General features: G+C 45.6%; 1 protein-coding gene, 1 long non-coding RNA gene and 1 pseudogene across 3 annotated transcripts; all 3 read left to right on the top strand.

The window, feature by feature from the left end:
* Positions 1-7,059: 7,059 nt before the first annotated feature.
* On the top strand, positions 7,060-11,676 carry LOC118502208. The gene is made up of 3 exons (XR_004904909.1): positions 7,060-8,216; positions 8,387-8,475; positions 10,977-11,676. It is a non-coding gene; the product is annotated as an uncharacterized LOC118502208 (long non-coding RNA).
* Positions 11,677-18,051: 6,375 nt separating this feature from the next.
* On the top strand, positions 18,052-18,449 carry LOC118498679 (annotated as a pseudogene).
* Positions 18,450-22,686: 4,237 nt separating this feature from the next.
* On the top strand, positions 22,687-61,948 carry ONECUT1 (one cut homeobox 1). 2 transcript variants are annotated; one of them, XM_036033741.1, is made up of 3 exons: positions 22,687-24,074; positions 43,720-43,836; positions 54,967-61,948. In XM_036033741.1, exons 1-3 carry the CDS (start codon positions 22,970-22,972, stop codon positions 55,257-55,259), a joined length of 1,515 nt encoding a protein of 504 aa, XP_035889634.1. In that variant the 5' UTR covers positions 22,687-22,969; the 3' UTR covers positions 55,260-61,948. The 2 variants fall into 2 exon arrangements, with proteins under 2 accessions (XP_035889634.1, XP_028362945.1); XM_028507144.2 differs by lacking the exon at positions 43,720-43,836 and having other exon boundaries at positions 22,688-24,074.
* The last annotated feature ends 9,728 nt before the right edge of the window (positions 61,949-71,676 follow it).

Raw genomic sequence — 71,676 nt, 5'->3', positions numbered from 1 at the left:
AATTACTCTGGTTTGAGTGAAGATAAAAACCTGTGCAGCCACCCCTTCATCCCAGTTTTCCTAAGAAGAACCTACCATTTATAAGATTACTTCTTTATAATCCACAAATGTTGCTTGAATTTTATTTTCAGTCCTAATGAAAATAATGGATCTTATTACAGAAATTTAAGAAGCATCATAGCTTGTTTTGCTTTCGACTTAAAATATTTCTATTTCTATCTCTATTTCAGTGCCTGTTACTTTCTCTCTCCTTATAGGATTGACTCTGTCTTTATTCTGTTTCCAGATACAACATTTACAGTGACTAGAAGTTTTAAATTTCTAAAATACAAAGTGAAAGGAAAATATATTTCAGGAAACAGATTCAGCATTTTTAAGTTTCAGTATTTTGTTTTAGGAGCTTTAGATCAAGTGAGCCATAAGACACTGGCCATTATAATGTGTACCTGGGCACCTTGCTCAGTAATAACAATAAAAGTCAGTAGTTTGAAGCCAAATGCTCTGGTGCTGAAATAAAAACAATAAGGCATATGAACACAGATTGCTATAGATTTGGGGGTTTTGCCACTTGTAGCAATAAATCTGAATGGAAGAGTGTATACCACAACAGAAAAAAATAATGCTATAAGTTTCAAAGGAGACAGGAATAGATAAATCAAACTCAAGCACAAGAGAAGCCCTTAATTGCATGTCTTACGGACAAGGTCATTCAGGACAGCTTCTCACTAACCAATATTTCATTTTTTTCAGTAGATGCATAATAGTCTTCATCACTTTAAGCCCTATCTGGATGCAGGCCTGCCTCAACGGCCAACCCATGTCAACCTGGGTAAGTAGGTATTTTATATAGCACTCAAGCCAATTAGAACCAATACCACCTTTATTAACAAGTATTTTGTTATATCTCTTTTACTATTCTAAAGCAAAATTAATCATCTAACCTACTAATGCACATATTTAATAAGGCTCTAATAGTGATGTAAAGAACAAATAAAATTAAGCAATATATCATTTAAAAATAAACATTTCAAAATGTAAATGCTCTGACATGAGTTCATTGAAGACCTAAAAATGTAACTGAGTGCTTACAACTATCAATAATGAATAAGTTTGGTTTAAGAAATACAAATTAATCCAAAGCCATTTCATATGAGAGTCAGAGATAAGTAGTGCTGAGATAAACTAGTGTTAGGATAAGTAACAAGAAATCAAAATGTACCTGTATGCAATAAGACAAAAATGGAAATAACCAATATGTCATGACAAGTTACAAACTGTAAAAGTGAAGAAAATTAGGAAATTTGTATATTTTGAGGTTGATTAATAATGTCATTACACCCTGCCAGGATTGCCGGGTTTTAGAATCTCCTTTCAAAGTCTGTGGAGGTTGTATCACTTAGAAATACATTCAGTTTCTAGCAACACATCTGAAATAACCTTGACTTAAATATGATATTTAGTATGATAAAGACCTATTTCTCATTTTAAAAAATTCAGAGGTACACAATTAAGTGCTGAAATCATAGCTGCATCATCATCAGGAATCAGGCTCTTGTTATCTTTCTGCTGCACCAACTTTATTTTTTTCTTTAAATGTTTTTAAGATTTTATTTATTTGTTTTTAGAAAGAAGGGAAAGAAGGGAGAAAGGGAGGGAGAGAAGCATCGATGTGAAAAACAATTGGTTTTTCAACCAATTGGTTGCCTCTGGCATGTGCCCCAGCCAGGGGCCAAACCACCAACCCAGGCATGTGCCCTGACCTGGAATCAAAACAGCCACCATTTGTTTTGTAGCAAAACACCCAACCAACTGAGCCACTACAGTCAGGGCTCTGCTGTACGATCCTCTAAACTAGCATTTATCCTTGAAATTCCCTCATAGTTGCAAGATGATCACTGCAGCTCCAACCATCAAGTATATGATCCAGGCAGCAGGAAAAATAATCAGTCAAGGACCAAAGGTCACACATCCCAGCAAATTCATCCTCCTTTAAAGTACTTTTCTGGCACCAGCTGGTGTAGCTCAGTGGATTGAGCATAAGCCTGTGAACCAAAGGGCTGCCAGTTCAATTCTCAGAGCACATGCCTGGGTTACAGGCCAGGTCCCCAGGACAGGGCGCACAACCACACATTGATGTTTCTGTCTCTCTCTTCTCCCTCCCTTCCCTTTGCTCTAGAAATAAGTAAATAAAATCTTTTTAAAAAATAAAGTACTTTTCTGGAAGTCTCACCACAACACACCTGCTTACCCCTCTTGAACCAGTAAATTTTTCTGCAAAAGAGATTTGGAGATACAGTTATATATGTGGGCTAAACCAACAATATAGAAAATTCATTACTAAGGAAGAAGAGGGGAACTTGAAGGAGCATAAAGAGATTAGGGAGTTTAATATGTGCATTGCTTTATAAGAAAGTGCAAGTATTAAGACACTTTCAAGAAGAGACTGATGTTCCACTTCATTCTTAAGGCTATTTGAGTTGCTTCATGTTTTATTTAAATATGATCAACTCATATGGCCACTGAAGACAAGTCCAGAGACAATGGTTGTCCACCCAAAATATGCAAATTAAGTTACAGAAAACAAGAACTGATTGAAAGGCAAAGCTAATGATGCACTTATTTTAATAGAAGGGGATATTAATCAGAAGTAATAGTGAACAGGAAAAAAATCACCCTTATTCTCCTCACATAAATTTCATACCATGATTTATCTGTGATTAAATTTTTAAAAATGGAGATTTAAAAAATTATTTAATGTATTAGGGCTTTACATAGACTAGTGTGGACACCAGTTTTATTTTGGCTTGTTATTTTTCTCAATTTTATACTGGCCTTTCTGTCTCCAGTGTCCTCATTCTACCACCAGTTACTTTCCTCAGCAATGAATCTAATCATCTCACTTGCCTGTTTAAAAACTTGTATTGGTTCCCTGTTGAGTAAACGGTAAAATCCAAACCCAGCGTGCAACAGGGCCCTTCACAAGCCCCAGCTGACTTTCTTCTCAAGCTGTACACCCTCACACCTACTGGGCTGAACATTTAGACTGTAACACCTTCGCACATATTATTCACTCTCTTTGCTTCTATGTTCTTCCCCCACCCTCATTTTCACCTGCCCAGCCCCATCTACCCTGAACTTGAGGGGTTGCCTCCTTGAGTAAAGCCTTCAGTGACAAACTCCCTGCCCTGGACAGCTATCCACACTCTCTCTACTCTCCCAGCTTTCTTCGAATCTCTGAAATAGCGTCTAAATACCAGTCACTGCCCTCAAGTTAGGAACAGGGGCCACTCTATTTCCTCTTAACCCCATGCCCAGCAAGGTGCCTGACACACAGTGAGCAGTAGGCAGATAAGCAAACGTGAAGTTCTCCATGCTGCAAATCACTTTCCACCATGTTTCTGAGAGCTTCAGGGGCAACTCCCCACAGTTTAACTCCAAAGAGGCCCATTGCCCTCACCCAGGAGGAAAAAGAAATGGAAAATAAGGGTTCTATAAGCCCACACTATGCATTCCCATAGAACAAACTGGTATCCTCAGGAGGTGACACCCCAGGACACATCCCTAGGAGTCATTTGTCAAAAGTATTCCCCACAGGCATCTCAAAACAAAATGTTGAGGGCAAGGAGTGCAAAAATATTTATCTTTCTATTTCATGGATCATCACAGATTAGAGAGTGAGAATAAGAGAGGAAGAGCAGAGCAAGGAACAGAGAGTGAGCTATTCAATGCCAGACTGCTGCTGTCTGCCCATACCCCCTACTACCCACTGCGACTTGGGAAATCGTCCCAGCCAATCCTTTGCCCTTTCCCATTGATCTTTCTATCTGGATCTTTCCACTGCCAACCAAAAGTAAAAAGGAAAATTTTGTTAAACCCAAAAGTCAAAATGATGTGATTTTACTAAAATATTTACCGCATCTAGATTAACATCTATCTTGTCAATATCAATGCCTATATTGCATTAAGTAGTATTTGTTTTGTGCTTGCAAGTAAAAATAATAGTTCAGGGTTTCTATCGTCTCTGTAACCAACAATATCCAACAAGTCAATTCAGTTTTTCCATCAAATTCTTTGAAAATATTCTCAGAGTAAGATGGCTCATTTCCAGTGTTTTAAATGTAAGTTGTCTGAAGCTTCTTTTCCTTTCTTCAGCTCTTTACTCTAATGTTTAGCATCTGCAGATTCTAGTCCTAGAGTTAGAGCATCCTGGAGAGTTTCTAATTTCTTAAACTCTCAATTCTGGCCTGATTCCTACCTTCTGGGAAATATAATGCTGCTCCTGGAATCTTTTTAAACCACACAAGGCCTGTTGTGTAAGGACATTTCAGTGATCAGAGTTTATGACTCAGAGCTTTTGCAAGTCTAAATTCCAGCATGTGTTCTTACATTGTCTCTTGGTCAGTATTTAAGCTCTCTAGTTTCCCCCCACTTCCAAGAATTGATGAGACAAATAATATTTGCAAATATAATGTTAGACTATAACAAGATAATTTTAGAGAAGACAAAAATAAACATAAGGGGGGAAAGAGTTTATAAATATTTGGCAATCATTTTGGGTCTGACCCAAAATTGCTTGAGTATACCAAGCAACTTCACATATTACATTTAATCTTTAAAGTAGCCCTGTAACACAGACATTAATTATATCCACTTTAAAAGAGAAAAACAGAGGCTCAGAGGGGGTTAAACCCCTTGCCCAAGAATCCCACTGCTAGTGAGTGCCACTGATTTTGAACTGAGGTCCTTTGACTCCTGGTTCAGAATTCTTTCCACTACACCATTCTGTTGAAAAGACTAGTGCATTCCATGGTTGGAAATTCGTCACTCCTTATCTATGAATCACTGTTTAATGTAATCCTTGCTAAAATAAATACGTTTATTCTAGTACAAACCCAAAAGGTTACGTTGTCTAGAAAAAAAATGAAACTAAGAGGTGGCCCCTATTCTTAGGATAGCCTTACTTGAGCAAGAACTGGAAAAGGTAGAATTTGTAGAGGTTTCATGCTGTTCCCAGGATCCTATCAAACGCAGACTACTCAGTGCCCCCTCCTTTTGAACTAAATGGGGCCCTTTTATGGTGGAAGCTGCTAATATGGCATCAGGCTATTAATGGGAAAAGCATTTACTTTAGATTAAGAACAGTGTAAAGTAGAGAGGGGCTCTCTATGACTGGCTATTAGGGATGTTAATTAAATATTTATAATGTCTAAATTAGCATAGTGAAAGCTCAATTCATCAATTTGTTCTGGTCTGTTTGTAAGGGGGGAAAATAACTCCAAATGCCCCTGAAGAAAGATGCTATGTGAGTCAATAGGAAGATGACTGAACAATTTATTATGATTGCGGTAAACTTTTATTTTGATTTTATTTAAAGGTACTTGTTGCAGCACCTTACTTTAAAGATCATTTACCACAGTCAATATACTGGAGGGCCATGCATTATTCATTGTTATCCAATGAAGAATTTGCTAAGGTGCTTCAATGTGAAATGTCTGATTGATTAATTGATTTGATAGCTACTTCCAAAAAGTAGGGACTAGGTTTAATGTTGAGAATTGGGGCTGGAAGCCAGAAGCCTTAGGTCCTTCTTCTATTACTAACTAGCCTGCTGAAGGACCACGTTTTCCAAGACGTGAAATATATCTTACTACTAGAGTTGTTTTCAAGCTTCATGGTTAATGATTCAGAGGAATAGTAAGATCTTCTACCAAAAACTGTTAGGAATGTGGCTGCTTCTCCATCTGTCTAATGTAGGGAAGCCAAGGATGTTAACATTTAAATGTCCACAACCTGTGGATACACAATGAATGTATTTTATGAATTCCATTGGTTAAAATTATTTTTACCTCATTTTATTGTGGAAAAATCCCAAAAGGGAAGGACCAGCTGTCCAACCTATGTTCAACGGCACACGTTCCTGGCTGCAATGGAGACTTTTCATCACCAGCACTTTGAATGGAGTTGTCTGCAGCTGGATACTCATCACCACTCATGCACATTTGGGTAAACACACTTAATTGTGGGAGGAAAATCTGGACGTTTTGACAAACTCACTTCCACCACATTGGTCCATTATTAGTTTCACGACCATATTTAGTAATGTACTACTTCCCCAAAACTAAAAATTTAAAGAGATAGAACTTTTAAAAGACCTTTTAGTTTGTTCGGGCTGTAATGAACTGTTTTCTTCTCTCTTGTAAGTTTTCTTCCATGGAAAAGTGCCCAGAAATTCAGTTTATCCCTCTTTATATGGGCACATCTGATCTTCCTCTGCCTTTCCACCTTCGGAAAGTCCGGCCTTCCCTAAGGGGAAGGCTGGCTCGAAAGGGTTAAAGGTTCTCCGGTCAAAATGACCCAACAGAAGGAGCCCGGCCCAGAGCTGAAATCTAAGTGCTAATGACCGCTGCCCTTCACCCCGCGGCTGTCCACCGGCCAGACCTGCGGCCGGGTGGGGGCCGGGCCTGGGAGAGGGCACGATGTTCTGCATTTAACATTTGAACTTCTCCTATCCGAGGCAGCAGGCCGTTTTGTCCTGGGGTCGCTGACCCTGGCTCCCCCTTCAGCCGCCCTGAAACCTTAATTGAATGACAGATGGTCATCTTCAGGGCCGCCAGAAGCTGCAGGCTGCCTGCCGAGCGGGGGCCGCGGCCCCAGGCCCCAGCGGTCCCGGCCCGGCTCTGCCAGCGAGGGGCGGGCGGCAGGGGCAGCGGGCGGCCTTCGGGGCGTGCCCCGCCCGCGGGTGCGGCGGGCCCTGTGGGCCTCGGCCAAACGCGCAGCCCTGCACGGCCAAGGAAACCTGAGCCAGAGTGGCCCCGAGCGTCGACGTCTGAAGCCCGTGAGGCCTTTGGCCAGCAGGCCGCCGTCCAAGCCCGAGTGCCCGTCCCGGGGCGTGGCGCGCCCGCCGCACGTGGCCCGCACAGAGCCGCCAGGAGCGCCTTCGCGGGAGCTCCATTCCCGGCCGGAGTCCTCGCGAGCCTCGCGGTGCCGGTCGGTCCGGCCCACCCCGGCTAAGGCACGCGCCCTGGCATCGCAAAACCACCCCCTGCGGGGAGATGTCAGGGCTCTGGGGTAAAGGACAGGCGCCCCAAACGGCGCTGGGAGACACCTCGGCCGGGCTTCGCTGCCTCAGCCGCCCGCCCGCGCACAGCGTCCCATTCTTTAAAATAAAAGCCGCGAGCCCTACAATTACTGGGATGACAGTGAGCGGGTATTGATCGGCACCGGGCATTGTAGGATCAAGCAGGCGGGCGGAGGCTGACACCGTCGCCCCCACCCTTCCCCGCCGCCTTGTCCTGCAAAAGCGCTAAAAAACCGTTTCTAAATGTTTGATTTCTGACGCACCATCAACACCTGCTGCAAAGAATGACACCCCCACCCCCGGCCGAAAGGCTGTACCTCCTCCCCTCCTCCCCTCCGCCCCTCCTCCCGTGGGCCTTCCAAGGCCGAGTCAGCTACGCCGCCACCTTCAGCCTTTTTTTTTTTTTCTTCAGTTTTCTAATCACTTAGGGGGAAATATACACATAAGCAAAAGAAAGGAAAAAAAGAAAGAAAAGCCTCCCCGGCAGGCGCGAGCGGGGGTGGTGAGGAGGGCGGCGAAGACGGTAATGCAACCCTAATGCACAGATAGCTGACATCAACTTCCGTCAGGCAGCTCCTAGAGATCGAACCTTTCGATTGTAACTGGGACAATTTGCATAGTGATTCCCTTTCAGAGCTTTCCCGGGTCCATAACAAGCCCAGGCAGCTATTCAAATGCAAGTTGCAACCCCAAATGCAAGGCTGGCCTAACCAAAAAGAGCCATTCGGCTCCCGGGAGAAGCGAGACCCGTGCTCCGGTTCTCATCCTCCTCTTTCCTCCTTTCTTCCCTCTTTTTCTTCTCTGGTTCCTGATTTAGCTGGGAGCTGTTTATTTATGGCTGCAAATGTGTTTGAGCAAGAGAGAGGGAGAATTGATCTTTGCTTGGACTTAAAGATGGAGCCGAAGGCGCTAGAGGGAATTCGGGTTTGCGCGTCTAGCTCCGACCCTGGGCGCCGAAGGGGGCCGCTTGGCAAAGAGCCCGAGATCTTTCTTCCCCGCAGCCCTCACCTCACGACCTTGCAGGAATCCGCGGGCTCAGGAGCGGCCTGGCTGACCCACCTGCCCCGGGCCGAGCTACCAAGAAAGGCTTCGTGGAGGGGCCATCCTGTCTCTGTCTTTAAAATGAGCGCAATAAAAGGTATCACCTGCGACGTGTGCGGATTACTTTTACTGTGCCTTGCGCGTGGGGGGGGGGGGGCTACACGTTAGGGGAAGGGGGTGTCAGGGGACTTGAAACTAGGGTCCCCGTTTATGGTTTCTGTCTCATTTGAAATTATGCAGATTGACTTTCCTTTCCCTCCCTCCTAGGGGGCAAATCCTCAAACGGGAACCCGTCCGCTTGTCACGGAAGCAACTTGCCATGAAATCCGCTAATGCGCTGCGACTCGCCCACTGGGGTAAGCCAGCCTCACAGGCGCAGGCGGGGGCGGGGTGGGGCGCAGCGCGGGGGTGGTTAGCCAGGAAAGGGGCTCCGCGGGCCCGGCCACGCTGGTCCGCTGCTGTGCTGGCGGCCACGCAAACTGGGTGGGAAGCGGAGGGCAAAGGGCAGCAGCCGCGTCACAGCAAAGCCAAGTGGGGGCGCCCCCCTCCCAGCCTGCCCTGCCAGCCAAGGCCACTAACAGGTCCTCATGACAAGTTTAAAGTAGCAAATGGGGGCGGGGGGAAAGGCCTCTGGAACAGGGTGTAAATATCCGGGTGCGCCAAGCGGGCCGGCAGACAAGAGGGCGCGTCCGAGGTTTTGTCCGCGGTGGACCAGCACCTGGGTTCCAGCGAGTTGTACCAATGGAACTAGCCAGATTCATTCGCCCGGGGAAATCTCTAAACTGGGACGTGTCTACATTTTCCCAGGCTGGTTCACGCTTTCTAAATCTCCCGGGTTGCTGGGCTGTCTCTCCAAATCCAGCCCAAACATGCTAAAGACGATCACAGTCCCCTGTCCTTGCAGCACTGACCGTTATTTTGGTGGCAGAACCAGATCCTCTGGTCAGATGACATAAAGCGGCGGCTAAATTCGTGTCTTTCTGTTTTGTATTGTTTTGTTTTGTTAAGTGGATAAGAAAAAATGTAGGCTTCTTAACCCTGCAGAAGCAGCCAAACACATTTCCCAGTGTCCTTTGCTTATTTGGTTCGGGTGCTGGAAGCTGTCTGGCCGTTAGCAATTTCGCTGCGACTGTTTTATGCAGAGCACTTGGAATATCTTCTCATTTTTAAAAAAGTCTTGGCATCCTAAAATTTACCTATAGAATCATTCTCCAGTCGTTTCACAATGGATTTCTTAGGGACCAGATCAGAATGGGGAGGGCTTGGAATTGAATAATGAGAAAAGCCGACAGGAAGGTACAAATAAACCCAATGAAAATTGAAAACAAATCGAACAGACGAAATGATTATGAAAGAAGATGAGAGATTCAATTAATCTGGAAAGAGCAAGTTTAGGGTCTGAATTTTCTAATGCAATGGCCAACTATGACCAATGAAACGGAATTAAATCCATTCCTTTGTGCACGTGCACAATCTGCAAACACAGGCCTTCCTGAGTGTCTTGGTCAAGTACACATTTAGAGGCATTTCAAATTCAGCTTTGGGATGCTTTCCTACTTTTTTGGTAAACTATAACCAGTTAGTGGCCTTTAGTTCTGATGAAAAACAATTTCAAATATATTTCTGGCTGTAAGAAAACAAAAAAAAATAAAATAAACCCTATTAGTTAAATTATCTCTGGTTTCTAAGGGGTTAATTTTGATGTAAATAACCTACTCCTCTTTGAGCAGGGAGGAAGAAAGGTAGAGGCCCTGGCAGCGAGAAGCTCGTCTGCTGATGACAGAGCTTTGTGGGTCTGAGGAGAGCACGGAGAGGCTCTGAACCTAGCTTTGGGTTTGTTGCATCCCTCTCGCTCTTAAAACAGTAACTCAGATGTAAGTAAAAGTGTTTTCATTTTTTATTGATCCTGCTAACATCTTTCATTATCCAGCATGTAGCCACAGCAAATTATCGCTCATTTGATACCGAGAATTCTATTGACCATCACATTCGCTGGAGAGAGAATTCTAACTACTCGGCTGCTCTGTAGTCAGAGCTGAGGCTGAGGATGTTCTCATCTAAAACCAAAATAAATTGAGCCCTCTGCCTCCAGGAATTGATGGAGATGTGTTCATTACATCGGGCCACGTGGACATGCATAGAAATCTGCTTTTTACTCTGACAGCCTTGCCCCCACTCATGAGAAAGGTCGGCCCCTTTGGAAGAGATGGCCTACTTGGCGGGTTGGGTTTTATTTGTCTCTTCTAGATCCTTTCTGGCAACTTCTTTCCATCTCTGGCCAGGGTTTCCTCAACAGAAATGATAACCATACCAATTCGGATACTTACAGGAATCTTTAAACGTCCCCCCCAAAAAAAACCCCTCAAATAAGCACCAGTGATTTTTAGTCTCAACACAATTTCCTGAATTAACCTGTCCCGCCTCCGGCCCCCAAGACCCCGTCTCCTCAGAAAAGTCTACGTAGAGGAAAGGGGAGCTCTGAGATGTGCAGCTGTTCTCTCTTTGGTTGGCCATGGGTGCCCACCCCAAGTAAGAGGCTGGGCGACTCCCGCGCCTGTGGAGGGGCGGAGGAGGAAGCCTGGGGCTAGTGAAGGCCTCACCTTTTACCCTCGGGCTGCCTCCTTGGGGCGAAAGCTGGTAAAGGCGGCGGGAGGGGAATAGAGGCTGGAGCGAGGGACCGGAAAGGAAAGGAGGGACCGGGTTTGTTTCCCCAGAAACTGGTGGCTGAATCTGCCTTCGAGCGGAAAGCAGATTCAGCCCGAGCTGCACCCTCCCCCAGAAGCGGGGCCACCTAAGGCCCCAGCCCACTGCCTGCCTTCCTTCTCCCAAGGCGGGCTCCTCATGCCGGCTTGTCAAGAACCATGAGCCCTAGCCGCCTCCCTTCGGCGTCCGGGAAAGTTGCACCGACTCGATGGTGCGCTAGCTGGCATGACGAAGGTGAAGAGAGAGAGAGAGACGTCGAGCCGACAGTGGGAGGCTGAGCTGGTGGCGCTGGACCACTGCGAGCCTGGCGTCGCGGCCTGTCAAACTGTCAAGTAATAAGGCATCTACGTCTGCTTCTCTTAAGTCCACCGCCCTGAGAGAGGGCCAGGACGACGTTGGAGGAGCCATGCCCCAGAACTCCGCGAAAGAGTTGGTTTGGTTGGATTCATTTTCGCAACCACCAGGAGAGTAGTCCAGAATGAAAAGGGGACCCATTAACGACTTGTGCAATGAGTCTGGCGTGTGCACCGGCGAATCTAAACCGGTTCCAAATGCGGGACTGCACGTAGGGGCCCCGAAGAACACAGCTTACTAGCTATTTTCTTAACGGTGCTTTTAAGTGTGAGCGAAGCTTTTCGCACCCTCTCATGAGCCAAGCTCCCTGAACCCTCGAGCATTTGGAAGCCACTTTGTTCTAGAAGGAGGCAGTGAACAGTGATCTGTGCGCGCTGAGATCTCACAGAAGAGCAGCAGTGGAGAGATGAAGATAGATTCCAAGTCAACTTCGTGGGGTGAGGGGATAGGGGAGGGGAGTTTATGAGAAGGTTCACACGGTGGCTATTTTTTGGTTTTCTTTTTTATCTTTAATATAGATAAAATAATTCCCCCTGCCCGCGCTGGTATAACCAACTGTGTGCCCCAAAATGCACACTTATCCCCCAGATGTGGCTCACCGACCATCACAAGAATCCAGCCCACAGAGGTTTCAGAACCTTTGATCCCCATCAAGCAACCCAACACACGAATGGAGGCAGTACTTCGTAGGATCGAAGATCCAAGGTGGCTGGAGGGTGGCTGGATGGGGTTCTGGGAGCCCACGCCTGAGCAAGCAAGGAAGACTCTGGCCCTGCCAGAGTCATGAAACCACTAAAGCAGCTTCATCCTGAGAATTATTTGGGGGAACAAGACCTGTGACCTGAGTGTGAGTTAAAGAAGGGGCTAGGGACCGATCGCAAGCATTTCTTTGGAACTGGCAGAACTGAGAACTACCCAGCTGGCCCGGCATGGCTGCAGACTGGAGATTAGGAAATGTATTCTGACACACAGCAGCACACATCTCCTCCGGAGAGCGAGCTCACCCCTGCACTGGAGGAAGTTTGGGGGAAGGGAGGCACCTGACTCGGCCCCTATGCTTTCCAGCCGCCCTTTTGGCCTCCTCCAGGTTTTGCCAGGCAAATGAAACGAGCAGAACTCAATAGTAAATTATTTTGTTCAGCCTTCTGTCTTTTTATGAAAATAAAAGACAACACTTTGTCATTTTTAATCATATAAGCAGACAATAAACCTAATTTCGATATTGATTTTTTTCCAGAATCAAGTGATTTTGTACAGTGTCTGTTGTGTTTCCTCTCGGAGGAAGGGCCTTTGCTGGTACATTGTGTGGCCAAGCTCTAAGGCTGCGTCTACAGCAGCGCTTATCTGAAACATGTCCTGTACTCAATTGTAGACTCTGAGGCTGGATAGCTGGCAGGGGGCTCTTGCTGGATGGCAGGGAATTTGGTTTTTGTCTAATTTTCTACATAACAGTTTCAACTGGGCTGCCTCTGGTGCCCTAGAATAGATGTGAGGCTCAGCTGGCATCTTTAGGATTTTTGGCCTCAAAGGTTCATTTTGCTTAAATTGTTTTTTTAATAAAATCAAATAAATCAAAAGAAAATAATAAAAATCTTGGTAATATCAGGGTACCAGATGGCACTATAGAATTCCTTAGCAAGAGGAGCACACTCTCCCAGTTTACCAAGCCCCAGGCTCCAGAAAGGGGCCAACTCTGAGCCTTGGGATGCAAAAAAGCCCAACAGAGTGGAGTTAGGGACGCCAGTTACAGCCAAGGGCCCAGAGGCTCCGGTGCTCCCTCCTTGTCTGGTGCTCACTTCCTCTTTCCTTTTTTAAAAACAAGATTATTTGATGTCAATGCCAAATGGAGTTGGCGCTTTTTATGTTATAGCCTCAAGGAGCTGAGAGGTGGGCCAGGCTTCCACCTACCTACAGAAGGAAGAGAAGGAGGGAGAGTGACGGGAGGGAATGAGGGGGAAAGTTGCTGGAAACAAAAGAGGTGGAGAAAAAAAGGGAGGGAGGAAGAGAGGAAAGAAAAATTAAGAAAGGAGTGGTGGAAAGAACAAATGGAAGGAAGGAGGAAAAAGAAAAGACAGAGAAAAAGAGAAGTGAATGATGAAGCAGAAGTGGGAAAAGGAGGGAAAACAGATTTTAATAAAGAAAATACACAAAACTACCCATCCTCTGGAGGAAAACTGTGATTGCCCTAGTAGACTACCTGGACCTTTTACTACAGCCCCGGGCAGCTTCTCCTCCTTCCCAAAACGCAGAACAAATGACAGTCCCAAGCATAAATTAAAAGCCCCCCAACTTCCTACTCCAGTCCCAGAGACTAGACTCAGGTCACCTTACCTGGATGTCTGGCGGGGGATCCCACCCGCTACCCTAGCATCACCCTCCCCCAACTCCTGGCCTCCAAGGGCCGAGGACCCTGGCTGGGGGAGGGGGTCGGGCAGTCTGAGCCTGCCAGAGGGAGCTGTAACCTCGGGCCTGCGAGTAACCCTGGGGCTCTGACCTTTCCCGCCGTCCTCTAGGGTCAGTATTTAACCTTTAGCTTTCCCACCCTACCCCCCGCCACTCAGTGGCCCTCGGCTAGTGAGAAAAGAGGAGTGGGTCGATATTGGGAACAAATAGGAGAGGGGCGGTGCCTAGGCCGAAGGGGGCATGGACGCAGCGCAAACCAGCGCGCACCTTTCCCTCCGCAGGCGGAGGAAATCGAGTCTCAAGGATCGCGCCCTTGCCCGGCGCTGGACGGCAAGGCCCATTTCAACCCTGGTAAAGACCCTGCTGAGAAACAGAGGGGAAAAGTTGGCATCTTTCCCAGTTTCTGTGCCCAGTTTAGAGCAGTTTCTCTTCATTCCAAAGCTCCCCCACCTCCTAAAACCAGCTACCCATTTGCATTTGGGGGACCTCGAGAAGTTGGGCCAAACGGACGGGAGACGAGAGTGTGGAGACAGACTTGTGCTTCTCTCAAGCCTGAAGCGTTTGGCTCCTCTTCGGGAGTGGGTGCCAAGAGAACCAGTGAAAAAATCGGGCCAAAGTCCAGGCTGCCGAGCCCCGCTGGCGGCCCCACTGTCCCCGCCAGGACAGCAAGGACTAGCCTCGCGCCTGCCCCATCCCACTAACTCCCAAAAGCGGTGCAACGGTCGCCCCAGAGGGCTCTCCCGCAGGGGATTAGGAAATGCTGCAGTAAACCGGAGGCTGACAGGGTTGGGGGCAGCGGCGGGGGGGGGGGGGTTGAGGGGAAGCGCCCCCTCCCTGCCCCCAGCGGCTTGGGGTTTTCGCGGTCTCCCCTGCTGGAGCCGGGGCCGCCAGGAGCCGAGAGCGTTAGGTTCAAATGCATCAAGGCTCTGAAGTCATTTATCCGGTTTCATAAATAATTTTCTTATTACACTTAAGCCCGAGTCCTGCCCCCTTCCCGTTTTTATTGCAGGGTTTCAGCGGCAAAAAGTTTCTAAGTCGGGTGGGCCGTTGTTTTCCTTTTTCCATCATTAACATCATTAATATAAGCTATCAATAACCCTGTCGTTCGGAGCCGAGTTTCACGGTATTGATCCACGCAGCTATTCATCTCTGCCATGCAAGACACGGAATAATTTTCGCATTACAGTAGCTTGGATTTGCTTTTAATTCATATTTAAAGCTGCAACCGGCTCGGTGGAGCGCTCTGCGAAAGACTAGAGGCGCCTAATTAATAATAAGTTAGAAACGAAGGAAGGCACCAGCGAATAAATAATTAATACAGACATCTATGTCTCTTTGAATATTGCTCCTTTAAAAATTTAGACTTACCAGGACCATACTGTAAGTCTGCAATTTATATTGTGGGGATGATTTAAGAAAGCTATTTTTTTTCCTTGAAATACAATACTAAATTATTTACACTGTTTTGCAAATCTAAGTTCCTTCATTAGCCAGCCCCTCTGGTTTGTTCTTTCCAGGTGGAAAACACCAATTTTTTAAAAAAAAATAATTATTATAATAAGAATCATAATAAACTCCCAACAAGAACCCCCACATGCAATTAGCTTCAGGCGGCAAGGGTGAGGAGTATTGGCCAGCAGAGCAAGTATGGGGAGGGGGTAGGGGCTGTCATATAGGGGGGTTTTGTTAGAGAGAGAAAACAAAATCCAAAGGCATTGAGCAGAGATTTGGGGGCATCCAGTAGTACAGAAAGGGACAGAGTTTGAGGTGAATGCCTGGAGTCCTCAAAGGGCCTTGGGCAGAGAGGAGGCTGGGATTTGGAAGGTCCCAAGTTCCCCTCAATGACAAAATAAAGAAAGACAGAAGAATTTTTAGGGAAAGGCTATTGAAAGCCAGGACTGTATTCCAGACTATCCAAGAGCTACCAGTGGGCTAGGAGAAATAACAAAATTCAAGTGGGTAGAAGTGACTGAAAATTTGACAAGGTTTTTATATGAGAGAGACTAGGATTTGTTTGCAATATTGTTAGCAACATTGATTTTTTTGTTACTTTGGATGAATGTATGTTAAACAGAAAAATACAGGCATTAGTCAAATACATTATAATCATCTATTGTTGAGAGAGAAGTTTCTCAGGTGAGTGCCTGAGTCTTGGGATTGTGGGTCAGTTCCAGGTTCAGTTAAAGGGAGCCCAAGCCCCCAGGGGCTGGCAGTGTGGAGACAGGAGAGGGCTTCACTTCCAGCTCAATCTTCCTTCTACTTTTAGAATTACAGCCCGTGTTTAACCAACCCACTAGCCAGGTGAGTCAGGCTCGACCCCTCGGCTCGGTCAAATGGTGATTGGAGAAATTGAGAAATGGAGGTGTTGTTGGCCAAGCAGGTTCCCCCAAATTTCTCACTGCGCCCACCCATCATCCCCGCAGTCTCCTAGCCCAGACTTCAGGACTCTTGGGCCTGGGGACCATCACTACAACCCTCTTGGGGCTACCACATTCCAGCCCTGGTGGCCTGAGGCCGGGCGGGATGCGCAGCCAGTGCTTCTACAAATACATGCGCGCACCCATAAATGTGCACCTACACCTGAAAAAAGGCACTAGGTGGGAAAGGAAACACAGGCGCATCTACTTACAAGCGCCTGGGGACCCTCCCGACCCCGACTCCAACCCCTGGACCTTGGGCTCTAGCCTGGCCCAGAGAAATGTGCCTCGGAGGCAACACACATCCCCCAGCCATCGGTCCCAACAGCGCGGCCTCCTCACCCAGCGCTCGGGGATTGCGCACCAGGGCCGCACTCTCAGCTCCTTTTCTCAACCCCAGTCCTGTGCCCTGGGTCACAACATTAATAGTGCAAGACCCTCTGGGTCACCGCATTAATGGCGCAAGGTCCTTCGCCCTACCGCGCACGTAAAAGCCTTTTCCTAGTTCCACCGAAGCTAAAGAGCGCGCACAGACCCCTTAGGTTTTGGATGGTTCAGAGGGGTGCGGGAGGGTGTGCATCAGGGTTAGAGGGCGAGGGTCCCGAGAAAAGGCTTCTGGGCGCTTGACGACTACAGAAACCTGCGCAGGGGTGGCACTGGGGCCAAAGGGCGAGCGGGCGCGCTCGCCCAGAGCCCAAAGGGTACGACACCCGGGGGCTACCAGCCACAGGGTTGAAGGAATGAAGAGGTAGAGGCATGCAAGGTGGACAGGGCAGGATGGGCAAGAAAAGAAGGCAAAGAGTGCAAAGTGCGAAGAGGGAAGGAAAGGTGGAAGGAAGGAAAGAGGAGGCTCGGACAGGGAGAAACAAAAGGCCGGCGGGGCCCAGCAGGCCCAGAGGGAAGCGCAGGCAAGGAGTGGGGAGCTCAGAACACCGGCGTTTCATTTTTAAATCTTCTAGGTGTCTGCGTGTCAAATAAAGACAAGGGCGATAACGATTACTCTGTTAAATCTATGGTACTTGACTGCGCAAACACTAATTGATTAGACACCAAAATGATTTGTTTAAAGAGTTTTCCTTCGCAAGTGCAGCTGCTCTCGGCCCGGGCGGGTGTTATCCTGCGAGGCTGCGGAGGAGCTCACCAAGTGGGCCGCGCCGCGAGCCGCACAGCCGGCAATCCCCCAGGGTGGGGGTGGAGGCAATGTAACCCTTCGGCCCCGCCAGCCTGTGGCTTGGGGTAGAACTGCGACCCGCGAGTTCCGCCCTTCCTGTTCCCCTGGGCCGGAGGACTGTGCACCTAGAGACCGCCTTGAGACGACTATGGCCTCCACCCGCCCTTTTTGAGTTTTCCCCACCTAAAGTCGCTTAGAACTGCACCGGCGTGAGGGTCCCTTGTCCCTTGCCCTATCCTCCCAGCCTTCAGGCCTGGCGCTCCACCCTGGCGCCCCCTAATCCGGAGCAGAGCCCCAGATTCTAGGCGCAGGAAGAGGATCCTTAACCACCGCTCCAAATCTAGAAAATTTGTCACCCGCCACAGGTCTGGACAGGTCTCCTTTGTAATAGACTTCAACGATATAAAGATGGGACCCAAAACAAAATCCACTGAAAGTTGGACGAGAGAAGGCCAACTCCCCGGAATCGAACTGGCTAAGGACCCCAGCGCGGGGTTCTGCAGCCAAAACATCAAGAGGGAGCCTTGGACCCCGCCGCAGCTCCACAATATTACACCACTTCTCCCTTCAGCGCGTTTGGCCTGAGGCCTTGAAAAGCCCTCTGTGGTCTGGGGACCGCAGAAACAGATTTAAATCCAAGAGAGCCACTTCTAGTTTATCGGATGGCCCAAAAGAGGAAGTGACCGAAGGTGCCCGTCCGACGTCCAGGCACCTCAGTCCTGGCCACTCTCCGGGTCTCCTTGAATCTGGAGTCTGCTGGAGTTGGCATTAGCCATGCAGAGCCCTTCACCAAAGTATCTTCTCTGTGGGTTTGGAGGAGGTGGGTAGGCGATTGAACACAGGAGAGCGTAAAAATACAGAGTAAAAAAAGTATACATATTGTCATGGGCCTTCCCTCCACCCCACCTTGGAGCCTGTGGAGGCCTGCCTGGAACAGGACTTCTGTAAGAACAAATACGTCTGGGAGGCTGTGGTCCGCAGCCATTTTTGCAGGCTATAAGCAGGGTCTCCAGAACCAGATGGCGCTCCTCTTAAAATTGAAGGTGTTTAAGCTGGAGATTAAACTGACTTCTCTCTAGGGGAGAGATGTGCTTATGTGTACAAAGCAAAGACCAACACAGTAACTCCAGGTGGCAAACTGAACAAAACCAGAGTCACCTGGGGGAGGGTAACTCCTGCTCCTGGAAACAGTGGCATGGTTCCTGCTAAACCCCAAAGCAACCTTCCTGCTAAGGCCACTGGACCCAGAAGCTGTGTAATGCTGTATACCTCAAGGATTTAAACTTATTGAAAAGTAACTAAGCAGCCCTGACTGGTGTGGCTCAGTTGGTTGGAGTCTGCTGGGGAAACGAAGGACTCCTGGTTGGGACACATGCCTGGGCTGCAGTTCTGTCTCTGGGCAAGACGAAGAGGGGAGCCAGCTGATGAATGTTTCTTTCTCATGTTGATGTTTCTCTTCCTCTCTTTCTCCCTCCCTCCCCTCTCTCTAAAATAAGTAAGTAAATAATATCTTCTTTAAAAAGTAAAAAATATATACGTATTGTCATGGGCAAAAACCATAATTTAGGTTAAGAAAGAAAAAACGATGGAACAGGTGGATTAAAAACTATATGCTAAGTAGAAGATCAAAGATTGACAAAGAGGGTTAGAATAATTGGTTATCCTTTCCTTGGCCCCCAGAGACACATGGAGAAAGTCATTGATTAAATTTTTTAAATGGTTTCAATAGTGAATTATCAGACCATCCCTTTCTGAATTTCTTGGTGTTCTATTCTAAGCCAACAGCAATTTTCTGAATTAAATTTCTCCAGAGGTGGAAGGAAGACAGGAGAGCCTGGCAGAAAGCACCACCAAATCCATCACCCCACAGTTTAACAAGTTGTGACCGGTAATACTGTTTCCAGACACCAAAGAAATGGTTCCTCACCAGGAGTTTAATTCTAGACTTGCTATAAGCATCAGAAACACTGGTGAGTTACCTTCTGAGGCTGTGGCAAAGAAGTCAGCCTCCCACTGGACCCTGGCTGAGGGAATCTGCCCTGATACCCAGGCCTGCTGTTTGTGTGGTCAACAAATGTGAAGTAAATATTTCATGTCTCAGAGGAGCCAGAAACATTTCTTTGGAATGGCTCTGAAAACTGGGACTGAGCTATATGTTACCTCTCTATTACTCACAAAGAAAACTAAATCAGTAACTCCGAAACCCCAGGAAGATTCTCAGAAAAGCTTGTGTGCCTAGCATTTGGAGGAATGGACTTATTCTCCTTTCTAAGCTTAGTGGGGTCACCTGGAAAGCTCTAGCTTACCCAGCACAGGAAAGATTGTACCTGCTTGATCACCACCCCAATATTTACAAAATAAGCAGTCTGAAATCCTTGTTTCCACACAGAGAATATCACCAGGAACAGCATCCAGTCAATAGTATTATTTCCCTTTTTCTTAAATATATATATATACATGTATGTACTTTTATGATGATTGACACCTTTTTTTTAAGTTTCCTGCGGCTACTCAAAATCTAACTAGCTGATATTAAGCATCCCTCTTAAATTTCTTGGCTGTTATAAAGAATTGTGCAGCATCCTTTAATACACTTGATCAACCAAGTAGTTTCAAGGAACTCCTCCTTGGGCTTTCATTGTTTCATTTCCCCATAGTACACCCAATGGGCACCAGACATTGTGCTGGGCACTGGATGGGGGAAAGGAGGAAAGGGACAACATGACAAAAAGCCACCCCAACTCAGGTAGCAGTTGGCAATCTGTTTAGTCTCACTCACATAGACACACACACATTCACTTTAACTAAGCCTAAAATAATCCTTCCCTTTCCTTAGTATAGTAACATTATCCAAGAAGTCCAGTCAGAATAAAATGTTTCTGAGAAATCACTGGAATTCAGTTAACTACGGGCAAATAATGGTTAATTATAACAGCATGAATAGACAAGAAAGATTAGGGAGAGTTGCAAACCAAAGCAAGTGCTGCACATGTATGAGCCCAACATATGCAATGCTCATCCAGATCTTTTCTTTGACTTCTCCTTTGGAGCCCAACACTGACACCTTTTAATGAGGGAAGTGGGGGACTTGAGCTCACCTGATTCCAGCCCTCTTCATGTAGCCTCCAGGGGCTCAGCCAGAAGCTTCACATGAAGGAGGGTTACCAGGATCAAGTCCCTAATTAGTTACACAAAGAGAAAACCATGAACAATTTGTGCACTTGGTAGTATTTACTTCTTTCTTTTAACAAACTGCCTTTTGGGAAGAGAGTTGTCATAAGGGCAAATCAATCATTTCCGAGGGAGTAAAATATGGGCGTGTGTAGAGACAACAGTTTAGCTTAAAGGTTGTCCACTACTTTAACCCATTGTGGGTCTCACGTGAGAGCCACACACTCAGTGTGTAGCAACAACAAAAAAAGGGGGGGGGACAGAAACAATAAGGAAATGAGAATTCAACTTCCCAGCAACACACTATAATCCACTAGGTAAAAAATACACATTATGCTTGTGTGCGTGAGTAGATATATGTAGACAAAGTTTAAGTAATTTTGTTCCCTGAGTTTTTTTATGTCAGTGTATTTTTCCCAAAGATCTTTTCTGCTCTGGGGGGCCTTAAATTCCTAAAAGTTCACTGTACAAGTAGATGCTAATCCCTTTAGACAGATTCCCATTTCCAGGGCTTTTCCAGGCATTGTTTGACAACATAAGAATGTCTCGTGATAAAACCAGCAAGATTAACCAATCCCAGGACACAACCACTTTCAAGGATGTCAGGTCGACTGTACCCACCTGGATCATGGTGTTGCCCTGGTGGTGGCAGGAATCTGGGCAAAGAGATGGGCCTGCTCATGCCTTAGCTGATGGGAAGTTTTCCCCAAGACTGGGCCTGCCCAAGCTGTTGCCTAGGGGACTCAGCCACCAGGACTACCACTGGTCTCTCCCAGGAGCATTTTCAGCAGAGACACCACTGGTGGGCTCCGACTGGGTGTCCCAGCAAAGGATTGTACAATTTGAGTTCGGAGCAGCACAGGCCACAAACACTTTGTTCCATATCCGGTCCCAGATACCCAGGCTCTGAGAGGCCCCATTGTGAGCACCGTTCGCCTGGGGCTGAGGCTTGGCGCTGACCCGGTCGTAACTGCCAAGGGCCTGACAATAGACACATCTGTCCTTTCTCTGAGGGATGAAAGCACCTAAGCGGACACGGGTCTGCCTTTTGTTACAGATTTTTTCCCCCTTTCTTTTGTAAATGAAATAAAAGTCGTGGCATGTGGCGGCCGGAGTACGTCCCACACTGGGGGCCTCCCTACACGTCCCCACCAGACCCAAAAGGACCAGGTTCGATTCCTGATTGAAGCGTGATAGTGAGAAGCGGACAATTACGCCAGAAGCTGAATTGATTTTCAAATCTAGAGGCTTCTCGCGGGGACGCCGGGAAGAGGGCGTCCCTACGGGCCAAACGGAGACGGGCGCGCCTGGTCCACCATGTCGGTGGCCGTCCTTCCCGCGAGCAGTGGCTTCTGGGTGCTTCGCCTGGAGGCCACGGCGAAACTGCGGGAACGGCCGGAGACACGGTGTCCCCACTAGCGCCCAGAAGTTAACATGGGAGCCCACCAGGGCACTCCCCGCCCCAACACACACACACACACACACACACACACAGTCATTAGCGAAGCAGACGCGCCGCCCTTAATTGTCATCTGAGCCAGAGAAGGACCCAGGCAGCGGGAGACAGTGAGGTACGGCCCGACTCTTGGCACTGATCGCTCCTCTCCCCAGACCATGGAAGAGGGGGGAGAGGTGGGCAGAGGATTATCAGGGAGGTCACAGATTTCTGGGTCAAGAGCCACCAAGCTGACCGAGGCCTTTAAGATATTTGTTCCGAGAGGATGGGGAGATTGCGGACTCCCAGAAGCCCTCCAGGATAAAGCTTAGAAGGCTAGGGTGGAAGGAGTGGTGACACAGTATCAGCATCGCGGGCAACCTGCGCCGGGAGGCGGCAGCTGGAGAGAGGGCCGAGGGCTTCCCAGGCGTAGCGCGCCACCCGGCACGAGAGCCCAGCAAACGCAGCCCAGGACTGGGAGCAGAGCCCATCCGGACCAGGGAGCAGAGACAGGCCCCAGTCTCCCGGGGCTGCGGCGGCTGCCCCAGGTCTCTCTGTATGCTGGGCCTCCCCACGTGCACGCCGCAAACCCCGCTGCCCCGCGCTGCTACGAAGGTGCGGGACCCCCTCCCACAGCGGTACGCGGACGTCTTGGGCCGCGCTCGGGGTCTGGGGGGGCGGGGCTGAGCCGCGCGCCTGCGCGCAGCGCCCAGCGGGCGGGAGGGCGGGCCGCGGCGGCGGCGGCGGCGGCGGCGGCGGCGGCACCGCGGCCGCAGAGTCTGCAACAGTAACCGAGCCATGGCTCGAGCTGGCCAGCGGCGCCGGCAGGCAGCAGCCGCGGCAGGCGCGCCAGCTAAGTCAGGGGAGCCGGGGACCTCACAATTCTAAGAAGGAGAGGAGCGAGAGGGGGCTAGGGGCGAGGGGGCTGGGGACACGGCGCTCACCCAACTGCGCTGATCCTTTTTGGAAATTAATATTAAAAAAAAAAAAAAAAAGGAGCCGAGGACGCAGAGGGGAAGGTGGGGGCAAGAGGGAAGGCGAGACACTCAGAGAGGGAGACAGAGCCCCACAGTGAGAGGAAGGAAAGAAGGCAACAGTCGCCGGCAGCTGATGTGAAGACGGGACTCCGCGCGCCCTTTGCCGCCTCTGTCCGGCCTCATCGATGTTGTGTCCGCCGCCCGCTCGCCCGGATCACGATGAATGCGCAGCTGACCATGGAGGCGATCGGCGAGCTGCACGGGGTGAGCCATGAGCCGGTGCCCGCTCCTGCCGACCTGCTGGGCGGCAGCCCCCACGCGCGAAGCTCCGTGGCGCACCGCGGCAGCCACCTGCCCCCCGCGCACCCGCGCTCCATGGGCATGGCTTCCCTCCTGGACGGCGGCGGCGGCAGCGGCGATTACCACCACCACCACCGGGCCCCCGAACACAGCCTAGCCGGCCCCCTGCACCCTACGATGACCATGGCCTGCGAGACTCCCCCAGGTATGAGCATGCCCACAACCTACACCACTTTAACCCCTCTGCAGCCGCTGCCGCCCATCTCCACCGTGTCGGACAAGTTCCCCCACCATCACCATCACCACCATCACCACCACCACCCGCACCACCACCAGCGCCTGGCGGGCAATGTGAGCGGTAGCTTCACGCTCATGCGGGACGAGCGCGGGCTGGCCTCCATGAATAACCTCTATACCCCATACCACAAGGACGTGGCTGGCATGGGCCAGAGCCTCTCGCCCCTCTCCGGTTCCGGTCTGGGCGGTATCCACAACTCCCAGCAAGGGCTCCCCCACTATGCTCACCCGGGCGCAGCCATGCCCACTGACAAGATGCTCACCCCCAACGGCTTCGAAGCCCACCACCCAGCCATGCTCGGCCGTCACGGGGAGCAGCACCTCACGCCCACTTCGGCCGGCATGGTACCCATCAACGGCCTTCCTCCGCACCACCCCCATGCCCACCTGAACGCCCAGAGCCACGGGCAGCTCCTGGGCACAGCCCGGGAGCCCAACCCTTCCGTGACGGGTACGCAGGTCAGCAATGGAAGTAATTCAGGGCAGATGGAAGAGATCAATACCAAAGAGGTGGCGCAGCGTATCACCACCGAGCTCAAGCGCTACAGCATCCCACAGGCCATCTTCGCGCAGAGGGTGCTCTGCCGCTCCCAAGGGACCCTCTCGGACCTGCTGCGCAACCCCAAACCTTGGAGCAAACTCAAGTCCGGCCGGGAGACCTTCCGGAGAATGTGGAAGTGGCTGCAGGAGCCGGAATTCCAGCGCATGTCTGCGCTCCGCTTAGCAGGTGAGCGGTTCAAGGAGTTGGGCGCGAATGTGTGGGGAAGACTAGGGACCGAAAAAGAGAGGGAAGGAGAGAGGGCTGGAACCGCTTCACCCTGTCCTCCTTTTCCTGAAAGGGGGTCTTGGGCCTGGAAGAGCCAGCACGCGGCTCCTGGCAGCAAACAGCCTCCTCCAGGACTTCGTGTGTCGGGCTGCGCAAGGCTCCGGGAGCTGAGTGGTGCGGTCCCTGCTACTGCGGGGGCGCGCATATGCTGGAAGACAGCGCGCGAAGCTCGCACTGCCGGAGACGGAGAAAAAGTCCCCGCACCTGGCCAGACACCGTCTGTGCGTCGCTTCTCGGTTGGGCACTCAGGTTTGGGGAGAGGGAGGCAAAGTGTCCGTGGAACTACGCGCCTTGCACATGCCCGGTCTCTAGGCTGGAGCTGTCTGCCAATGTTGGGCACAATTCCCTGCGGTGACCCCCTCCCGCCTAACTATGGGCTCAGGGTGGGACGGGGATGGAGAGCGCAGTCAGAGTTCGCGCAAAAGGTTCTGAAGCCTAGGAGCTGTGGGCGTATGGCGGGGACGCCGTGTAAAGGTTAGCGCGCACTCTGCGCTCGCAACCGGCTGTGGAAAGGAAAGGGAGACTGAAGGTGCCACAAGGGAACTTCGAGCGGAGCGCAGGGATAGTCTTCACTGCCCACTGGCTTAGGACTTTGCATTTTCATTTTATCCCTTTGCGTGGTTCCCCCCCCCCCATTTGAATTCCAATCCAGGGGAGAGTGGGAGTGTGGAAATAGCCCCCAAGAGTTCGAGCAGAGGTCTCCCGGGACCGAAACCCCGAAGCCCAGGCGTTTCGAAGTTTAGCGGGAAGGTCTAGGCGGCGCTGCACAGAAACAGCATGTAGCTACCCCCGCCTCTCCAGGCCAAGGTGTGGACAAGGCTCTGGCCCGCCGAATAGCCGAGGGAACAGCTGAGCCCAGCCTGAAGGGCACAGAGGGATTTCGTTTGGATTCCGTGACCTCCTCTCAGAAGCCACGAGAGGAGACAGAGCCAGGGGTAGCGGAGGGCGGACTCGGTTTTGATGAGACTGGGGCTGAGTTGATTGACTCCGGGCGTCCATTCCCTCCCTCCCTCTACCCCCTCAGCCCGGCGCCCAAGCCTGAGTCCTGGCGAAGAGAAAGGTAAAAGCCGGTATGCCGGTTTGTTAATTAACTGATCGTTCTCCATTAATTCGTCCCTGGAGAACGAGAGACAGTCAATCCTCTCAGAGCCGGGGGCTCTGAGCAGTTTCCCTGACTAAAATCAAAGCCGAGAGGCCAGAGCCCCCTCCCCCACCTCGTGCCGGCCAATGAGAAGCTAGAGGGAAGCAGGTGCCGGCGTGCCCGCGGGCCTGCAACTCCAGCCCGGACGCGTTCGGGTCTGGGCGCTCGTGGCCTGCTCGCCCCAGCGCCGCGCAGGCTGAGCCTCAGCCCCGCGCTCACTCGCTCCAAGCTAAGACACCACGCAGGGAAGCCAGGGGTAGGGGCACCGGAAAGGAGAGGTGTGACCTGATGTCCTCTGGGCTTCCGAGATTCCACTCTCTAGCCTTGTCGCCCTGTCGCAGCCCTCCCTCCCCTGCGGGCTGACCGAGACCTGAGGGCAGCTGAAACTCCTTCGGGATGGGAGAAACCGCCACTCCTCTCCCAGACTGCTCCGCTTCTGCCGGTGCCCAGGGCGATCAGTGCCTTTTCACACTCCTACGCCAGACTGGAGCCCGGCCTCAGGACCTTTGACGGAGGCAGCGCCTGCACAGGCCCGCGGGGATTGGAGGGGGGCGTGTAGTGGAAATGGAGGGGGGCCCCCAGGGAAGCCTGTTCCCCACCTGCCACCCTTTGAAGGCGTTTGCTCCGGACTTAAGTGACCCTTCCTTCTTCCCCCACTACCTCCTCTTCCCCCCTGGAAGGACAGACTGATAGGTTCTGTTCAGAGACTACCCCTGGACCCTGGAAACACAGCCTAGGGCCCTGGCCTGCGGGAGAGCCCTCCGACCCCCACGCATGGGTGCTGCAGTGCTGTTGAGCTGGAGCCCGAGTACTGCGACCCGCACAAGAAAGGCACCAGCGGCTTGCTAGAGAAGGCTCACGGGACCCAGGAGACTATCGAATGAGTGCCTGCCTGGTTGGTACCCAGCAGCCTGTGTGTGTCATCACGACCCAAGACATGTGGCCTTTTCCAGAGGTGGGGGAAGTCAGAGAAGCTTGTAGGACACATGTTTGGCCCCTAATCCCAAACGGACTCCGAATCCCAAAACCCGGATGGAGCGTCATCTCTTTCATTTTCCTTTCTTTAGGTTAATTAAAGGGGTGGTGAGGGCTGGAATGTGGGCACTGGCTGAGCAAATGGAGAGCAATACCATGAAGCTGCAAAAGCCACGACCTATTTTAAGCCACCAAAGAACGACGAGCCATTCTGTTAACATTGTCATTTAGAAAAATAAATAAGAGGGAAGTCATTTCATGAACCCTCTCAATGATCTCTACTGGGCTTTTCTGGAGACTTAAAATGGATTGCGGGGCATGTTGGCTGCAGCTGTGAAACATTGCCGACCGCCCCCCACTGCCACCTCCCATGCACCAAGATGTTCCTTACAAGATGTTCCTTACAGCTTTGCTAGGTGTTGCAATCAAAGACCTGTCAACCTAGCGCCTACCCCGTGCAAGACTGGGGCCCACCATCATCGATTCCATTGGTGGTGGGAGAGTGGCTTCTTTATGCTCCTCCCTGTACCCCAGGTTTCTCACAGCTTGCTGTGGAGAGTCAAGCCCTCCACACGTGGCAGCGTGTTTGGGGAGGCGCCTTCTTACGAAATTACATCTGCTGGTGGAAGACAGGAGACAGGAGGAAATTCTTACCAAATTAACTACCTTTAAAAATCAATATGTTCCCTCAGTGCAATACTTGGTGCTGCCCCATCTCGTCCCAGGTGGCGTGGGCGGGCTGGGCTATGAGGGTGGGTGGGTGCCCCCCCTGTGTCATGGGTACCTATTAAGACTCGAGGAGATTAGTTTCCAATGAAAGATTCCGGAAGATGTCCAACACACTAGGGAAGCTGCCAGCTCAGGAAGAGGCTGCAACCCTCCCCCACCAGCTGGCGAAGCACCAAGCACCAGGGACCTAGGAAGAGGTGAGGCCCAAGAGCCCTGGGTTCAGGTAGGGTTGTGTGCTGGGGCACTCGGTCTCTCTGATATCTGGAGGCAAGGAAACCTCCAAAGGGTGCCAAGGAGCCAACCAGATCTCCTGCACCCAGATTGTGCTGTTTTACTGACCAGAATTTGCTCCAGAACAACTTAGAAAAAGGTGGGGGTGGGAGTGGGGGGAATATCAGGCCAGGAGGTGGCCATGAGAAAGTCTCACCCTGGCAAACCTGGACTGTGTTTGCCATAAGTGGCCTTGTGGCTGGGTTGATTGATAACAGGCCCCCAAGCAAGTTCATTTGCTTTTTGTTAATATTTATCCCGGCCAGTGACATTCCAACTGTCTCCTTGCTCTCTTGGGCCACGGGAGCCAAGCAGGAGTGCGATGCTGGCTCTGGGAACCCCACTACTTTAATCCTCGAAGACTCCTGTGCTGGGCCGGGAGAACAGCCAGGACTAGGTGTGTGGGACGCCGGAACTGGAAGAGTGCCTGGGCCCTAGAGAGGAGGAGAAGGCGCCAAGCGGGTCTTGCACAGTACAGCTGCTCCCAGCCGGTTGCTGAAACAAAGGGCAGGCGGGGCGAGGCCGACCGCTCGGGTCTCCAATCCCTTGAGGAGGGCTTCCTCCAAAGGCCTGGGATGGCCTCTTTCCAGCGTGCTTGAGGAACAGGCCAGTTGTCAGGCGAAGACCTAGGGCTCCCAGATTCTCTGCACACCCTGCCCCCTGGCCAAACGGTGGCCATATACCTTGGGATTTGGCTGGGGATCCCATACACACCAGCTCAGCAGGAAACCAAAAGGCCTCACTCCTGGGGACAATTACCAGAAAGTTCTGTGTGAGCCTTTCTTGCAGTCCATGTCTGACTCATCAAGGGTATGGCACAAGGTTTTCTCTTGCCACCCCCACTAGGGAGCACAAACCATGAGGAGAGAAAGGAGTGCGTGTGGGTAGGAGGAGGTGTGCACGTGGTTAGACTAGGGTGGAGAAGACCTGCATCTGGGGCTTGAGGAGGCTTGTCAGCTATTGTGTGGTGACTCTGGTGTAAGTGTATGGAGGAGGACAGCTGCTGGAGATCAATAAACATCGGCCTGTGCAAAGGGCCACAGGCTGTCCTGCCGGCAGACCCGAACCCCTTGGAAGTGCCCAGAGAAAGTTGGCCTGAGGGAGACCCTCCTGGCCCAGGGCTGCCTGTGGTCACTAGAGACCCAGCCCTGCCCTTGCGGTTTTGCAACTGACAATTGGGATGGACTGTACCATCCAATAGCAAGTTGTGTTGTAGCAGCAGAGCGACTAAAAGCCCAAGGCTCCGCTTTCTTATCTTCAAGCTTCGAGCTGCTAGCGTGCCGCGGGGAGCCAGACTCCTGCCTGCATTCGGGCTCACCCTCTCCCTGCGAGCCGGTCTGTGCTGCGATAGCTGGATAGCTGCGTGCGCGCCCCCTGCGGGCCTGCGGGCCTGGAGCCCAGCAAGCCTCTGTGGTTTTCAACCTTCTGCGTAACTGTCCCAGGGATTTCAAAACGATAACTATTTTGATAGGAAAAGACTGGAGGAGGAAGAAAGGGATACCTAGTGGATTTATCTTGGTCCCCAACAATGCCTTAGTATTATCCCAGTGATGAGACAAAATTGCCATCCCCTCAAAGTACACCCCAATCCTAACCTATCCGAACAAGATGCATGTTTGGATTTTCTATCTGAATTATACTTTTGCTGGCATGTTTTTATTTGAGAAAAGCAGGATCACAGTAGAAAAGGTGGCTCTGACTTTCAAAAGCAGGAGGTTGGTGCTGAGGACTGTAGGACTGGGAGGGTGGATTAGTGGTTCCTTTGTTTTGTGGTTTCCCCTTCCAGCTATTGACTGGAGTTAGGAGGCTGCTTTGAGGCCTTGAGCTTGGAGGTCTTTGTTTCCTCCCTTGTGAAGTGGGTGAAAGGGCATTCGGAGCCCCACCGGCTTGGAGCCCTGGGGTAGCGTCAGGACCCTGGACAGGGCCCCGCCAGCTTGCTGCCTGGTCCAGTTTCTCTTCGCCCCTGGAAAGGTGGCTGGAATGTCTTTGAAGAGTTGTAGTGAGAAATCGAAAACTCATTGCTAATATTCAGAAATTTGTGAGAAGTGGTAAGAGCCCGCTAGGAATATACATCGCCATAGTCAAGTAATCGAAAAGATCAAACCTATTCTCGTCGATCAGGTGGTTGATCTTTTCCTCCCTCTCTGGCAGCGTCCTGTGCGGATCTGAGTGCATGTGCACACCTGCTTATAAAATCGGAACTTGAGTCCCTATGGGTGTGACAGGGGTTGGATCATTAAGCTAAAACGTTCAATTCAGTCCCTTTGATCCGTGCTGGGGAAAATCTATAGTCATCTCTAATCTACGAGGTCTTTAAGGAGCTTGTTACATGGACTGTTTTGATGTCATCATTTCCACATTCATGGTGAATTCAGCTAATCAAACAGACGCTGCTACCCAAAGTTCTCAGAGGAAACAGTTCTCACAGAATATATCGGTAAATTTTGTTGTTGATTTTCTTGTAAGAAAGAAAAACCTGAAATCTGATGAGGGTGAGTAATTTACAAGGAAGTTCTTGGTGTTTTACTCCAGAGAATTCACAGTTAGAAGCCTCGTCCTTGAAGTAACAGTGCTCAGTGTTCTCTGTAAGCTCCGTATATTGGAATAAACACCAACTTAATGTTTAAATTAACTAAGGAACCTTGTCAGATTGGATGAGAAATGACTAGTTTTATTTCAGTCCGTTGAAAACAGCAGGATTCCCACACTCTTGAAAAAATCTAATGGTCCCCTTGGGTAGCTACAGAAGGGGGATCTTACTGAAGTCATGGTAGTTGGAGGGTAGATATCTTATAATTCTGGATAAAACAAGTATTCATTAAGTACTATTTTCATTATGTGTATAAATAAGATGAATATGCACATTTGGGAGGGAAAAGCTATATTATTTCCACATGGAAACTGCCAGCCTCAGAGAGTTCAGTAAAAAGAAAAAAATGTATTTGTAATGTGAATGAATTTAGTGCACAACCATAAATTCCTGTTTTCTGTCTATAGATTTGTACAAGTTTTTATTTTAACACAAGTGTGTTAATACTAATGAAGCTTTATGTCCTCCTGAAATGATAGGATTGGGTTGAATGACCAGACCAATCAGAAGATAATCTGATTATTTTAATATAAACATATGGATTTATGTTTTATCATAGGTCTTGCTATAAAGTTATCACATTATGTTCCTCAAAAATATAGTATCATAAAGTTGGATCAAATTATCTTCTAGGAGTTTTTTTCTTATCTTGGCAAGAAAATTTGATAAGACAACAGCTGGTCCCAGCTGGTGTAGCTCAGTGGATTGAGCGCAGTCCTGAGAACCAAAGGGTCACAGGTTCGATTCCCAGTCAGGGCACATGCCTGGGTTGCAGGCCAGGTCCCCAGTGGGGGGCACACAAGAGGCAACCAAACATTGCTGTTTCTCTCCCTCTCTTTCTCCCTCCATTCCCCTCTCTCTAAAAATAAATGAATAAAATCTAAAAAAAAAAAAAAAAAAAAAAAAAAAAAGACAACAGCTGAATAGAACCAGACCCTGGAATACCACCTATCAGATTTTTATACCAATTCACGGAGAAGGAGTTTATGTCTGCTATGCACTTTCTGTTAGGTACATGCTAGGCACATAAATATTCTCATTTAATATCCACTGTCTATACCAGTGGCTCCCAAATTGTGCTACATACTGGAACCACTTGGGGATCTTAAAAAAAAAAGATTCCTGCCATCACCTCTCAGCCTTTTGTCTAAGATCAAGTGTGAAAAATGATTCTTGGCTATACCCCTAGATATTCTGCTATAATTGATATAGAATATGTCCTGGGCATTGGGATTTTTAAGAGCTTGAGGTGATTTTAATGTTCAGGAAAGTTTGGGAACCACTAGTTTATATGGTAATTATCATTATTTCCCCTGTTTCTCTGTACAATGAGGCTGAATAACTTAACTGTGATAGCACAGCTGGAAATCATTGATGCCTGGGACTCAGGTTTCTCAGGTCACAGCCCAGAACCCTCTGACCTTTCTCCCCGTTCCTCCATCACTAGAGCAGGTCTGCCAGGTCAGTGGACCCCAAATGCGGAAATGTCTGATTCTCTGTCATAGATACCCAATCTAGAACATCTCTGCATAATGAAGGTCTCAACATTAGGGAGGTGTGTCTTCCCTCTGGGACTCTCAAAGAGAGTTACTTATGGAAACTTATTTCCTTTTTACTCAAGACTTTTTATTCTTCTCTTTTGAAGAAGCAGCCAGGGAGAATGTAAGGCAGTAACAGCGCTGGATGTGGAACCAAAGTCTCCCTATCCATTTGTTCACTTAAACAATTATTGATGGGCAAGACCCATCTCATTAGATGTGTTCTGTGGGTACGACCAGTCCATTGGGACTCATGCCTGGAGGAGGGCCCAAAGGCCCAAACCTCCCATACTTTCAGGCATTGGCCTTCTGATCTGCACTTGCACAGCAATTACATTTCTTGGCTTCACATCAGCTCCTGACTTGCTATTCCAAAGCTTGCCTATTATTCATATTTTAGGACTCTGCACTAAAAAATAATAAATTGACTAAAACTCTGTATATATGTTGGCAATCATCCAAAGGGCAACTTACAGTTTCCATCAAATACCGTGTGTTTCCAGTTATCCATGTGTTTCTCACCCTCCTTTGCATATGCCATAGGGCACTCAGAATCGACACTTTCTGAAATCATTGCTTTCGTTTTCGAATCTGGTGATGATCTCATAGTCCCAAAGAGAGGTTATCAAAAGGAACACAATACTATGTGCTTTTTCTCTTCCTTTCCTGTTGTCTTCTAAAATAGATCAATGGCGAAAATTAAATAAATAACCGAGCGAAGTGCGCCACCTAGTGACACCCGTGATCACTGTAGGTGAAGTGCGTGAGAGGAGTGGCTAACGCGCTTCGAATATTGATGGAGTCACAAAAATCGTTCATTAAGGCAATTTAATCTTTGCTATTAAATGTCCTTTCAATTCATTTGGGATAATTAAGATGCAGTTAAAGTGATTAAATTCTAATTACTTATGCTAGACAAAGACATATTTGTCACACTAATGCGGTTAACTAAAGACTCAGAAAGAAAGTTAACATTTACTTCAAATGATGCAACTGGAAAAATCAGTTCCTCTTTTCATCATTAATCCAATGAGCTGGGTGATTATGTAATGGCATTACAAGCTCATTAAATAGGGGAAGTGCTGATTAAAATGACTGCTAGGAGGAAAACCTGAACCAGGAGTACCTCAGAATCGTTTGCTCAGCATTCCTAGCAAAACCACTTGGTGTTCTTTCCCACCCCACAGTAATAAATGCTCCTGAGTTTTATCCTGATGTTAAAATAGGGGTGAGCTCACAGAAATCTTTTATTACCAGCCTACAGACATTGTTAAACCAAAAGATATTTTTAAATGGTAAATAAATTCTTGGGGTAGCGACAGGCAGGGGAGATGTGCTGCTGTGTGTGTTGGGGGGAGGTTCCCACTTCAGGCTTCAGGAGCCACATTCCCCGCACAACCACCCCTGCTGTTAGGCGGTCCTCCCCACCCCTAGTTCTGCTTTTACTGCCTTTGATGCACGGAGGCAGATTCCTTTGCACGGGATCACACCCTGTTTCATTACTAGGTACACTCTGAAGAAGGTTAAGTACCTCAGCTGCCAGCTGGTCTCTTTCGGTGTTTTTCTACATTCACATGTAAAGCCATGTGAGATTATAAGCCATCGGGTTACTGAGGCTATTTTGCCATAATGTGCATATAGTTCCCAGCTGCTTGCAATGGCTGATTATGAGTGCTCAAAGAGTAGAATGAATTGAAACTCACTGAGGTTTGCCTTCCTTACAAAATGATTTCTTAAGGCAGTGCCTAGCATTTGCCCAGGGGAGGGAGAGGGGGAGTGATCCAAGGACAAACATGGTCAGTCAGAAAGTTGGAGATTATTTTCCCCAGGAGATGAATGTCTTTTAACACTGGTAATTTTGCATACTAAAAACCATAATGTAGAGATCGCATGTTTCCCCTACTTATCTCATTGAATTCAGTATTACCCTTGTTTAATTCATAATCGAAGAAGCTAAAGTTATCAAGTTTATCAGTCACTTAAGTCAAACAACCACCTTTTAAAAATAAATTGGCAGTTATTTAAATATTTACAGACTCATCATTAATTTAATAGATCATGTTATGCCACCTTAAATGACTAAAACAAACAAACAAAAATTTTCAAACCCTGGAGTAAGAATCAAGAGCCCCGGAGACAGGTTCTCGCACTGATTGGCTCTGAGACCTTGTCAAGTTGTGGGACCTTTCTGGGCCTCAGCCTCCTTGAATGTACAATGAAGGATTTGGCCTTAGGGTCCTTCCAGGTGCCACATACCACAATTGATTGCCATCTATGATGACTGTGTATCCACAGCAAAATCTGTCATCTCAACCCAGTGCTCTGTCCCAAAGTCAGGATTCAACAAGGTAAGGCCCAGGGGCCCATCTCTTGGACAGTCTCAGGGCAGGCTCCTCTGTCAGATGGTCAGGAGGAAACAGTTAATCCAGTCGGGAATGCTGCTATCTGGCACAAATGTGCTGCAGTTTGAGATTGCAACTCCTGTATCCTAATAGTACAAACTGTTGGCAAGGCTATGGATCATCAGTAAGTCAAACATACAGTGCAGGTGGGAATGTAATTGGCACTGTTGCTTCAAAACATAATTTGGCATTATCTTATAAACCTGAATCTTTGCCTAACAGCAGCTCTAACTCTTAGGTATATACTCAAGATAAATTTTAGAGAGGTTCCTGGAGATGTGTGGAAACCTATTTGTAGTAGCAGACAAGAAAAAAAAAACAGAAACTGAGAAGGAATGCATAAATAAATTGTGGTGTATTCATACAATGCAGTTTTATACCATGATGAAAATGAATGGACCACAGCTATACACACAGCTTAGCTGAGTCTTAGGAATAATGTTGCCTTTTTTTTTTTTTTTTTTTGCTAAAAAAGGACAAGCTGTAGATCATACCAAAACAATCCCACTTTCACAAAGCTCAAAAACAAGCAATGCTAAATAACGTATTGCCAGGAGATGCATAAGTATTGTTTTAAAAAACAAACGAATAATAAATACAAATTCAGAGAGTGGTTACGTCTGGTGGGGGAAACCCAGATGATCAGAGGAGAAAACGCCTTGTAGTTCACACGGTAGCTGATGTTCTAGTTCCTCTCCTTCTTCTTCTTCTTCTCCTTCTTCTTCTTCTTCTTCTTCTTCTTCTTCTTCTTCTTCTTCTTCTTCTTCTTCTTGGGGTGCTGCCTTCTCAGATATTTATTTTGTTACTGTGCTTCCTATCTTAAACACATGATACATATTGTTTCGTAGGCAATAAATGTTATTTAATTTTCTTTTTTTATGTTCTTTAATTTTAACATTGGGAAGGAGAAAGAGTGTTTCTATCTGGTTCCCCAACCCAAACAATTTTTACCAAACAATCCCAATATTTGTATTGTCATTTACGCAGTTCCTAACGGTATACTAATTATCAGCCTCTTAGGAGTTATATTCGGCCAACTTTGGACAAAAGCGAAAGAGGAAATGTCATCTGAGTAGCGGCTACCGCAGTGCTGCGCTCAGTCCTGGGGATGGCGTGTGCTAGTCCCTTGCAACGCACGGTCCAAAGGGGAAGAAAAACAAATAATAGTTCATATCCTTTTTCTTGGTTGTTTTTTCTGTGCCAAGAAGAGATTCAGGCACAATGTGATGAAGTGACATTTTTGAAGACCTGGAGGATGAGTTCGGTCAGAAATGGTGGAAGAGGCCTTCTTTGGGCAGAGGGATCCATCGCACCTGTGGAGGCCCCGGCCAAAACCCCTTCGCCGATTCTTGTGCCTGAATTATCACAGATCTAGAGGCCTGTTTCTTCCCTAGCACGGCTGAGTGACACAGTACCTTCCCATTGATAACAGAAGCCTTCTCCACGGCTGCAGGTCTTGGTGGTGGGGAGGAGTGGGCAGAGAATTTCACATCCCTCTAGGGGAGCAAATCTGATCGGTGGAGGAGAGGTCAGGGAGGACGTACAGGGTGCAGCAGAAGTAACGCCATTGAGTGTGGTTGGTAGGGAACGTGAGCATCTCGCACGAGGTGGACAGCAGTTTGAACATTTCATCTAAAATGTCCTAGGGTGTGCTTGAGTGTGATACTGTTCTGTTACAGAATTACATGCTTATGATTCTGTAGTGAAAGATTTTTATGTAATAAAAAGGGGCGTATATTCAGTAAGAAAGCCTCCCACGTGATTCTACTATAACTCCAAGTTGAGAATTAGAATATTGACATTGGGAATTTAAGAACAAATGCCTTTTATTTTTTACCCCTTTTTTATTTTACCCTTTTTCTAAAATAACCTATATTTCCATAGCTTAAATGTAGGGGTTGACAAAAATAGGTTTATGGTTGTTGATATGGAAAATAATACAATAGTTAATAAACAATACAAGAATAAGCTGTGGCTTATTTTCCATACAGACAACTCTAAACTAACTTTTGCTCTACCCTGTATAATATTATTACATAATATATGTTATATATCATTATATAATATTTCACTTTTTATTTTTGTTAAAAAATTGTGTTTTTATTTATTGATTTTAAAGATTTTGTTTATTTATTTTTAGAAAGAGGGGAAGGAAGGAAGAGAAGGAGAGAAACATCATTGTGTGGTTGCTTCTCATGCACCCCCAGCTGGGGACCTGGCCCAAAACCCAGGCATGTGCCCTGACTGGGAATCAAACTGGCAACCCTTTGGTTTGTAGGCCAGTGCTCAATTCACTGAGCCACACCAGCCAGGGCATATTTATTGCTTTTAGGGAGAGAGAGGAAAGGAGAGAGAGGAAAGGAGAGAGAAGAAAGGAAAAAGAGGAAACACTGACTTGCTGTTCCACTTATTTATGCATCCATTGGTTAATTTTTGTATGTGCCCTGACAGGAATTGAGCCCACAACCTTGGCATATCAGGACAACATTCTAACCAACTGAGCTACCTAGCTAGGACCTCTTTTTGTCCCTTTTATCAAAAGTTTGCTCAAATATTCAAGATTCCTGTAGGAATAATTGCTTCCATACTCTCCTCCATCTAAAAAAGTATTACTACCCTGGCTGGTGTGGCTCAGTGGATTGAGTGCTGGCCTGCAAACCAAAGGGTCACCAGTTCGATTCCCAGTGGGGGCACATGCCTGGGTTGTGGGCCAGGTCCCCAGGTGAGGGTGCATGAGAGGCAACCACACATTGATGTTTCTCTCCCTCTCTTTCTCCCTCCCTTCCCCTCTCTCTCAAAATAAATAAATAAATCTTCTTTTTAAAAAAGTGCAATATGCCAATCAAGAAAAAAGAAGACAAGTGTCACAACACCCTCACACAGAGATAACCCGCTTTTTGTTGTGAATATCCTTCCAATGATACATGCATAATATTTTGTAACTTTTTACAATTCCATGTTATTAAAAACAATGAATTGTCATTGTTTTTCCCATGTCATTAAATTTATGGTAGAATATTTTAAAATACATAAAATAATGGAAACAATAAAAATCCTTGGTAATTCCACCATCCCTGCCCCCTCCCAAATACCTCATAAGTAGCATCCATTCGTTCAACAGACATGCAGAGATGGGGTCTCACAATTTGTAAGACAGCAGGGAGAAGGTCAAAGTCGCCCCTCTGCTGCGGGACCCTCCATGTCAGAAAACCCGCAGACTGTCTGTGCCGTAGAAATGCTGTCATCAAATCAGTCCCCGGTTTTCAAATGCTTAGGTCATCCCATAAATTGGCTGGATAGACATAAGTTTTCATGACTTTACAGTATTTTAGAAGTGCCCTGATTTACACAGCCTCCCCAACAACTTGGGCATTACAGGGATTTCGGGGTTTCTGTTTGGTTTGTTTTTTTCTCTTACTAATGAATGACCGCAGCCAGCAACATTATATGTAAAACTTCACTGAAATATTGTTTTCCTCTTTCAGAAGTAATTTTTCTCTCATTATTGAAGTAATACCTGCTCAATATAGAACTTTGGGAGATATGAAATGTTATAAACAATACAATAGAGTAGAGATCACACCTTTTCACGTTGATTTGTTTCCTTCCAGCTTTTTAAAAGTATGCAAATAAGGTATTTTCAATTCTTATTTTTTCACAATATTGGGCTCATAGCAGATTTACATTATTCAAAAGAATGATTTTTAAGTAATTTTTATTTGGAAATTATGTCAAAGTTTTTAATGGTACAAAAATAAAATACTTCAAAGAGCATTTATATGCTCTATCCAATGGTCAGTATGACCCATTGATCAGATGTTAACACTTGCCCTACTCATTTGATCATTTGCCCATTCATGAGTGCCCCCTCTCCCTCTCTCTTCATGCAGAGAGGGAGGATAAATTACGAGCATCATGGCCCTTATCCCTAAATACCTGAGTGTGTTCCCAAGAGTAGAGACATTCCCTTATACACCTCAGTTAGCTGTTGTCAAGGGTATTGTTATCCTCCGTCAGTCAAACTAGCTTGTCATGTATCTTTTTTCCTTTAATCTGAAACATTTCCATTTGCATTTTATAATATTGACATGTTTAAAGAGTACAGGCCCCAATTTTTAAAATATACTTCTCATTTTGCATTTAGCTGATGTTTCCTGATGGTTAGGTTGAGGTGATGCTTTATTGCCCACAGAGCTGCATGGTGTGGTGTGTCCTTCCCAGGGGATCTCATTTGGAGGCCCAGGAAGTCTATCTGTCCCTCACTTACCCGTAAAGTTCATTTTGATCACCCAGTCACCGTGTTATCTAATTTCTCCACTGAATTATCACTGGGGCCTTTTTTTTTCTACCTCTCTTACAACTAATAAGCAGTCTGTGGGGATTCATTTTAAAGCCATGCAAATATCCTTCTCAGCATCAGAATTTCCCATAGATTTAACATCTATTGATTTTTGCCTGATCTAGCCTTTATCACAATGGTTTCAAAATGATTTTCCAACCCTGGCTGGTGTGGCTCAGTGGCTGCTGCATCAGCCTGCAAACCAAAGGGTCGCAGGTTCAATTTCCAGTCAGGGCACACACCTGGGTTGCAGGCCAGGCCCCCATTAGGGGGCGCACAAAAGGCAACCACACATTGATGTTTCTCTCTCTTTTTTCCTCCCTTCCCCTCTCTAAAAACAAATAAATAAAATCTTTTTTTAAGAAATGATTTTCCGCCCTGGCTGGCGTAGCTCAGTGGATTGAGCGTGGGCTGCGAACCAAAGCATCGCAAGTTCGATTCCCAGTCAGGGCACATGCCTGGGTTGCAGGCCACGGCCCCAGCAACCGCACATTGATGTTTCTTTCTCTCTCTCTCTCTCTTTCTCCCTCCCTGCCCTCTCTAAAAATAAATAAAAATTAGTAAAATCTTAAAAAAAAAGAAATTATTTTCCATCTCCAGCACTCCTGCCATATTTAACAGGCAGCTCTCTTTCTACTGTGAGCGAGAGCCCCTTCCCTCTCATTTACTTAACCATTCATTATATGTGTAGACTCATGCATTCCTTTTCAATTTAATCTTTATTGTATTTTTCCCATCACTATTTAGTCCTCTTACACCCCCCAGCAATCAACACATTCCTTTTTCCCCAAGAATTTATAGTTTATTACTATACGTCACTATTTCAGTGCTCATGTTGTTCCAGATTTGACAAGGGGGGTCCTCTTAATCTAGATCCTGTACATTTCCAACTTTTAAAAACTTTTCTGGCATCATCATAAAATATCTCAAGCTCATCTGTTGCTCCAGCCCTGGACTCTGCCCCTTTCTTGACGAGCCCTGGTTTATGTTGGTGGGGAATGGTATTGGGGACCAGAAAAACCTGGGCAGCTAGGCATGCTCATGGCTGCTAGTGTGACTTTGTCTGGGGCCTTTTCAGACAAATCCAGGAAAAGTGAGCATGCATATTTACACACACACAAATGTACACACACTCATCCATACATAATATACACATGCACATAAATATGCTTATGTATATATTTTAAAAATCATGAGTTCACACCAGTACCTCCACAGTCCATTGCAATATATCCCCATAGGATTTTTTCTTGCCTTCCTCTACACTGGGAACCTGGCACCTAATGATATCGCTCTGTCTACCTTATAACACGCATTATTTACTCATTTCAATAAGTATATCTAAACTATTTCCAAAATTGCTTTGCCCAAACCCATAAAATACACAAACCTGCTAAAATATTTTTAGATGGGATTCATCTGCAGTTCTTGCCACACATATACATCCAGGTGTCACCTGAGACCTTGTTAGAAATCCTACCAATTCGGAAACTCTGAGACAGAACCCAGGAATCTGTGTTTCAACAAGCCCTTGAAGTGATTCTTATGCATGCTTAAGTTTGAGAAGAACAGCCTGAAATACGCACCATGGATTTATGATATGTGTGTGCCCATGTGCCTGCATGTTATGTAAAATAATACTTTCAACATATTCAAAAAGTAAAAACAGCTATAAAACAAGTCCAGTGCTGACTAATAGGGGTCCTATTGTCACAGAGTGGGTGTGGAGGTGGAGATGTACAGGTAAACAAACCCTCCACTCTGTTCTTTATTTGTCCTCCTGGTACCAGCCAAAAGGAGGGGGGATGGGAGTGTGTGGCGGTGACCACACTGGTGTCAGGGGAACTCTCCCGTCCCCAGCTCCCACACCTCCCTGTAGAAGCACAGTAGGTAAACCCAAGAGGGAGCAAGATCTGCTTGTGTTGAAAAGCTCACAGCACTAATCTGAAATTTTCCCCCTGTTCTCACCCAGCTTCCTCTCTCTTCAGAATCACCAAACAAAACCCTCTGCCTCCAGCACTGAACACTGCACACTCCCACCTTCGGGCCTTGTCTGCCCCCCACACACCCACTTTTTCTCTGCAGACTGTCTGACAGTCACTGGCGCTGCACTGTACAATGATAGTTTCCTTGTGGAGAGAGGGAGGAGAGTTACGTGGGCCTTCCCCAACTCCACCAAAAGATCCCACCAAGCAGCCTTTCCTAGACCTGAAATCAGAGGGGTTACCTGGTTATCCGCTTAGCGTGCAGGTTGTCTGGCCACTCCTAATATTCTGATTCAGTCCATCTGTATTTCTGACAAGTGTGGGGCATGATTCTTTTGATCTTGGCAAGTTTTGAAATATTAGCCTAAAAGCAAGTGGCTCCATCTAAATTACCTGGGTGGGAAGCTTGTTTAAAATGCATGTTTGTGAATCCCCCTCTCAGAGAATCTAATTCAGTAGGAGAGGGTGCTGTGCATTTTGAACACGCTACACCCTGGTTCCTCAAGGAGTGATGCTGGACCAGCCGCTGGGTATCGCCTGGGAGCTTGTTAGACGTTCAGAATCTCAGGCCCTGCCCAGATCTGCTGAATCAGAATCTTCATCTTAACAAGAGGTCCACGTGTTCAAGTTTGCACATTCAAGTTTGAGAAGCACTGATTTAGAGTAGTGGTTCTCAGCCTTGGATATGGGCTAGAATCACTTGAGGAGCGTTCAAAAATCTCAGGTGATTCCAATTTATAGCCAAGGCTCAGAACTTTGAGCATCCTTCCCAGTCTCCCACTGCAGAATTCAGGCCAGCCAGGAATTCCAGGGGGAAGGCGTGGCACCCTCACCCATGAACCCAGGGCACCACCTCAAAAATTCCAATGACCTGGCAGGTGCTAAAAGAAAAAGAGAGAAAATGGTATGTCATTTCACCTTATTTATAAGCATTTTTATCTACATCCTTCAACCCTTAACTTTTAATTTCTCAAGACTATTCCACTGGGGTCATCCCATTAATTTATTCTATGGTTTCTACCACATGGACTCTGTGTGTCTATTTGCTAACATTATCCACAAATCAGATCTTTACCAACTCTATATTTGACTAAGGCATATATGGACCAGTCATCACCCAAAGTTAGCAGGAACAGACATAGATAGCATCCCTCTGTCTTCTGGGACCCGGTGACCCTGAGCTGGGCACCTCATCTGGGAGGGCTAGTTGCCCTATTCCCAGCTCACTTATGCCCCAGCCCAAATTCAGCCCCTCTGAACCTTCTGTTGTTCCAGTTCTGTTACTCCAGACTCCTTCCTCCCTGGCCTGAACACCTTCTGACTAAACCAGCTTCCTTCACCAGGGTTCAGCCTCCTTTCACTAACTTGTCAATGACAATTCAGAAATATCCCCCATAGTGCCATTAAAGAGCTTCAAAATAATTATCCAGTGAAGGATTAAGGTGATCTCATGGAACTGCATTCTATGTACATATTTTCAAAAGATAAAGATTTGTGTCTTGGGTGTCTCCATTTCCTATGGGGCCACATCCAGCTTATTTATGCAGCAAGGATGCTAAGTATGCCAAAGAAATAATCCATGGTGTAATCCACTCTTTTTTAAAAAAGATTTTATTTATTCATTTTTAGAGAGAAGGGAAAACAAGGGAGACAGAGGAGAGAAACATCAATGCATGAGAGATACAGCGATTGGTTGCTCTTGCATGCCCCCAACTGGGGACCTGGCTTGCAACTGAGGCATGTGCCCTGACTGGGAATCAAACCAGCAAACTTTTGGTTCGCAGGCTGGCACTCAATCCACTGAGCCGTACCAGCCAGAGCCATAGTGTACTCTTATGGATCTTGTGATCTAGTGACACAGATAGGTGGGTAAACAACCCAGGGGACTCTGTGAGCTCAGGAGGCAGCAGTTTTCCCTGGATAGGAGAGGAGTTAGAGAAGGCTTAGCAGAAAATGAGATGCTTGAGCTGGGTCTTGATTACATAGAAATGTAATGACTTAGATGATGACTAAGTGCAAAGTCAAAATTATAGGTTATTTTTGAAGGAATTCCGTATTGTAACTTTCAATTGCTATGAATATTATAAGGTATCACATATAACTTTTAATTAAAGAAATGGGATCGTGAAACTAAGACAATTTACAATAGGCTTATCTGAGATAATAATGCATAGTAAGCATGTAATTTATCAGGTGTGCCATTTATCTTATAGAATCAACATCATAATGAGGGCATCAATATCACATATTTCCAGTTATTCAAACTGGAAGCCCCACATTGAAACTGGGGTTCAAACTATTGAGGGGCTCTTCAAGATGAGGGATACCAATGTAATAAAATTCCAATGGATCAGGCATTAATGGAAGTTTAGGAATTTAAAAATCAGGATTTCTGAGCCAACCCTTCAGGAAAGAGTCACACGACCTCTTGTTACTGACCGGACAAGCAAGTGCCAGGTAGCAGCTTCTCTTCCCACTGGTTCCTTTGAAGCCGCAATGCAGGGAAAGAACTTGGTGGGCAGAAGGGCCAGGCAGTGAGCATCTCTTCCTGTGAGTATCAAAAAGCTTGACCCTGTGCTGAGGAAAGTGTGTGCCTGTGAGCGTGAATGGTCAGCAAGACAGCAATGCAGGTGTCACAGGAGTATGAAAATGCATTCATTCATTGAGGAGTCCCAGCTCACCTCCCTGTCTCAGGGTCAGCCTGTCCTGGAGAGAACACAGAACAAAAGAGAGAACACAGAATTCATGAGGAGAAGAACTAGGGCAGTCTAGAATCATATAAAAAGGGCTGTTTGAGGGGGCCATGTCAAGTGAAAGCTGGTACAGCAAGTCCTCTAATATGTAGTTTCATTACAATGTTGATGAAATGTTTAGGAACTTAACTCCTATTTATATCAATTAGACCATGGTAAAACTGGTTTTGTTATAAGTCATTTCACTTAAAGTCACAGAACCTATGGATGAAGTTAAGTTAGGACTTACTGTATGATTGTCTGATTTTCCTGCCCACCTGTGCCTGAGGACTACCCAGGTCATACCTGGTCTCCAGTACTATCGCTGAGCCCCACATTGCCCAGCCCCACCATTTACTCTCAGGTAACTTTGGACCAGTCCCTTAATCTCTAAGCTGCAAGCCACTCATTTGTAAACTAGAGATAATAATAGTCCAGACCTCCCATAGTGGTTGTGAGCCTCTGTAATGTAATAAGATAACATGTGTGGGCTTAGCTCAGGGAAAGCAGCCCTAAGTTTCAGCTGGTCCTGTTCCACCCTTCCCAGGCCCTTGCAGCCTCTGCCCGCCTTTGATCCCAAGGTTCAGTGGATTCTCTTCTCCTGTACTACAGCTATGGAGTTTTACCTAGAGAAGAGAGGTTGATGGAATTACTTTATATGCTGACTCCAGAAGGACTCTAGGCAGCAGGTGTATGAGAAGGCAGGTCTCTGTCCTGGACAGCTCTGTTAAAAAAGCAAGTAGGTGGAGTGTCTAGAGGCTTGGATGACTTTTCCAACCTGAATTGGATGGAGCAGACGTGTCCTGGCTTTAGCCCACTGCTCCCCATCTTTCCTTTTCCATTAGGTCAGCAGTTCCCATCAGCTTCCTCTCAAAGCCGATATCCGTATGGAGCACCCATCTCATGCTCTTCTGCCCTGCTTCTGGAAACCGGATTCACTCCCGCCCCTCTCCCAGGCCAGAGTGAGTGTGCTGTCCCCTACGCTGCCCGAATACCTTCCATCTCAGCTTCCTTCCGTGCAGCCCACTTTCCTGGATGGGCCAACTGCAGTTCTTTCCACCACAGCGAGGCCAGTCTGGCCGACAAGCAACCTGCAGCTCGGTGAGCCAACTGTGCCCACCTGCTCCCCATGGCTGTGGGCTCCCCGGGCTCCTGTCACCAGCGTTCCTGCCCACTTCTCCATCCTGGGCAAAGTTCTCATGTGTCCACTCTGCTGACATCTGCCTCCAGGCCATGGTTTGGAGGTCCCACACTCACCAGCTGTGTGCCCATAGGCAAGCTGTCTGCCCTCTCTGATACTGTTTCTTCATCTACATAAAGAAGTAATACCCATTTCTTCCTCACCTGAGTTTGCTGGGGTTCCAAGAGAAAGACTTAACAGAGGTGTTTTTCATTTTTGAAATCCTCACCCAAGGATATATTTATTGACTTTAGAGAGAGACGTGGGGAGAGAGAGAAAGAAACATTGATGTAACTGGTTGCCCCTGATCAGGGATCAAACTTGCAACTTTTGGTATATGGGACGATGCTCCAACCAACCACACCACCAGGCCAGGGCGAAGAGATGTTTTGAGCACTGTACAGCAAGATGCAGGGCTAGGTTTTTATGATCATTCCTGACTGGGAATGTCTGCTCTTTTCGGGTTTAGTAAGACCTTTCATGTGCATGCCCAGAAGAGCTTCCACAGGTGCTGTGTCGTCTTCCGCTCCCTCTGCTGGGCATCACAGCTGCAGACAATATGTTCATTTTCTGTGCAAAGGCTGCCCTTGGCCATGTCCATTAGAACTCACTGGAGTTGCTTTTCAAATTGCACATTGTGCCATGCCCTCTAAATTTGCCACTTAACAGCTGCCTCATTCAAAAAACTATTAAGAGCCCCATCTTATAAAGTTATGCATAGTACAGCCAAATAACTGAAGGCAGATCAGATAACATTGTGACCCTGGACTCCTAGAGTCTGAGCTCTAATCCTGATGTCATGGCCTACCCACTGGCTCTTTGCTCTCCCCACTGTGGGGACTGCTCTGTAAAACAGGCTCAGGGCCAGACCCCTATCTATCTTACTGAACTCTGTCTTATTTGCATGGTTGCTCTTTCATTTATATTGTCCTGTAGAATTTACTTTGAAAAGCAGCTCCAGCTGTCAAGAGAGGTTCTTTGGGGGTTCAATAGACATGCCATTCATTTGGCTCCATTTCTTTTTTTTTTAAGATTTTATTTATTTATTTTTAGAGAGGGAAGGGAGGTAGAGAGAGAGAGAGAGAGAGAGAGAGAGAGAGAGACATCAATATGCGGTTGCTGGGGGTTATGGCCTGCAACCCAGGCATGTACCCTGGCTGGGAATCAAACCTGCGACACTTTGGTTCGCAGCCCATGCTCAATCCACTGAACTATGCCAGCCAGGGCCCCATTTCTATCTTATTCTATCAGTCACCACAGCTTCCTAGAAGTGTGCCAACCACTAAAGATCACTTGTCTGTATGTGTATCCACTCCCTCCCAAAAACACACACACTTCTCCTATTCTTCCTTCGTGTAACTAACATAAGCTAGAGTTTTCTAAAAGACGTTTACAAATTATGTCTAAGAATAATTCAATTTATGAAGTCCAAGTTTCTGATAATACTGTTTACTAAGCACAGAGGTCTTGTTCCCCTTCCTACCTCATCTGACAGTGCTCTGCCCCAAATGCCTTCTCTCCCCAGTCCACCCCCATCCCTGCCTGCCAGGAGTGAGATAGAGGCAGTGGTACGTGGACCGTCTGACAAAAGAGGGGCCATGGACTGGAAGGGTGGCCCAGCCATCCCTAGAATGAGTAGTTTAACCCTCATACTTTTCTGGGTGCCCATTTACAATGCAGAAACCAATAGTCCTGGGCAAGGTCTACACTGGCTGCTATTTCTCCTGGAGCTGAAAGCATTCACACACATCTAGTCGTAGAGCTGAACCTGGAAGGGACTCTGAGTTATTTGGTCCAATCCCTTCATTATGCAGTTAAGGAACTGGGACTTTGTTTGTTTGTTTGTTTGTTTTAAAGATTTTTATTTACTTATTTTTAGACAGAGGGGAAGGGAGGGAGAAAGAGAGGAAGAGAAACAATGTATGGTCACCTCTCATGCACCCCCAACTGGGGACCCAGCCCACAACCCAGGCATGTGCTCCAACTGGGAATTGAACCGTTGACCCCCTAGTTAGCAGGCTGGCACTCAAATGACTGAGCCACACCAGCCAGGACAAACTGGGACTGTTTGATTCAGGGATTTAATGTAGTCATTCAGCTAATTAATGACAGAGTCAAAACCAAAACCCAAACTTTCTCTCTATCTTTATTTAAAGCAAATGCTTCACTTTTAAAAAGTGATTCTAAAGAGAAGAAGGGAGAGAGAGAGAGAAATATCTATTTGTTGTTTCATTTATTTATGTATTCATTGGTTCTTTTATGTGCCCTGACCAGGAATTGAACCCACAACCTTGGTGTATGGGTACAATGCCCTAACCAACTAGGGCCAGAACCTAAACTTTCAGACAACTAGTGCAATGGTTTTTACAGACGCTTCCTCACTCATAGACCACAAGTATGGAGATAACTCTCACTATACCTGGTCTCTCCGTGTACTTTTAGTAAGTATACACCGAATCTGTGCCCGAGTAGACAGCCTTACTCTAAGGCATGATTCCATCCTATATGAAGCTGCCAACTCTGGGAGAAATAGACTAAGAACATCAAGAAGCAAATTAAATAAATTGTCCTACAATTCCTTTAAAGATTTTATTTATTTATTTATTTATTTATTTATTTATTTTTAGAGAGGGGGAGGGAGAAAGAAAGGAAGAGAAACATCAATGTGTGATTGCCTCTCACACACCCCCTACTGGGGACCTGACCTGCACCCCAGGCATGTGCTCTAGACTGGGAATGGAACCAGTGACCCTTTGGTTCATGAGCGTCACTTAATCCACCGAGCTGTACCAACCAGGGCAAATTGTCCTACAATTTTAATTAAAAAGTAGAAACTTGATAGGTAGAAACATACAAATTACCTATTGTTTAATGGCTCAGAGTCCTAGGAAGGCAAATGCTTAACTGTTCTCAGAGCCTTTGAGAGTGGGGGTTGTAACTGTTTTCATCCAGAAAGCTCATAAATTCAAAAAGTGAAAGCAACTGTGAGGACTGTGAGTTTATGTTTTATCATGTTCATTCAGATGAATGTGGATCTGGATTATGTGAGGACTAGCTGAGGCCCTGCAAAGGCAGTCCCTGCTCTTTTCGAGAAGCCAAAAGGATGGAGAAGATGTAGCAGAAAATTGCACTTACGTTGGAAATTTTTTAATAGACTTTGGAAACCAGCATACACTGCAGCCATGCATTCATTGACTCGCAGGCTTTCACACCCGCAGGGACCTCAGAACACAGCCTGCTCGTTGAAAGGGAGCAGAGAAAGAGAACGAGTGATATGTCCAAGTTCATTCCACAGGCTGGAGACAAAGCAAAGATGCCAGCCTGCTGTGTCAATTCAGTATTTATACCGCACCTTGACTAAAGAAGAAGGAAAGCATCAGAAAGTTCATTTATAAACATCTAGAATACTCCTTAAGGTTTATACTTTTAATAATTACTTTGACATATATTATCTTACTTAATGCTTAGTACAATCCTTTGAGGAAAGAAGGCCATTGTCCTCTGTTTTGCAGCTGACTAAACTACAGCTCGAAGATGATGAAGGACCTACCCGATATCACACATCTGCCAGTGCTCGTGGAGCTGGGTCTCAGTTTTGTGTCATCCAAGTCCAGGTTCACCTGAGAAGTTGTGTTACGAATCTACCAGGCTTTCTAAACATCTTCTAGGCCAATATGCCCATGCCCACATATTCCCAGACAGGTTCTTGGCAGATTCCTGTATAGCTCGATCAGCACTTTAGATGTTATAAAGTCTTTTGTGTCATTAAATCAGGAAAATGGATATAAGTTGGTCACATGAACGCTTGGCAGATAGCTGATTCTAGGACGTTGCTGTATGCCTTGTGTTACGTGTGTTCTGAGACAAGCCTTCTTACATTCTGTGTAGTGAAGGACTAGTAGTTTGTTTCTAATTTCCATCTGTCCTGGACCAAATTTTGATAACACATTAAAAAATCTATTACTAGAGCAACAATCACGTGCTTGAATGCTGCAGTAATGTCAAACTGCCACAAAAATTTCTAACTGCTAATTCACAGTTTTCTGTGCTGATCTTGCTTCAGGTCAGTAACAGTGTACAGACCAGCATGGGTCCGCCAATGTGTTGAGAAATATTGTTCTAAGCAATGCCATTCCTGAGAGAAATTCGCTCAATGAAGAGTTCCTTAATCAAATACGTTTGGGAGACTCCATAAACTGAAAGGTGTCAGTGCACATTAGCATATTGAAGCTCTGAGAAGTCTTGAATTGAAGGAGCTCATTGCCTGTGGCTCAGTGGATGGAGTGCTGGCCTGTGAACCAAGACGTCACCAGTTCGATTTGAGCTCAGGGCACATGCCTGGGTTGCAGGCCACATCCCCGGTTGGGGGCATGTGAGAGGCAACTGATCAATGTATCTCTTACACATTGATGTTTCTCTCCATCATTTTCTCTCTCCCTTCCCCTCTCTCAAAATAAACAAAATCTTAAAAAAATAGCTTGTTTAATCATCAGTTAATTCAGCTTTTCCCAAACTGACTAACCTCAAAAACTCATTGTTCATGAAATACCTTTCAAGATCCTGCAGAATTCATATTTCTTGAAATAGCCTTGGCTCTGTCTTGCCAATTATGGGTAAAGCACAGGCCCCAGGTAGGCCTGAAATGAAAGTTTCTGTCCTTTGTTCATGTCTTCAAGTGCTGTCTTAGAAAAAAAAAAGTCTTTATAATCTTTGGTTCTGTAGTGCGCAGTCATGCTTTGCCTTTTACCAACTTCCATGCCTACTTCTACCTCCCCAGTAGGACTCGCTGTGGGTGATGTCACCCATGAAGAAGGTCACAGCCACCTGTCTGCAACAGCCCCACTACACTTTGCCGCTGCATCTTGAAAACGTATCTGCTTGCCCACCTTCACTGACATGGCTCATGACAGCCCATCTTCCTCTTCAGCATTACCTTTCACAGACCGGAGGAATCCTCTTCCCATAAACCCAGTTCTGTGACAAATGCTTGTCCATTTTTCATGGAAACTGTATACCCACACAAAAAGTGTAACTTTTGCCTAAAATGCACATATTGCTGTTCCCTAAGCAGCAGTACTTCTTATCATGCTCCTCACGCACTTTCTTACTCTCTCTGCCTTGCACACTGTGTGGGCTCTCGTGACCCCCAGCGGGAGGTTCCCACCTTCCCTCAGGTCGTCTGGACCTGGAAATGAATTCCATAGAAATTCTAAATCATTGCTGTCATTCACACTCCTTTTTAGATTTTTTATATTATATTTCATTGTTTATGCTATTACATTTGTCTCAAATTTTTCCCCTTCGCTCTTCACCCAGTCCCCCCTTCCTCAGGGAATCCCCACATTGTTGGCCATGTCCATGAGTCAATGCATGTGTGTTCTTTGGCTACTCTATTCCCTATGCTGTATTTTACATCCTCATGACTATTCTGTAACTACCTGTTTGTACTTCTTAATCCCTTCACCTTTTTTGCCCTTTCCCTGACACCCTTCCCATGTGGCAACCATCAAAATGTTCTCTGTATCTATGATTCTGTTTCTGTTCTGTTTGTTTATTTTGTTTATTTCAGTACCCCATGGATACTGAGCTCCCCTTCAAGCAGAGGTGGCAAACACAAGGCCCATGGGCCTAATCCAGCCCTCCACCTTGTTTTATCCGGCAGACACCTTGTTTCTACCCAGTGGCAGCGCCAAGCTCCTTGCCCCTAGTTAAGGAGTAGTTACATTTATATAGTCCTAAAGTTACATTCAGCCCTTTAAAGGCAACTGCAAGGCTGATGTGGCCCCCAGTGAAAATGAGTTTGACACCCCTGCCTTAGAGCCACGCACTATGCCAAGAAATATGTTGAAATATAGCACAAGTCAGCCAAGCTCTCTGCTCTGGGAGAATCTTACTTCCCGGGTTTGGACACAGTGATGTCTACAGGGCTTGAGAGCTTGGGGCAGCAACTTCCAACATTGGTGTTGTATGAGATGTGAATCAACAGTCCCCACCAAAAAGGGGTTAAAAAAATTTGGGAAACAGAATTACACGTGCTAACACATATTATGAGTTTTGAGGGAAGACTATATATAGTAGGTTTTTGTAAATGTACTTAACCTGCAAAACATCTTTTCAAGGAACCCATGTTTAAGACATTATTCCTCTGATGCTATTTGGGAAATGCTGGCTTGGAGTAGCTTCAGCCCCCTCAGTCCTGCCAAATGCTGAGGACTAGATGGAAGTCATTCAACACGCATCTTCGTTAGGTAGGAAATGGATATCTTTGTGATATCCCTTCTCTCTGCCTTTTGAATGATAAATAAGTTGAGTCTGCACCCAACACTCAGTTATTTACTTTTCCACAAGTGTATGTTCTGTATAATTTACCACCTAGAGTCCCAATGACTCCCCAGTCTGTATTCCTAACCCAGACCTCTCCCCTGAGCTACAGACCTCACACATCCTGCTGTCTGCTGAACAATCACCTACCGGAGCTCTGTAACAAAACGTCCAACAAGCACATCAAGGGCAGTTTGTCCCACATAGAAGTGATTACTGCCCTCATAAAGTTCATTTCTCCATCTGAATTTCCTAATGGCCCTATTACTGCCATCCAACCAGAAACCTGGAAGATCTTCTGAATACCATCCTCCCAGCGAAATTGGCATTAAGTCCTCTTGGTTCTTTCTCCCTTCCAAGAAGCTCTACAATTTGCTCCCTATATTCCATCCTCAACTGCTATTGTCTAGTTTAGGGTCTCACTACAATGGTTTGCTAATGGGTTAGGTTAGGTTTTCTGGGGAAAAGACTCTGGGTTTCTGCAACCTGCATGCAGGAAGGTTATCAGAGAAAGCTATGGGGAGTAACACCTGTAGCGGGTAAGGATGGAGGAGGTAAGACCGAGCAGAGGGAGAAGTTAAACTTTGATGGAGTTGCAGCAATAGCCTCAATTGGTCCTACAGGTGCTCTGGAATTGGATGACCCTTTAGAGCTGTCCCAACTTGATGCAAGGGACTGGAGTTGGGAGACCTTAAACCAACACATTCCCACTCTTTTCAACCTCTACCATCCATAGCAACCCCTCCTCCCCCCACCCCACCTCACCCCAGGGTGGCATGACCTTTGTCCAAGGGCAAATCTCAGAATGGACCTCAGCTGAGAGCCACCAGCCACCAACTCTTCCAGCAGCTGGAAGAATGGATGCCCTAGTCCTGAGGGAGATCAGAGTAGCATACCACAGCCTCCTTGTCCCTAATCTTGCTGTTTTCCAATACATCTCCCATGACACCACCAGAGTTTCTCTAACACCAGATTTAATCACACTACACCCTTACTAGTAACCTTTCAATAGCTCCTCATTATCTACAAGATAATTCAATTCTGATCTCTGTCTACCCATGAAGGCTTGTCTCCCACAGCTTTCCTCCTGCGCGCACTCTTGCCCCAGTAATCCCCACCTACCGACACTTATCAATCCTTCATGCATGTTGCTCCCCCTGCTGAGTATGAGTTTGTCCCATTTCACTCACTAGCAAACTCTTCTCCATCCTTCATAGCCCAGAGTAAGCACCTCCTCCTCTGTGAAACCTTCCTTAATATCCTCAAGCAGAGGTACTATCCTATATACTCTTTTTGTACTCTTGCAGTTATTTGTTTATATGATCACAAGAACGACCTCTTTAAGAGCAAAGTCTGTGTTGTATTAATTTTTGAATGTGAATGAATGGATCAGCCATGTGCATCAGTGTTGTATAAAGCTGTGTCTACATGGACTGACTCAAACTAACTAGAGTTTTTGGTCTAATCAGCTGTTTTTTTTCAAGGACTTAACCAAGTTGTCCAATGAGGGCTGTAGGTCCCTATGGAGAGGGATTCTACTTGGGGAAATTCAGCTGGTTTGGTATACACAGCTCAGTGCTCTGTGGCTTAATAAATACTTCCTGTTATGTTGATGCTGCTCCTTCATATTGGAAAAATGATGTAGCCAGTGATCTACAGCAGCGGTCCCCGACCTTTTGACACCAGGGACTGGTTTCATGGAAGACAGTTTTTCCACTGACCTGGGGATTGTGGGGCAGGAATGGTTTCGGATAATTCAAGTGCATTACATTCAAGCTCACTCCCTGCTCTGCGGTTCAGTTCCTTATAGGCCTGGACTGGTACTGGTCTGCGGCCCGGAGGCTGGGGACCCCTAACCTATGGGATGTGTTCTGAAAGGTGCCATGTGGTCTGACTTGCCCCCAGATCTATTTTTTATGTCTGAGGTTTCCCCTCATGTTCATTCTGAAACCCTTACCCTGTATTTTCTGTGACTAGATCAGTGAGTGGTTCCTTTAGTGGGGTGAAAGTACTCTAAGTCCTGGGCTAGCTGATACACCTAGAGAAGAGAATTTCTATGTCTCTTTATTTCACCCCTTTAAAATTTTCTATATTTTGTATATGCTTTATCATGTGTATAATATGGTAGCACAGTAACACAAGTATATAATTTATAAATATAATTAAGTATATAATTTATACTTGAGTATACACTCAAGTATACTTGATATTTTAAGAACAATCACAGAGGCTGCATCCTGCCAGAGCTGGTGAACCACCTCCTAAGGAATTGAGAACCTGGATACGAAGAGCCAGGAGGTGGAGCAGAAGGCAGCAGTGGGCCAGGGAGCCAACAGGAGGTCTGAAGGGATATGAAAGGGCAACAGTCCCTACCTGCACAGGAAGATGCCCTGCCTGCCTTTCACTGTGGTTGGAGCTCATGTCAGAGTATAGCCACCAGGTACAAAGATAGTGGTGGCTGCTCCACAATGTGTAGGTAGGGGGCTGAGGGGCACCTATCTGATTAGAGTCAGGGCACAGGCACTTGGTCTTAAAGTTGTATTAGCATAATCAGAGCACTGTCTTCACTCCAGTTGTGCGGTTATTTGGGGATGACTGTAAGATTGGTTGATGGTGGAAATGAGGAGTGGAAGGGAGGGTGTTGTTAGCATTGCAGCCTGTAGTGCCCTTTTGGCAGACGGGCACCCAGTGAGCCACATTACACTAGAAAGAGGAGTGTGGTATCAGAGATGAAGAGGGACCCTGCTCCCAGCACCAAACCCTGGGGCCAAAGAACACATGCAGATGATGCTCCAGAATAGCCTAGCAGCCAGGAAGCAGCTTATGACATAGGACCAAGAGGCATGATCAGGGAGGGGACCTGCAACAGAACCACTGTGTTCTATTGTTCTGGGTTCTATTGCCTGCTACCAATAACTGTGAGTCCCAATGCCAGAGTCTTATGAAAAGTAAAGGAACTATTTATTCACAGGTTTGTTCAAAAGTTACACAGGTTTAGAACGATGGTGAAATTCTACCGTTAAATCTCATACCCTTTAGAAACCAAAAAAACACCTACAAACACACAGTCCTGTCTACCCTTGCCACACCAGGCCAGTCAGAGGTACCATATCTCAGGAAAAGAAATAGGAGTCTGTAGCTTACTTAGCTGGGCAGATTCCTGTCTGTATTCCAGCTTCTTCCAGTCGTCTGTGCTGGGTTCCTGCTCTTAATCCAAAACCACATCCTCATGGTGGGCCAGTGGAGGTCCTTCTGCATCTTTTCAAACTGTGTGGCCGAGACCCCTCACACCTCCTACATCCAGCTTTTCTGCTCCTTTCAGAGCTGTATGGCTAAGCCCTCCCATGGCTGCCACAGCTGGGTTTAAATCCTGGTTGGATCTTCCTCTGTAACCCCATTTCTGACTCCCCCCACACTGGGTTACATCGGCCAGTAGTCTGGCCTTTTCTGCCTTCTTGGCTACCATTGTTAGTCCAGGCAGGCATGGTGGAACCACCTCCAAGCCTCTTTTGCAGGCCAGCAACTGGGGAACCACTTCTCACTTCCCAGGTTAGAGTCACGCCCATCCCCCTGGCCTCCAGTGTGGCTGGCACAGCTAGTTAACATTACTAAAACACTGGCCAAGTTCTTTAAATATGCAAAGTAACGCTCAAGGGCTCTTCCCCTTCCCCCAGCCAGGTTATGGAGGCTTTGGGATTTTTTTTCTTTTTCTATATTTGGGAGCCGAGGGTCTCTGGTTCAGGGAGACCCCTAGTCCAAACACCCCAAGTTCTGGCCCTCGTTCCACGCCTGTTACAGACCTTCTTAATGGGAGATGGGTTAAGGGCAGAGAGGTATTCCAAGAGGAAGTCTTCATGAAGGGCAAAAAGGAGGCACAGAGACACCCCAAATGTAAATATGCTTAACATGACAGATTTCATCCAGATGGCGAAGAAGCAGCCTTCTTCGCAAGGCCTGGTTCCATAGTCAGTGGAAGGCTGTTGGCTGGGCATGGGAGGATGCTATATGCAGTTTTCTTACATACAGTGTTCCCTGGAAAGCAAAGATCAGAAGGGAACCCAGTGCAATTTCTTTTTATTTTCAGACTCTTGATTAGGCTCTTAGTGTGCTACCAGCCTCAGACAGTGCACCCTACAAGGGCTGTGACCACTTCAGCTGATGAGACTTTGCATTTGTAAATCACTTCAATTAATGTAAACTTTTCATATACTGTTTTCTATATCCTTACCACAACCCAGACAGGCAGGTATTTTTATCTGCATTTGGCAGATGGTAATTTTAAAAAATTCAAACAATGAGTGTTTAGCCCAAACCTTGTATCCTGCAGAAGAGGACGCTGAGACCCAGGAGGTTCACTGATTCACCACAGACAAAATGCAGATACTGTTAAAGCCTCAAAGCCAGGACTTGTGGAACTCCACCTCCTCCTCAGTCTGCATCATCTTGTTACGCTTCCCCCCAGCCCACCATGATGCAAAAATCAGAGACCAGCAGACAGAAAGTGGACGTGAGGAATGGCTAACACATTTTATTGGCTCTGCCTTTCCACTTTTGATTGGTTGGTTCTAACAGCTCCTGTGTTCCTTTACAGCATGCAAAAGGAAAGAGCAAGAACACGGGAAGGATAGAGGCAACACACCCAAAAAGCCCAGATTGGTCTTCACAGATGTCCAGCGTCGAACTCTACATGCAATATTCAAGGAAAATAAGCGTCCATCCAAAGAATTGCAAATCACCATTTCCCAGCAGCTGGGGCTGGAGCTGAGCACCGTCAGCAACTTCTTCATGAATGCGAGGAGGAGGAGCCTGGACAAGTGGCAGGACGAGGGCAGCTCCAACTCCGGCAACTCATCCTCTTCATCAAGCACTTGTACCAAAGCATGAAGGAATAACCACGAACTAAAACCTCGGTGGAAAAGCTTTAAAGAAAAAAATTTTTAAAAGACCAGGACCTCAAGATAGCAGGTTTATACTTAGAAATATTTGAAGAAGAAAAAAATTGTTATTTATAGTCCAAAGAAACCAAAGACTTAGCTCACCTGCATTCTAACTTTGTTCAGAGACACACACTTCAGCGGGGCGACGACTTGGCAAGAATTATGAGCAGGAAAACACCACTGGATCTTACACCTTCAGTCCATGGTCATTCTCACTGTGCTTGGCTGTTCTGTGGTTTGGAGCATAGTGGTATTGAGCCATCGAGTGGGCATCTTTCAAGATCGGACTTTCTCATCTGTTCCACCATGCCACGAAGGTGTCTGGTGTCTCAGTACTATGTGTATGGGTGCGTGCGTGTGCCCACATACACACCACCAGTGGTTAGGGACTTAGGCAGGGCTGGTCTTTAGGAAGGGTTGTACTGTAGGAGTGCAACCAGCAGTGTGGGGTTGTCTGAGTTCATTGGGTTCGGAGTGTGATTTTGCTCGTCTAGCCTATTGTTTGAACCTGCCAGGCCCGCAACCTAAACGCAGATTCAAACCCAGCAAAGAAAATTTGAATGACACCTAAACTAGTGCATTCTCTTTGTTTGTTAAGGAATGTTCAAATGTTTTTTAAGAAATGAAACAAGAGTCCATCCATTAAAAAAAATCACCTAGGTACCAAAGAACACACTGAATATTAAAGTGCAGGTATTTTATTGCAATGATTTTAATAACCAAAGCTATTTTTACACAAGATACTATGTAAAGTTATACGTATGAACTGATCTAGCTGTAATACACATGCCACATAGAATCATGACTATTATTTATGACTTGAAGCATTTGAAATACTCGTTTTCAGAACTGGCAAGAAAGAATGTAGCTTCAGGGAAGCAATTAATACCATAACAGAGAGGGCGATGCAGCATACATGTACACCCAGATGGCACACTCCCTTTCGGGATCCATAAGCGTCACTTCAGTAGACATATAACATGATTCCAGAATCTGTTTATATAGCTGAGAAAACCTGGGGGTTCCTCCAAAGTAGGATCCCATTTGTAAACTGGAAAACAAAGTTTCACACAGTAGGTAACTGAATTAGAAAATTTGTTCAAAGTAATGCTTTTTTAATAAAAAGATCATGAAATAAAGGACTCCCTACTTAGATATTAATTTATCAAATCTGCATGCAGAACAACATGCAGAACAACATTAGTGAGCAGAACAACGTTATTATTAAAATGAACTATCCAATATCTGTAATCATTCTAAAAATATAATCAAACTGTTTTTATTGCTAATCCCAGACATTTTATAAAGACTTGGGCATCCATGAAAACAGCAGGTACAACCAAGAAATGGTGGAACGTAGACAAAGCCAGAGTCCCAGTGGGAGACGAGACTTTGGGTTCCAGAGGTCTTGGGCTGTTTATCTGATTAAGCATAGCCTCCAAAGCATACTACATTCTCTCTTGCTACTACATTAAGCTGGAAATTTTATAACGTAGATTCTACTTTCTAACAGGGACAGATAAAAACTAGACCTCAACTTCCAAATATAAAAATTTAAATTTCTATTTTCCCAAATTACCTAACCAGGGCCATAGAAATCAAAGCAAGAAAGAAAACAAAAGAAAAACTACCAAAAGATAATGCCATGGTACTAGTAGTACCTGAATGAATCACTTGATTTTCACCCCAAATTCTATCTGAATTCCATTGAATTGTCACTCATACAAGTGGAAGTCTTTTGTACTATTAGGTAAAAAACTGGGTATTCTTGGTTAGTTAGGATATCTAACTAGAAATATAAAATTAAATATTATCTCAACAATAAGGTATTTACTGAAATTCATTAAAATGCTAAAGAAAAAAGATGAAACCATTTTGAAATAAAATCTAACTCCTTAGGATCAAATCCCAGCACCTTGTCGAGGTCTAGAAGAGGCAGACACCTGGAGACATGAGGCAAAACCAATGAGCCACCTGTGTGTCTGCTACAGCATGAGGAAAGGAAATCAACACATACTTCCCCTTCAATGAAATAGCGCATTTGCCTTGACACATTCTATTTTCTTTATCTTGCCCTAAATTCCAGCTTAAAATTTTCCCTTCTAAATATGGCACAATTACAATTGAGCTATTAAAAGAGACAATTTAAATGGTTACCCTCCAGATTTGCTGAAAATTTAATCTTGTCAATGACATAAACTGAAAGGAAAAAACTGATTTACTTTTTTTCTCTCTCCAGGAATAGAGGGGCCAGGAGTAGAGCTATATAATATATTTCTATTTAGGAGGGAGGAAAGCCTTATTTATTTAAAACATGAGAATTTTAAATGCAGGGAAATTCAAGCTGTGTCTACACCTAATCTTACCAAATTCAATACCCCAGGAAAAACAAAAGTTGAATTCAGACAACCATGGTTTTTTCTTTGCTTTGTTTGTACACATAATAACCCTCTCAAATTAATGTGGTTGCATTTTAAATTTTCAACCAGTTATTTTGGTACTATGTAGACACAGTCTCAAAGAATATTATTACATTTTAAATATTCTCACCATAATAGTTTTTTGAAAAATAACCAGTGATTCTATTTGCTAACACCAAAGATAATTTTCATACCAGCATTGAATGTGCACCCATTATGCAATTTCAGGGCCAAGAGATATATTTTCTCATAAACAGATGCACAAATCCGAGCCTGAAAAGCAATTTTTTTACTTGACTATTTAAGCATCCTCACAACCACTGCTTCTTAGAAATCATAATGGACAAACTCAGCTTCCCACAAGCAATACACTTATTCCATCACATATGACTGATTCTGTTTTGCTTCTGACTTGTCACCTAGAAAATGCTTCCATTCCTGCTTCACATCGCATTGATTTATGGCTCAGGTTCTAAACCCTCCACAACCGAGCAGATCACACACCATTTATTCAACCATCATTTCTCAGTCCTTGAACAGAATTCACCTAAAAAGACATCTCATTCTTCTACTTGTATGTTTGTTTATTCCAAAACTGCACTTCAAATAATACATTTTGGGTTTTGTTTTGTTGGGGTTTTTTTAGAATGGAAGTTAGACTGTTTGGGGCCATAGGTCATTTATGTCCTCTCACAAGTAGAAGCTTCCCTGAAAGGGAGCCAAGAGAAAGAGTAGGAAGTCTGGACACCCCAAAAACTCAGTAAATGTTCAAGTAAAACAATTCTGAAAATCAGGAGCTGAGTGTTCCAGTCCTGGATGTAGTGGGACTACACCCCCAAAACCAAAGAAAATGTGTGGGGAAATTCAGAAGTTCTAACTGAACATGTCACTCACTCTTCCCCCTGCCCCCAAAAAGCATAATTAATTTTCCAGGAAAAAAAGTAAAAGCACTATGCTTAATTTGGACTCATGCCCGTCCCATTGCTACCCCAGGTGAATGACCCATCTTTGCAGATTAAATGCAAACTTTGCTATACCAAAGAGTCCTAGGACATTTTCTCATGAGCTATAAAGGCATTTTCCCTAAAAAAGGTTCTCCCTTCTTTGTACATAAAGCATGAAAACTATGCATTTAGCAAACAAAGAGAAAGCACTTCTCCCTTTCCGATCTAGTTGTTTAGGGTGCATTCAAATACCAGAGGCCATTTTGAGATGCCGTTGGCCTTCTGGATTATTCTTGTGGTGTGGTTAGCTTTACAGTGCATTTGGTAACTATTTCCTAAATAAGAAGGACAAAGAAGCAGAAGGTAAGAAATAGCTACTTCCACGTGTAAAAAAAAAAAAGTGTAAAGATCTACTATTTATAGTGTGAACCAAAGACGCTACCTCACTCAATTTCCATTGGTGATTTTAATCACATTGATATGATACCAAAGAATACCAAAGATATTTTCATGCACGGCCTCTGTCTGCAGAGGGAACTCCACCCCGGTCCCTTCTCCCACCTCCTTGCCCCTCCTCACTCTTCACTCAGTGTGTAAACTTGTCTTCATTCTTAATAATAATGATACGACAACAACAACAACATTAGGAAATACTACTCTTACTACTGCTAGTTCTACTTGTAAATCTCTAGGCAAACATGTTGCAAACTTTGTAAACTCCTAGGACGAGTGCCTTGCTTGAACCAAAGTGTTAAACCGCTGTTGACCTCTCTCACCTTATACTCTTTGAATACCTCAGCCTCTTAGAAAGGCCACTAATGAAAAAAAAAAGAAGGAATAATTATTCACCGTGGTGCTTTTTCCGTGCAACCATGCAATGAAACTTTCTTTGATACCAAAGGATGACTTTTTTCCCCCAATTTCTTGCTGATAAACCAAAGCTCCTCCTCCTAGTTCCCCTCTGAGGTCCCCCACTTCACGGAGTCCCTTCCCCAGGCAGGCCGTGCACCACTTTTACCAATTCCTCCAAATACCTCATAGTGATGACGTTTTAGGGTTATGTTGTATAGAGAGTTTATGTGATGAGGCAGAACTTACTAGTTTGATAATTGTTAAGGTTACTTTTAAAAGAAACTTTATAATTCTTATTTATTTTGTAGCTTGTACGTTTGGGATGTCCGCCCCCTCCCCGCTTCGGTTTGGGGTTTATTTCTTGGCAGAACTGCTCTGTTGCTCAAGGAAGACTTAATTTCTGGAAACGTTCCCCACGTGGGTTAAGGGTTGTGTAAAAATGCAAGAATGGAATAAGAAACGCTTTTCACTTTGATGGTTACTTATGAAGTTTTTGTGTTTCGTAGTAAATTTGTTTCCACAGGGTAAAAAAAAAGTATATATATATATATATATATAATCTCTTTTTTGTGAAACTGGTTCCTATTTTCTCTATAATGTGCTGTGATTTTTTAATTTAATTACATTTTATATGAGCTTATTTAATCACTGCTTTAATTTATGACTGTGTAGTTTTTAAAATGTATATAGTAGAATCCAAATGGCCAAAGCTTTATGTTACACAATCTTTTTGTTCTTGACGCTAAGATAAGCTGAAGGCAAGAGCTTCTCTTAACTGCAGGGTGTATCTTTAGCTTTTTCTTAGCGGGCACTTCCACACGTGTTGTGAACACTGCCAGTCCCCCCTCAGAAACCTGTACATGCCAAAGTGAGTGTTTGAAGGTAGTCCTATTTGTCACTTAGAAAGAAGAAAGGCATTATTCGTGTTCTTCCTTTAACTTATTAATTTTTTTAAAGAAAAGATTACTTTGCAGGTTAGACCTGAAATTCCAAAGAATTTAAGACTAGTTTAATGTTCCAAAGCACCGGCATCTGTGAGATACTTTGCTACTTTTTTTTTTTAAGCCATTCGCACGGGTATGAGAAGTAAAGAGTGTAAAAACTCAAAAAGACAAGCTAACTTGAATTTGGAAATCCTGTTAAGTTTCACCAAGTTTCTGAATTGCTTCAAGGCAGGGGGCAGGTCCTGAGGACACAGTTCCTTCAGCAGAGCCGAGAGGAATATCGAATGGCTTCATGCCCTTACAGAGGAAGTCGAGGCTGAGGGGCAGCTGACCTGGCCCCTGCCCCACGGGCTAACCCATGGAAAACGCAAAACATGATTGCTCAGCCCCAGTGATCAGTCAGGTTTAAGGACAGTGTTTCACAGTGACACGTTCCACCCCCACGTCTGTTTCTTGGAATCTGCTACTCACAATTCCCACCCCCACCTCATACGCCTGCCCATCAAAACTGGAAGAATTCTCCTCAAATGTCAGAGTCCCCTGGTGAATGTATCCCAGGCCTATTTGAGTTTGTCTCTTCTCACACATCTCACTACTAGTTTTCTTTCCACGCAGCACAGGCGGTCCCTGCCTCAGGCCCCCTTTGCCATCGCGGCTGTTCAGGTACTGGGCCCCACTTTACTGTAGATCTGCACACAGAATTCTCTGCCGATTCGTGGCACCCTCAGAAGACCCCGTGCCCATTATTTTGTTTTATTTTGCTGAAATAAGTTGCTTCAACTACATGACATAAATCCATAAATGTAAATACTTTTCCTCTCAATACAAGAAATTTATATGATTTTCTTTGGCAGGGGTGTTTGGGGTGGGGAAGGAAAGGGAGGGCTTAGACTTTGGATCAAAGGTTACGTTTTCTTAGAAGCATTTTTATACTCATTATGTGTTTTAGTCGGGCAATAAATCTGCTCTGAGTTGCAGGATCATTCTGTGCTCTGTCAGTAAGCATGGACGGATTTGTTTTTAATTCGAACGCCGTGCGGTGAGTTACAGAAAGCCCAGGAGAATGGTGGAGGGAGAAGACTGACCGTCAGCGGGGAACCGCTGAACCGAGTGGTATTCATGAGGTCACAGTTCCTGTTTCTATGTTAGTCTGGATTTTTCATGGTATGTTCTGCATTTATTGCATAATCTTTATGGGCTCATTTTAGATATGCCGTCTGAACCAAGTGACAAGTATTTTTTAACAAAATAAACTTTAAAACATTGTCTTCCACTTGCTTCGGTAGTCGTCTTCATACTCCCTGTGTTTCTTGTCCCTTCTGAAGTCAGCCCACCTGTCTCTCATTTAGACTGTCCCTTCTTTGCTGTTGTTTGAGTGTGACGCAGTTTCCCTGTTCAAGTTAGCTTGATGGTTTATTATGTAAGGAGGGTGCCTAAGACAATCATCAGGTAAAAATAAATAAAAATAAAATGAAAAAAAAAAAAGATCAGTAGAGTAGAAAATCTTCCAAGAGCAGAGGGAGTTCTTCCTTAGCAATAGGGGGAAAAAAGAAAAGGTAAATACATAATAAAATAATGAATTAATTTAAAACCTAACCATGAGGGGCTTAGAAGATTTTTGATAAAAGAAAAATGTTGCTGTCATTTTCTTTGTCAATTAGAAAACAGTGGTAGCTTCTACGTTGCATTTACATTTCAGACAAAATGATTATTGTACCCAGTTATGGTGGTTTGCTAATATTTTGTCTCTCTCTCTTTCTCTGTCCAATGCTTCTTCTGTATTTTTGTGTGTAGCAACAAAAAGTGTAATGCATTAGGCATTATCCTGGTTTGTTTATGAGTATTTCCTGTACTGCATTAAGGTTTCTTTCTCTTTTTTTTTAAGCTTCGCTACTGTTCTCACTTTATGCCGTGCAATATCATCTGCTGTGTTTGCTAAGCAAAAAAGAAAAAAAGAAAAAAAAGCAAGTGATGATGCCATCATGCTTTTCAGTGTTAAAATGTTTCAGCATTTATGTAGTCACCAAAATGTAGTAAATAAAATGTTGGATTTTCCAGCACTTTAAATTTAGACAATTCTTGCTTCTTTTGTTTTCATTCTCTTTGTAAACCTCAGCAAGTAGCTCATGGATTTTCTCTGGAGGAAGGGCCAAGCTGAGAGGACAACATGCCAAAGCCAGGGCCATGGTTTTTTGCTTTGTTTTTTTATTTTTTTCAAATCAAAGGGAAAGTGTATTTAGAAAGTTTCAGAGTTAGTAGAAGTGAGCCAGCTGGGCTGCAGAGGCTCAGGAAACAAGTTGCAGAAGCAAAAGGAGGACCCTTGGAGCCTAGGAGAGGGGAAGGCAAAGGTAACTCGCCTGGGGAGAGAGGGGGGACAGGAAAGGAGGGGGAGTGCTCCCAGGAGGGAGAGCTCACCAAGCCAGGGCCACGTTTTAAAGAAAGATGAGCCAAGGGGGGAGGAGGGGGTGTTCTCTAGTGGAACAGGAGGATGTTTCTAAATACAAGTGGGGCATTCTGTTTGTAGATGTTAACCATTTATGTTAACCTGGTTAACTCTCAGAAGACATACAATTATTACGAGAAGTTGTCCTTAAAAAGTCCTCTCCAGTTAAATAATGTATATGGAGAGGGAGTGTCCATCTACCTGTCAGTCTGTCTGTCTCAGAAGCTGGGGGGAGCATCTGGGAAGTTAGATCCTCTTCTATTTAATAGAGGGCAGTGGTTGATCAAGAGGCCTGGTTTAGGGAAGAGGGAAATGGGGTTTAGAACTCCTGTTGTGCTGAGTGCTAGCTGTGTGACCTTGGGCTGGCCGTGGGATGGTGACAGGTATGCTTGAGCTCTGCCCTACGGATGACTAATACTGACTTGATTCCACCCTGGCTGGCATAGCTCAGTGGATTGAGTGTGCGGGCTGCGAACCAAAGCATCGCAGGTTTGATTCCCAGTCAGGGTACATGCCTGGGTTGCAGGCCACAGCCCCCAGCAACCACACATTGATGTTTCTCTCTCTCTCTCTTTCTTCCTCCCTTCCCTCTTTAAAAATAAATAAATAAATCTTAAAAAAAATACTGACTTGATTCCGATAGGATAGAAAAACCTTGCTCCACTGTAGTTCTGTTCTCTCCTCCTGTGACGGTCAGCTTTACGAGTCAGCTTGGCCAGTCCTGAGGCCCCAGTCGTTCCATCAAACACTAATCTAGGTGCTATGGGGACGGCATTTTGTGGGTGTTGTTTTTGTGCATAATTAGTTGACTGCAAGTAAAAGAGACTATCCCACACAGGTGCATAAAGGTGTTCCGATTCCCATACGCACATCAGAGCTTATCGAAGTCCTTAATGGGTATCTCATTCCCTGGCCTTTCCTTTGAAGATTTTTGGTAAGTTTCTTGTTTGTCCCCATGGTTGCCACTGTCTCAGGCAGCAATAGGCTAAGCAGTTGTCCCCAGTTGCTTTTGTCAAATGCCCCAGTGGCAAGGTTTTCAGAATTGAGCAAGCTCTGACTCAGGTTGAATTTAAGGAGTAAATAAATAAAAAATAAGCCTTGTGAATGGAGGTTTCCAGGGAACTTCCAGATGGATGAATAGTGATGATCCTCTGAGAGTGGTGTGTTGGGAGGGCTCCACCCCCATCTGCCCCGTCCAGTGGCTGCTAAGCTGTTGGTTTTCACTATGATTTCAGGGCTGTTATATCACAGACTAAAATAACACAAAGCTATTGCTGTATTTACTGAGATTCAGCTATTTTTCTTAAATAAATATTCCTCGAAATGTCGCAAGCCTTTGGTTCATTTCAGAGTTCTTCAAAAAATGATTTTGATAATTTGCTGGTGTTGTTGTTGGTTTTATGGAGAAACTGTCTTTTTGAAGATCCTTACTCTGCCAGCCCCCTGCCCTAAAGGTGAAAGTACAGGGCTGATGTCCAGGCCCCCCTCAGGAATGCAGCCGGTAACCGCAAGGCAGTGGTAACGATCTTTAGAACACCTAGATTTTTTCAACCTTTGTAACTTCTCCATGGTTCTTCTTTTTGTCATGCCAAGCTTGTTTCTCCACAGGGTAAACTACAAAGGTCCTGAGGGCCTGGGAATTGTGATCAGAGAAGAGGATTTCTTCACTGCCCTTCCCTGAGTTCACAGGTTGAGAACGTGGTGGTCTGTTACCTGAGATTCCTGAGAAAGCTACTCTGCCCTTAGGTCAGGCCTTGTGAAGTGCACACTTGCAAACAAAACCTAAGCAACAGGAAAGCGGGGTGATGGTCAGATATTTTGTGAGGAATAATCTCACAGGGCATATGCTGTTAAAAAGAAACGACAGACAGAAAATGGAATCACTTTTGCTAAATCCTACGAAGATTTAATCCCTAACCTAATTGAAATTTCAGCCCCTCCCAGGAGTGGAATTTTAAACCAGTCAGTCTAAAATTCCTGGTCTGCACTAGCAAGGTAATGTGCCTGGTAAGATCCCCTCTGCCGACCCCTGGGGAAGGTGTCCTTGCCTGAAATAATACACTCATCCTAAGAATGCAAGGTTGGTTAAACATCTGAATATCAGTTAACGTAATATACCACATTAATACAATAAGGAACCGAATCCACATTATCATCTTAAGAGATGGAGAAAAAGCATTTGACAAAATTCACTGCCTTCAGTGTTTATTCATGATAAAAACTCGCAACAGACTAGAAATAGAAGGGAACTTCCTCAACCTGATTAAAACATATTTATGAAAACTTTGTAATGGGGTATAGGCTGGGAGGACCTAGGGCCCCCCAAAGGAGGGATTTGTAATGAGGTCCAGAACTTGGGGTGTCCGGGAATATAAGATATCCCCCATAGGCCTGGCTGGGGGAAGGGAGACATGGAGCAGGGCCATGGAGAGTTATCTTGTATATCAGTAACAGCAGGCCAGCTTCCAGCCTGGATGGAGCCAGAAAGTATGCATAACATTGACCTATGATGTAGCTGGGAGGCAGCTCCCCCGGTTACAGCACCTGTGTGAGAGCTTGGAGATGGTTTGCACCACGTCCCAGGGCCACACCTGCCCAGACTAACGATGGCAGTCAAGGAAGGCAGAAAATGTGGGAGTGCTGGCAGGTGTAGCCGACTGTGGGAGGAGTCAGAAATGGGGTTATGGAGCAGGTTCCAGGCTGGGATGCAAACTGAAGGCAGGCTGCAGTGTTGGGCAGGCAGGACTATAGATGAGGACAATTCAAGTGGAGCCACAGACTTCTATATCTTTTTCCGGAGATACAGTACCCCGACTGACCTGGTTGGGCAAAGTGGGGGAAAGCAGGAATGGGTGTGTGTGTTTGTGAGTTTTTAAAAGGGACTTTGGGATTTTAACAGCAACATTCTGCCATTACTCTAGACCTGTTTAACTTTTGAATAAATAGTTCCTTTCCTTTTCACCAAACTGTGGCGCTGACAGCCACAATTCCTAACACCTGGCGGCAGGCAAGACAAACCTAGTGCAGAGAGACCCCGGGGGAGGGGCTTGTTTCAGTAACAGGATCTGGGCTCTCCCCTGCCACGGTTCCTTTAGGTAACAAATTCACAGCTAACATCATACCTAATGGTCAAAGACTGAATGTTTTCCTCCTAAGACTGGACACAAGTCCAGTATCACTACTTCTATCCAAAACTGCCCTGCAAGTTCTAGCTGGGGCCATTAGGCAAGAAAAAGAAATAAAGACTCATCCAGACTAGATGGGAAGAAGTAGAACTATATCTTGTGTATAGGAAATTCTAAGGGATCTACAAAACACTAATGCATTCAGCAAGGTTGGAGGCCACAAGATCATTATACAAAATCAATTATATTCTACACACTGGCAATGGATGATCTGAAAATAAAATTAAGGAAAAAATCCATTCACATTAGCATCAAAAAGAATAAAATAGGAATAAATTTAACAAGAGAAGTGCAAGACTTATACACTGAAAACTGTTACCCATCATTGTAAGAAATTTAAAACAATCTAAGGAAATCAAGATATGCAAACGGCAGATAAGCATGTGAAAAGATGCTCAGCATCTTTCATCATTAGGAAAATGCCAATCTAAACCACAAGGAAAGATTACTTCACACCCACTAGGATAGCTATAATAATTTTGTTAAAGAGCAATAACAAGTGTTGACAAGGATGTAGAGAAATTGGAATCCTCAAACATTGCTGGTAGAGGTATAAAAAGGTCCAGCTGCTCTAGAAAACTACCTGGCAGTTCCTCAAAAAATGGTCATGGAATTACAATTTGATCCGGCAATTCAATGTGTAGGTGTATAACCAAAATAACTAAAAACATATGCTCACACAAAAACCTGTACACAAATGTTCATAGCATCATTAGTCATAATGCCAAAAAATGGGAATGAGTCAAGTGTTCATTAACTAGTTAATGGGTAAACAAAATGTGGTATGTCCACATACTGGACTATTACTCAGCTGTAAAAAGAACTGACATGTCACAACATGAATGAACCTTAAAGGATTATGCTGAGTGAAAGAAGCTGGACACAGAAGGCCACACATTGTACAACCTCATTTATATGAAATGTCTAGAACAGGCAAGTCCATAGGGAAAGAAAGTTAATTCATTGTTGCCAGGGGCTGAGGGAAAGAAGTGGGGAATAACTGTTAAGGGTATGATTTTTGGCATGATTGAAATGTTCTACAATTATACAGATAGTGATGATGGTTGCACAATGTTGTAACGATACTAAACACCCCTGAATCACACACTTTAAAGGGTGAATTTTGTGCTAAGTGCATTATATCTCGCTACTGCTGTTACTGTAAAAATGTTGGGGTGTGTCGAAGGGCACAGGTGCAGACTTGAAAAATCTCCCAAAGGCCTAAGCTTGGACAATTTGAAAAGCACAATAATGAAAGTATTTAGAATAAAATAAATATCCATGAGTTCATGCTGGTAAAAATACATAATGGAATAAATAAATAAGCGTGGGGAACGGACACCCCTTCCTTAGAGTACACTTCCAATTTTAAAATGTAGAAGTAGAAATAAGTAATCACAATAATTGCTTCAGGCAACAATCATTAATAGATGCTAAAATCAGTAGCCAAAAGTATGATGAGAAACTGGATGTGTGTAAAAGCTCAAAGTACCCCCCACCAGAAACTTACAGTGACAAAGGGGAAAATAGTAACTTTATACACAGCAAGGAAACCCAACAGACTCTTCATTTGAACCAAGAGTCCAAAGTCAGCATCACTATCTATAAATAAGATATACCGACATCATGTATTTCCTGATATGATGCACTGTCAAAAATATATGTTTTCAATGTAATCACGTGAAAGTATCAAAGAGGCTGTGGGACATCACACACAATAACTGACCAGTACTCTTCAAAAGAGTAAAGGTCAAGATAGCCTAGGAAACTGTCACCTTTTGAAGAGACGAAAAACATGGCAATGTGAGCTCCTGGACCGGACAAGGAAAAGCCATCAGTGGGAAAGCAGTCAGCATTCAGTCCAGTCTGTAGAGTAGGAGGAGCTCTGATGAGATGCTTTGTATTATTTGTATTGTATTGATGTCCATTTTCTAGTTTCAATAGTTGCACTATGGTTATGTAAGATGTTAATGTTAGGGGACTGGGCAAAGGGTAAATGGAACTCTATATTATTTGTACAACTTCTCTGTGTCTAACATTATTTCAACATAAAAATGTTTAAAATCTTTGATTTAAACAACTATGTTCAGATGCATTTTTCTCTGAAAATACAGCTGTGGACCCCCTTCTTTGTTTTATAGGTTGCCAACACAATAATGTGAAAAGAAGCAACACAGCACGTTGTCTTGGAAACCTGTTTAACATTTTCCATGCCACAGCTCCTTAGTTGTATATATCATGACCAGTAGGTGGCAGCATTCAACCAGTTTCTCATCAGAAAAACCCTGGGTGGGGGGGGGGGGGGAAGAGCTGATGTTTAACAGTGGGAGGTAAAAACAATGAGACATCCAGGACAAGGGAGCTGAAGGTGACCACATACAATCACTGCAGGGAGATGCCATTTTTATGAGCACTTAAGTGATGAGGCATGGAGGAAAGAACTTGTAAACAGTGATGTCAAGCTTCGAGGCAAAATTATCCTCCCCATGCTGCCCCCACCCCAGCCTGGGGCCTCAGGAAGAGCCCAAGGCAACACCTGTGCTGAGGTGCTAATGCCACACTGTTAAAGAATAACAAAAGGTGACTTGCAAATTTCTAAAGACTTTCAGAGAATGAATTACAAAGAAACAATAAATCATTAATAGTATAAGAACTTTAATAATTTTTAAATAAGACTATTACCAATTTTTTTGGTTGGTTTTTCTTAGAACTGTGGGCCTGGAAGGAACTCCCCTCAATTCTCTTTCTCTTCTCTTGGTCTTCTCTCTCAAACCCGAAACGCTCCCATTGAAGTCTAATACCTGAGCTATCTCAGCTATCTTTGGTAGCCGCTGAGCCTCAGGCTTAAGTCCTAGTGCCAGAGCTAGGACTTTAAGTTAGACTTTGGGTGAGTCCAATCCTCCCTCAAAGCCTTCCACAAAGCTTAAACCCATTCTAAGCTCCCGTCTTTTACAAGGGGGAGCCCCCACAAAAACAATGGAATTGGCTTCTAGAGGGTCAGCCCCTTGTAGTACAGGCTTCCCCCACTAGGTGAGTGCTTTAGGATCCCTCTGTATCAGTGTACCAGCTGGCATTGTTGTGAGAGGCTGTGTTCAGCTTCAGTGAATTTTTTTTAAAAGACTCTTGCAACACATTTACCCATTTCACATGGGTGATTTATGAGCACACCTGCCCGCACTGCACTGAGTGTTCAGCAGTTTTTGACCAAAACTGCACAATTCCCATGCCCCACCCTTCTTATTCACCCAGTCTTACCCCAAGTGAGTTTTTTTGTGTCTCCTAATGAAAAAAGCCCTAAAAGGGAAACATTTTGCCAGCATGGAAGAGGTGAAACAAAAAATGGCAGAAGCACTAAAAGGCATCAAAATCAACAAGTTCAAAAACTGTTTTGAAGCCCTGGCTGGCGTAGCTCAGTGGACTGAGCGCGGGCTGCAAACCAAAGTGTCTCAGGTTCGATTCCCAGCAAGGGTACATGCCTGGGTTGCAGGCCATGACCCCCAGCAACCGCACATTGATGTTTCTTTCTCTCTCTCTCCCTCCCTTCCCTCTCTAAAAATAAGTAAGTTTTTTAAAAATCTTTAAAAAAAAGAATTAAACTAAAAAAATTGTTTTGAGCAGTGGAAAAATGTCTTGATAGGTATATTGCATCAAATGGAGAGAGTACTTTGAAGATGACTGTACTTTAAACATGTAAGAACACATACACAATTTTTTTTATAAATAAATTCCGGTTTCTGTAGTCTCCCCTTGTATCTGTGAAGGACTAGGCTCCAGGGGGCAGGAACCTGGGTTGATTTCCCCCAGTGGGCACCAAAGGCTCCCTGATGAAGTTGAGTTGCACTAAGCTGAACTCTTCTGCAATCACTAAGACATATAAAATATGTATTTTAATGTCTGATTTTCTGATTTTTCTGGACTGAGGACTTCTGTTCCTCACTCCGCAACCCCACCTTTTCTTTCTACCCTTTTCTTTCCCCCACTGAAGTGGGAGGATAACGGCCATGAAATGTAAAACCCACGCTTCTGATCCAGCTTCCTGCTACTCCCGAAGCTTCTCCCAGCATGACCTCAATCACTAGGCCTGAAACCAAGCAAACAAAAAAAGAAAGCTATTTAAAGATATCCTTTCTACTACTCCTAATCCATAGCCTTCTGCTAATGGACAGATGGGCATGGTGGTGCCAGCGCAGAGAGCTCCCCACCAGTATTAAAATACTCAGTTAATGCTCCTCGCCTGGCATCCTGGAACTCCCCCCACCCCCTCACGGCTCATTCTGCAAAGCAGTGGGTTGGAAGGATGCGTGGAAGGACATGGCCTTCAGAACCAGGCAGAAGCAGCGGGGATCCCTGGGGCCTAGGTTTGAGAGATATTAGGACTGACAGGAATGAGCTTCAAGAGTCAGCTTCTGCAGGAGCTGTTCTTCAGTTTCTGGTCCAGGTCCAGGTTGGAGCCACTGAGGGAAGCTATCGCTGTGGGAGTCTTAGGGTCTAGTCCAAACCAGGGAGTCAGAGGGCCCAGATCATAGGTGGTTCTTCTCAATGGTTATTCCTTAGAATGTTGAGGCACAGACATGATTCTGAAGTCTGTTTGCTTGAGGGGGACACTGAAGTCCCACATGACACCCATCAGCCTCCCCTCCCAACCTGAGTGCTTCCAGTTTACTTTGACCCACGATACATATGCAGAGGCACAGAGCATAGGTCGCAGTCTTGGAAACAGGCCATTTGTACTGCTTTGGAGCTTCTTGCCACATCTGCAGCTGAATGTGACAGGATGTGGGTAAGAGGCCTTGATTACTGTGATGCAAGAATCCATGGCTTTAGATAACACGTGGCCCGCTCTGCTGACAGTGCAAAACTTAGCATACAAACTCAATACCCACAAAGAGGCAGCTCAAGAAAGACAGCCATGCGTGACTGCAAACATTCGGGGTTGCTGTAATTTCCTCCCCACACACCCCACGCCCAGTTGTCAATGATGACACTTGTTTTTAACCAGAATAAAAATAAAAATGTAGCACAGCCCTGTTACCCCACCTTGATCTGGTAGACGTTCATTTTAAGGACTCAAACTTCCCCCGGTGGGGAGGGGGTGGTGCTGTTTGTTATTCAGCTTCAGTGTACCTCTTTCTAAGTTAAGAACTTTTGGAGTTTCTTTTAATAGCCAAAATAGCATTTCACACTTAACCATATTAAATTATATAATTATATTCCTTAATATACATAATTCCCAGTTAAATTCATATTTACCATGGACTTGCGATCAAGACAGTGATGTAGGCAGACATGGCTTGCCTCTTCACACAACCACATCAAAATTACAACTAAAATATAGGACAACCATCACTCAGAAATGTCAGGAATTGAGTATGGAAGTCTGACAACTGGGGAATTAAAGAAACCACATCCATCCAGACTGGTAGGAGGGGCACAGAGGTGGAACAGGCTGACCTCACATCCTTGTGTGGTGGATAAAAATTCAGGAGGGATATATCAGGAGTGGAGTCCCAGCCCCACACCAGCCCCTCCCCCTCATCTGAGGACTCCAGTGCCAGGAAGATAAGACTGCACAACTT

Source organism: Phyllostomus discolor, chromosome 1 (genome assembly GCF_004126475.2).
Source record: "Phyllostomus discolor isolate MPI-MPIP mPhyDis1 chromosome 1, mPhyDis1.pri.v3, whole genome shotgun sequence".
In the NCBI taxonomy this organism is placed as follows: domain Eukaryota; kingdom Metazoa; phylum Chordata; class Mammalia; order Chiroptera; family Phyllostomidae; genus Phyllostomus; species Phyllostomus discolor.
Note: the sequence above shows the minus strand (reverse complement) of the source record. Positions and strands in the feature narration are given on the sequence as shown.

Coding starts and splice junctions, on each gene's coding strand:
- ONECUT1 (XM_036033741.1), top strand. CDS start 22,970: ATGAATGCGCAGCTGACCATGGAGGCGATCGGCGAGCTGCACGGGGTG. Junction 24,075..43,719: donor GTCTGCGCTCCGCTTAGCAG/GTGAGCGGTTCA, acceptor CTTTTCCATTAG/GTCAGCAGTTCCCATCAGCT. Junction 43,837..54,966: donor CGCCCCTCTCCCAGGCCAGA/GTGAGTGTGCTG, acceptor GTTCCTTTACAG/CATGCAAAAGGAAAGAGCAA.